Raw genomic sequence first — 70,553 nt, 5'->3', positions numbered from 1 at the left:
CTGTGTCCAAACAGGCTGGAGCAACGAGCAAAAGCCCAGCCCCTGCTCACAGCCCTTCTCTCACCAGCACTTCCAAGATGCTCTGCAGGGGGACACAACAGACTCTTGTCCTGGCTGACTGCTGACTTTTTAATGCTCTTGATAATGGACACAAAGGTACATCATCTTCCAGACACCCTGTATTTAGGAGACTTCAGAACGACTTTGCATGACACAGTAAAATCTCATGGTCATGGCAGCACTTGTAAAAATTCAGAACACCCTTTTGTCTGAAAAACAAGCACCTGAATGCAGAGACTGCAGTTTAAACTCTTGCAAGGTCATGGAGCAGACTTGCCACCTTTATTTTAGTGTTGCTGGCCAAGCAGGCAGTAGCCCAAGGCACTTGTCCTTCTTTACACAGTGAGAGGGACCATCCAAAGGTTCCTTGGCAGGTTTGGCAGCTGGGTGCCCATCAACAATCAGCCAGGCTGTTGAGAATTCCAAAGAGCTTTCCCTGCTGCTCTCTAACCAGCTCTAGGGCCTGTCCCACACTTCTCAAGAGTGTGCTTGGAAGCAGAAAGCCCGCAAGGTTTTCAGCAGGAGCCTCTGGCTTCCCCCTGAATGGCAGCGTGCTACTCCCAACATGCCAAGGAAAGAGCCTGGAATGCTGAAGATGAAGCTTCAGCCCTGAGGAGCAGGATCATGTCAAGCTACTTGGTAAGGAACGAGGGCTGTTCAATGCCCAGAACAAGGAACAAAATCCCAGAGAAACTTGAGGTTTCACTCAGCATCTGCATGGTTTAACTACTACTCAGTTCAAGGCTGGGTGGATTGCTCTGGGCTTCCCACAGGAGTGTGCTCGGCAGCACAAACAGGGGCTCACAAGAGCTTTGCTGGCTTTAGGTGTCAGAAGAATAACCTTCACATTGTGGCGTATTCTTGTTCTTGAGACGCTTCCATATTCTGTGCATGGACTGTAAAAGCATCTGAAAAGGCTCTGCTGCTGCCTGCCCTTACCTGGTCTCTGCCAGCTGCCTGCAAAGGTCTTGTCGGTGCCACTCAGTGGCTGCCAGTTGGCCCTCAAGGTCAGCCTTCTGGCCCAGCAGCTCCTTCTCACGGCACACCTGGGCCAGTGCGTGCCCTTGGCCAGAGGATTCCTCAGAAGAGTCCTGGCTCAGCTGCTCCAGAGACCAGCTCGACGAATCTTGCTTCTGGGAAGCCTGCAATTGGGACAAGGTACAGCTCGAGCCCTTCCTCGGGAGCCCTGTGCAGAGCCAGCCAGTGGCAGCTCGCAGGCAGCCAGAGGACAAGGAGCACCTGTGCTCTGGGCTCAAAGTTTCACAGCACCTGTCCTAGGCAGCTCTGATAGCCTGGGCTGCCAAAAGCCTCTGGCACTGTTACCTTGGAAGTGCTGTGTCAGGCCCTGCTGTCCTGCCTGGGACCAGACAGCTCCTTCCCAACAAACATCCCTCCTCCAAACTCCCTGTTGTCACCCAAAAGCACTGCATCTTCCACAACTGCCACTTGGCAAAAAGAATTTCTCAGTGGGCCTATTTCTTTGATGGACATTTTAACAAAGTTTTGGGAAAGCAAATTTGCTTGCTGACTCAAGGGAAAATATACAGGATTTCCCCCTTCAAGTACAGAACTCACATCAAAGCCTCACCTCCTCACCTATTCAAAGCAACTCTCTGCAAGAGAAGATGCCTCGCAGGGAAATGGCTCTTGTGCTGAGCAGACATTTAGTGACTGATGGACATTACAGTCTGGTTGATGTTGCCAAAGCAAAACCTCTGCTGTGCATTTGCCAGACCTACCACATTCCCCAGAACTGAGACTGACTGACAGAGACACTCAGAAACAAAGCCTTCTCTTGCAGCTATCCTATAACACCCAGTCCAAACCTCCCCTGGCACACCTTGGGGCAGTTTCCTCTGGTCCTGGCCCTTGTTCCCTGGGAGCAGAGCCTGACCCTCACGTGGCTGCAGCTTCCTGTCACAGAGAACTCTAGAGAGCAAGAAGGTGCCCCCTGAGCCCCCTTTTCTCCAGGCTGAGCCCCTCCAGCTCCCTCAGCCACTCCTGGTCACACCTGTGCTCCAGACCCTTCCCCTTCTCCGTTCCCCAGTTTAGAGGCTCTGTGGCTGCCCAAAGCAACACATTTTGCAGAAGCTTTGCTGATGAACATGCATATCCCTGGCTAATCATTGCATTTGCCATCTTGAGCCAGGTGTGCACAGCAGCATTCCTGTCTTCTACTGCCAGAAACAGCATCTGGGCTGATCTGGCTGCCACAACTCCCACTCCCACAGGTGCTGCCTAGCAATAAGGTGTTCAGAGCCATGCTAACATCATCGCTCTCTTGCTCCAGAAGATCCCTCTGAAGCTGCCATTCCTCCAATGTCTCCCTCTTGACGTCCAGCTTGCTCTGCAACAGTGGGTCTTCTCCCTCGAGTGCAGCCTAGCCCCTCACTGTACAAGAAGGGGCAAGATGAGTTTTCAAGGGAAAACCAGTTTCATTTCCAAAACCAACCTCCATTCTGTCCTGCTGCTCTGCCTGTTCTTCCTGGGCTGATGCTTCCTTCCTCGGCTTGGTGTTCTCCAGATGCAGACACAAGGCTCCTGGCTCCGGTGTTCCAGTGCACTGCAGCACCATTTCCCTGGATATCTCCAAGTTTGCACAGTCACTGCAGAGACAAGGCTTAGTCAGAAGAATCGAGAGGCCTGAAGAGTCAGCAATGCCATTTTCAGCACTCCAGGATGGAGCTGGGGGCAGTGGGCTAAGGAAGACCTTGCTCTTTCCCTCCCAAGAAAATCCTCCAGAGGCAATGGGAAAGGCAGGATTTTGCCTTCCCTCAGTGAGCAGTGCCTGGGCAGGGGTGCACAAAGAATAGAACTTGAGGAAGCAGCATGGCGAGAAAAAGGAGTCTTCTGTTCCAACATGGCTCTGCAGCTCCCAGACAGCCTTAGGAGTCACAGTAAAGCATGAAAATCCACACAGGACGATGCTCGAGAGCCACACTGAGGCCTACACATGGTAGGCAGGTGACTTCTTCACCCAGGGCACCTCTGAACTCCCAGGCCTGCAAGCAGATTGTTTCTGGAATGCAGGAGGAGGAGGAGGAAACACTCACCTTCTGATTTCTTCTACCAGAGAGTCTATGTGCTGGTAGCGCCTTCTGATCCTCTGGGTTCTCTCCTCCATTTGATCAAAATATCGCTGCATGCGCACCCAGTTCTCTCCAGCTTCCTGAACCAATTCCAAGGGATGCTGTTCATCACTGGCTGTCAGAGTTGAGAGGATATTCCCAGGATTGTCGGTGCAGATGATGGAGTTGGCCATGCTGTCACTGTCGTCTACCAGTGCCTGAAAGCCCACATCCAGCTGTTAGTCAGGTATTCTGTTCCTATTCCAAAGCAGCACTGAGATGCTTCTTCTGATCCCACAAGAACCAGCGTCCATTCATGGAGAACCAGTTTCAAAATGCCAGCCAGCTCAGCAGAGTTTACTCACCTCAGGGGCTCTGGAGGAAGGTCCCTGCTGAGAAAGCCCTCGAGCTCCCTGCAAGAGCACAGGGAAGAGCACACTCAGACTGCATGGCTGCCCCTGAGGCAGTCGTCTCTGAGTGCAATTCCAGCTGAGCTCTTCCTCCCCTCCTTGGGAATATTTTCAGCCCAGTAGTTTGACAGCAGTGCAAAGGAACATGCTGGAAGGTGTCTCATCACTTCTAAGAACACGAGGAGTTGCCCAGAGCCCCACCCAGTCTGCCCTTGAACACTCCCAGGGATCCAGGGGCAGCCACAGCTTCTCTGGGCAACCTCAAGACTGGGTGCCAGGGCCTCAGCGCCTCAGAGGGCAGAATTCCCTCCCAGTGTCCCATCCATCCCTGCCCTGTCTTGGTGGGAAGCCTTCTCCTGTCCCTGCAGGGCCCTGGCTTAAATCCCTCTCCAGCTCTCTTGCAGCCCTTCCATGCATTGGAAGGGACTCCAAAGTCACCCTGGGACTTTCTCCAGCCTGGACAACACCAACTCTTGCATCCTTTTCCCTTGGCACAGGTGCTCCTGCCCTTGGAGCATCTTCCTCTCATCCTTGTGGCCTCCCCTGGGCCCCTGGGGATCATTTCAGAGATGTCTGGGAGAACCCATTCTGGACTCTGGGAAGTGCTGAGGCTGTGCTGTAATTTGGGTGAGGGGAAGGCAATGAAAAGCTGCTCCCTTGTTTGTGCCCACAGCCTCCAGTGGGACAAGGACGGAGGAGGAGATGTGGCCGTGCTCTGGGATGGCCAGGAGCCACCCATTCCCTCCCACACCTGTCCCCACAGCGAGCACCAAAGCTGCTGCCAGCTCTGGAACAGCCAGCTGTTAATCCCTTGCTATTCCCAAAGGGAACTGTTCCCCGAGGCACAGCCCAGGCCTTCCCCGGACCCTGCTGGGCTTGGCACAAGGAGAGCAGCAGCTTTTTTCACTCACCCGCCGGGACTCCATCTGCCCCTTTCACTAGGAGCGAGAAAAAGCAGTGAGCAAAGGCCCTTGGCTTAGCAGGGTCTAAACCCCAGTGACCAAAGCCCTTGGCCTTAACAGGGTCTAAACCCCAGTGACCAAAGCCCTTGGCCTTAACAGGGTCTAAACCCCAGTGACCAAAGCCCTTGGCCTTAACAAGGTCTAAACCCTAGCGACCAAAGGCCTTGGCCTTTGCAGGGTGTAAACACCAATATCCCAAGGTTCTTGGCCTTTGCAGGGTCAATAGCACGAAATCCAAGTGCCCTTGGCCTTTGCAAAGTCCAAGCCCCAAAGATCATGAGCTGTGGACAGCTCCAGGGTCCAAACCCCAATAGCCAGGAGCTGTTGATTTTTGCCAGGGTCCAACCCCCAGCATTCCATGGCCTTTGTGACAGTTGTCAGGGTCACAACCCAGCATTCCATGGCCTTTGTGACAGTTGTCAGGGTCACAACCCAGCATTCCATGGCCTTTGTGACAGTTGTCAGGGTCACAACCCAGCATTCCATGGCCTTTGAGATCTTGATGCTTCATATTCATGAAAAGTAAAGCTTTGCCTTTAGAACAGCCACATGAGGAGGAAGAATGGTGTTTCAGGGGCTTTTCAAATTTCTACAGAGAAATGCCAAGAGCTGCAGTGTTTAAGGCTCACAGAATAGGTTAAGAATCCCAAGACATCCACGAGTGCATTTTTTTCCCTTCTCTCTTTTGGCAATATATCACTAGGTCTTCTAGACAGAAGTAAAGTCTTGCTGCTTACATCAAAGATTCCTCTCTAGGAACAGACCTCCAAGAACTAAATGAGCCTGCTTGCAAAAGCGTTGGCAGGTACTTTTTGCCCTCATCTTCGACAGCATTCATCTGTGACCTAGGGAAGATTTTCGTGCCTGCATTGACAGGAATTGGCTTTTGAGCAGGGCACAAATCCTGCGTGGAAGAGAAGAGCTGCAGCTGCCTTCTGCAGGGCTTGTCTCTCCAGAGATGGACGGCCCCAGGATGTCATTGCCAAGTTAAGGTTCAGAGACCGGTGCAGCTTCAATCTCTGCTTCCACAAGAGCAGCTCTGGGCTCCTTGAGCAGAGCTGCAAAGGAGCAGGACAGCTCCTGCTGAAGGTCTGACAGCTCCTGGCTGGTCCTTGCACAGCTCTCAGTGTAGTTCTGCCAGTGCTGTCGGTCTTGGGCCAGCTGTGCCTGCAGCAGGGACACCTGAAAGAGGCACAAGGCCCGGCTCAGACAAGCCCACGCTGGCAGGAGCAGCTGCAGCCCCACGGTACCGGCTCCCGGGGCCGACACAGCCTCCAGCTCCAGCCCTCACCAACACTCTGTCCTGGGGCAAGGGGAAAGGAACAGGCTCCCAGACAGAACAGAGCTCAGATGAGCAACAAGTCCAGTTCAAGGCTGGCAAAGCCTTCCCACGTACATCCCTCAGCCACCACGGGTCTGTTAGAGAGAGTTCTGAGGGGATTTAGGAACCCAACTCTGATTTCCAAAGCACACATTTGGGCCACAGAGCCCTTTCTCCACAGGCTGTGCCTCAGCACGAGGGCTGCTGCTCCCCTGAGCTACTGGAGGACTCTTGTACTTGAGTTGCTGGACAGCCAGCCCAGGCATGAGGGGAATGTGGTGCTTCTGGTTTTTTGGTGCTTTCTTGAGGCATTTGAGCACCCCAAGCCCCATAGTACACCTCCGAATTTTTTACTTATATGTTAATTATGGCTTTAACTGATTTATATTTATACATCTTTCTTAAGCTTCTACTAAATATTACTTAATTTTGAGGGATTCCTAAAGGGGCTGTGGGGTTTTTCTTGGTTTTGCCACGTTTCAGTGCACAGTTTGCCTTTCCCACAGTCCATTGTTTAAATGTAACGAAAACACAGCCTTAAATATTTCATACTTATTCACGTTTATTCACGTTGGTCAGTTTTGTGCACATTTCGAGGAGGTTTTGAGGGTTTTTGGGGTCATTTTGTGCACCCTGGCAGCCAATCCCTGAGGCACTTTTCCCCGCTGTCGCTCCTGAGGGCGGCCGGGCTGAGGCCGGAACTTCTCCCGCCCTTCCCCGGCCCGGCACTGCCGCCGCTCGCCTGCCTCGCTGCCGGGGCCCCTTGTGACTCTGAGCTTTGCCCAGCTGCCCCAGGCTGGACTGGTTTATCCTGGTTTGTTCTCCCCCTGCCCAGGGAGCGGAGCTCCAGCACCGCCCAGCCCCAGAGTGTCAAATTCCCCTGGCTAGAGGGTCGTGTCCACAAAGGAGACAGAGGAGTCCTGTAGCAGTCCCTTGACTGGAGCCAAGGGAGAGAGTCCATCGGGGTCTCTCTCAATTCGCTGGAGCAAGTAGCCTTCTTTTCTCCTTTCCCGGCTGCATTTTCTCCTCATTCCCTTTCCCCCTTGGCTGAGCTGCTTGGGAGCTACTCGCCACTTCCCTATCTGTCCGTGCTCCCCTTAGTATGTGCCCTCTGTAAGACACACAAGCCATGATCATTGCAATCAGCTGAATCCGTTCATCTGTTTTAGAAAGCTTTACTAATTGACATGGACTTCTTCTCAGGGAAGAAGAATAAAACTTAAGAGGCTCTTGAATATTAATTTTGTGAGAAATTATGCTCACTTTTAAAATTGAAAAGGTTTATTGAACCTGAACCAAATTGCAGCAAAAGTCTGTGCAAAACGACTACATAATATTGTTTTTCACATTTATGTATTAGCTTTTGTATCTGGTCAGTGATTATAAGTGTTATAAATAAGAATTTATTCAGCCAGATTAAAAATAAAAATAATTTTATTTGCAATCAAATTCTATCTAGCCAGCCACACGGAAAGGACAGAGCCGAGCCCGGGGTCAGCCCTGGGTGTGCAGCAAGGAGTCAGCTTCAGCAGAGGTTTTCCCCTATGCCCACACACCTCCATCCTGGCCCAAGCGGTTTTTATAGGGAAAATTCCGCCTGAGGCCAAGATTTTAGCAATCAGTCCTTTCTTCTATTCAGAGTCCATACGTTAATAAGAATTTCTTTTTTTTTGGTGATGAGGAGAAATAATTCAATGTCCAGAGTAGGTGAATTCTTGTTGGGAGTTTTCGGGTAGGATGCATTCACATGGACCTGTCTGAGGATTTCCATGAGATCCATCTCGGACGATCATCACCGATGATGGCCCATCTCTTGGCCGAGACACATCCTTTTACTTGTAAATCAGTTTCCAATATACACCCAGTCTCGCCTGCAAGGGGGGGGAGGGGGGGGAACTAATTCAACGGGCATGATTTAACAAGTATCCAATATTACATATTTCATACAAGGAATGGCACGAATTATATTTATTACACATAACAATCCCCCACCTTCTGTACTAACCCATTAATTCGCGCCTTAATTTCTACCTCTATTCACTCTCAAGGTAGTGTATTGACTACCTTGAGACTGGCTTTTAGTCTACATCTGGAATATCTTGGTAAATTTTGTAGTTTTGTTCTTTTCCCTTTATTTGCCTTTCAAATTTTGCTAGAGCCTTATCTGCCCTGCTGTGAGGAATTTCTTCTCCCAGTGTCATTATTTTTGGTACCTGATCTGTTTTTCTAAGGGCAGCTTCTGGGTCTGTGGGTAAAGCTGCTATTTGCATCCCCTGTACCACCGAATGGATGAGTCTTATAAAACAGGGGATGAGACAGGGTAGGAATATGACTCCTGCTATTGAACGTAAAATGAAGAAAATTACTTTCTTCCACCAAGCCCCATCTAACAAATGATCCCACCACGATGCTTGGAGAAGTGAGTTCCACTTTTGTACTGGAACATGGGCTACTTGCTTAATTTCTGTGGCCAGATTTCTAATGGTTTCTCCATAATAATCTATTTCTATACAGCACTGAGATTCATTAAATCTTCCACACACACCTCCTTCTCCAGCTAGTAAGTAATCAAGGGCTATCCTATTTTGATATACAAAAGCCCTCATTTGAGAGTGTTGCTGGGATAATAATTCAAGAGCACCTGAGGTGTGATTGGATACAATCTCCACCACAGCCTGCAACCTTATTAAGCGATTAAGTAAATAGATGGGGGTTCCATATCCCCATGACCCATCCTGAGCCCATGTGGCAGGACCATAATATTCAATGATCCTTTCAGCAGGCCATTCATCCTCTCCCCCCTGTTTGTTTCCCTCCAATGAGAGGGAGTTTTTCCTTTAAGCCCCTTTTTCCTCGGTTCAGGGATTCATACAAGGGAGCTCCTAGTGAACTACTCTCTGACCTGGGTAGGGTGAAGAAAACAGGTCTGATTAGTCCTACCGTGCAGGATCCCTTCTAGCGGGGAGGTAATTCACTGTAGGCTTTTTTCCCACAGATTCAGTGTAATCCATTAGGTGCCTTCCATCTGATTGTTATGCTCTCAGGCTCCTCCCAATACTTTCTTAGTTTGCTGATTGACTGATAAGGGTTAGCTCAGGGGTTTTTGTACCAGCAGAGCCCAATGTTGTCACTCCATTCACAGTTATCCTTTTTCTCATGGCTCCAGTACCCAGTAGGGCTTTCAGGCTGCCAGACTTTGATGTGGCTGGTGGAATTTATAGATAGGGTGGAAATACATGGAGTGTATCTTACAATTTCTGAATATAACCCTCCCTCTCTGCTAAGGCAGAATGTTCCAATTACTCGTTGGTTTAGTATGCACCCCTCTGGTCTCTGAATTATTTTGGGGGTCCCACCAGTTTCCCATTTTAGTAGTTGCTCAGGAGTCAAACCCTCACCCCTCCAAGGCCATTTCTCTGCGGATTTTAGCGCCCCACAGATCCAGCAATTAGACAACCTCAGCTCTGTGGAAATTTCCTGCATTAGATCCACAAAGAGATTCTGATCTGAGGCAGGCAATCCCCATTTAGCATATTGTTTTTCTAATTGGTCATACTGTTTGCTTAGGGATTTTAGCCTTTCTTGTTCTATTCTCTTTTTCCTCATCTCAGCTTCTTGTCTTTTTACCTCTTGCATTACCTGTTGTATTTTATTTTCTGGGTCTACCCCTTCTTTATCCTTGGTGAAACAAAACGTTTTGTCATCCTGCAGACAGATTCTGTCATCTTGGTCCCCTAAGAGGTCTAGAATGATTGGCTCAGCTTCTAGAGGTATCTTATTTTCATATTTCAGATTATTCCCCACCCAGTATGTCTTTCTCCCCATTATACACATACTAATTTTATTTGGATTGTAACACACTGGGTTAGCTTGGAAATAAGCAACAAAGATAGACTCCTGTCTTCCCCCAACCCATACAGTACGGTTACATTCATTACAAACCGGAATTGAGATTTCCCCTGTGCTCCTTCGATGCAGTTGATGAGCTGACTGTCCGTTTTCACGGTATGTTTTTGATTTTCCCTTTAATTTGTATACCCCTTGTTGAGTGTTTGTCTCAAGACACGGTTAATTAGGCTTACCCCTGCTGCAGTTCCATGAGGTGAAGGATAACTTCTCTGGGTATCTATCCCCAAGTTCCCCCTTGAGGCACGTGGCTAGGCTTAGGCTCACCAGGACTATTCCCACTGCTAGGATCCCTCTGCCATTCCCAGCGCCCATGGGGTGCCTCCAGCGGCAGGGCAAACCATCTTTTTGGCAGCAGGAATCTTCGTCTGTGGTTTCATGCTCAGGCTGAGCTGCATACCTGTTTAAAAATGCCTCCTTGGTGTAGTTCAGCAGAGCCTGCGCGTTGTATAACCTATGACACTCAACAATAATAATTTTAGTTTTGCAAGTAATTTCTCCCTTAATCTGTTCTAATATGGGAAAACACCAGATTATTGAATTTATATTGAAACAATCCCAGTGTTGTGGCTATTACCAGAAAATGGTTAGTCAGGTCTAACTCCTGCTCAAAGCACTCCCACACAACCCAATTAGTTTGAGCAGTCTAACAGTATTCATAGGGGAAGTATACAAAAGGATAATAGTTACACTCTGGCACAGAAAGTTTGATTGAGATGTTTTCAGGCATTTACTTTGTCGGTGCAGGGTTATCTTCATATCTCCAGGGCGGGAGGTGATTTTCCACTCTGGTGCCTGATCCTGGAGTTCGACTTTCTTTATCCTTGATGTGTGTGTCCACCCCTTTTCTGCAGTTCCTGTAGCAGTATCTGTGGTCAAAAGAACAATGAAGGGTCCTTCCCAATGAGGCGTTAATGGGGATTCCCTCCATGCTTTTACAAGTACTTTGTCCCCAGGTTGTATTTTATGTATCGAGAAGCCAAGAGGACTGTGGTGCATGATCCCCCCCCTGCTTTCGCAATTCTTCAAGATTCTTATTTAATACTATTAGGTATGGTTGTATTTGTCTATCCTCTAATCTCAGATGCTCTACAGGCATACCGTGGGTATAAGGCATCCCATATAACATTTCAAAAGGTGAAAGTCCTGTTTCAGAGTGAGGCATAGTCCTTATATTTAATAAGGCCAACGGGAGGCATTTTGTCCATGACATTCTTGTTTCTAACATCAATTTGGCTAATTGGGCTTTTAGTGTTTGATTCATCCTCTCAACTTGTCCTGAGCTCTGGGGGTGCCACGGGGTGTGGTATTCCCACCGAATGCCTAAAGCATCTGCCAATTGCTTAATAATTTTTGATGTGAAATGTGTTCCCTGGTCTGAATCAATGTAGCTTACTAACCCATATCGTGGTATAATTTCTTCCAATAAAATTCTTGACACTGTTTGGGCTGTAGCCCGATGTGAGGAACTGCATTGACTTGTTTGTTCATCAAAAGTATGAAATTAGGATAAAAAGGGGGGGAAGTCGGGACATGGAATTTGCAGGCTTGACTGGTAACCACAAACAAAGATTGTGAAAGATTTTGCAGGACTGGCTGGAACTGATAACCGCAGTGGAAAGCCATTGTTGCTGAAACTGATAACCGCAGTGGAAGGAGACTCATCACCCCCACTTATGCAGGATAAAAAGGGACTGAAGAGAAGGAAAGGTTGTCAGCTTTTGGCGGAGCCAGGCTCCCAGCTGAACCCAGCGCTGTTTTGCTTGCTATCGCTTGCTGTAATTAATAAAATTATTAATTGATCTTAAAAGGCTGAATCAAATTATTCGCCTCAATTTATAACACGGAGAGCTTGGGAAAGCCTCTGTTAGGAAAATAAGGCCTTTTTTTTCATAATATAGAGTTTTATATAGAGTTTTCTCACATTCACAGAATAGAGTTTTTACTTAGAGTTTTCACTTGTCTGAACATGTTCTCATTTTGCCAGACATTCCAGTAAATATCTCTCAAGGACAATTCCGTTACAAACTTTTTAGGGAGTTGAAACTGTTTTGAGAAAGTTGCTGCTGGGCACCTAAACACCTAAGCGAGTGAATATCTTTCAAGGACAGTTCCGTTACAGACTTAGCAAAACATGTAAACGTGCCTAGAGATAACATTTCTTGTTTTGAGAAAATTTCCAGGTCACAGAGACAACCTCGAGGAAGACTGCTGGCGCCACCAAGAGGCAGAAAACGACCACCTAACAACAGGGTGCGCCTGCGCAGAAAGGACACCAGAACGTCACACATCCGGAAGAGACGACCCAATAAGTGGGGGGGAAACGGGGAACGAAGCGCGGTAGTTGGAACAACTGCCGCCCAGCGCGCACTGATTTGCTTTCGCTTTCTACTATTAATAAATCCTTTTAATTGGATTTGACAGCCTATTGTGCTCGTTTATAACAATTTGGTGCCGTGACTCGGATCGGGATCTGGGGAACCTCTCTCTGAGAGGGGCGCCACGATTCCGCTCCTTTGAGCGGACTCAGACCGGGGTTTTTACCCTCATCCCGACCGACGAACCCAAAAGCCTAGAAAGCGAAAGCAAGAAAGGGAAGCGGGCCCAGGGTACCCCTTAATTTTTGTGCACAAAAGTCCGGACGAAGACGCAGGACGCGTAAGTATAAAGGGGATCCGTCCGGGCGGGGTTCGGGATCCCGGAGTACGGCGAGTGTGTGTGTGTATGAGAGGAGGACTGGCAGCCGGATTCTCCAAGCGAGTGTGGACCCTTAGTAGTGCGTTTTCCAGAGCCCGCGAGGGCCTGGGCCACGAACCAGGGGAAGCGACTGTGCTGTCGTGAGTGATTGAAGGTACTCCGGAGGACATGGGGCAGGGGAAGAGCAAGAGTAAATCCCCCTCCCCGGTGGGGGTAAAACTTCCCCCAATTCCTAAGGATAGTCCCTTAGGGTTTATGCTGACAAATTGGGAGCACTTTCCAGGGGCACCTGGGAAGGATAAGGCAAAGATGATACACTATTGCATAGAAGTATGGGGAGGACAAGAGATTTCTAAAGGTGTGTTTTGGCCCATCTTTGGGTCCTCAGAGGACTGGGTAAAGCAACTGTTGAATGGTTGGATACACGCTAAACAACCTTCTAACCCTGAGGAGAGTGCCTATGCCCGAGTCTGGACAGAAAAGCCGGAGGTGCTCGTGTTTAAACTCTCGGGGGTTTCAGGAGGAAAGAAAAAGAAGGGGCGAGCGGAAGAAGTAATTATTGCACCCCCGCCCTACATTCCCCCTGCGCCAGATGCACCCCCTCCTCCTCCACAATCGGATGGGGAAGAATCAGACTCAGACTCTGATCAACCCTCAGGCTCGCGTGGTCCTCTTACCCGAAGTAAGACGCAAGGCAAACTATTTCCTTTAAGGGAAATGCCGATGGGGGGACCACAGCCGGGGATTGGGTTTATTTCGGTGCCCTTGAGTTCGGGGGATGTTAGAGACTTTAAGAAGGAGATGGGAAATTTGCTAGAAGACCCCCTGGGCGTGGCAGAGCGGGTGGATCAATTTTTAGGTCCTAATATATACACTTGGGAGGAATTACAATCTATACTTAACATTTTATTCACGGCTGAGGAAAAGAACATGATAAGAACTGCTGGAATGCGGGCCTGGGATGCCCAACCCGCACATGCCCAGCACCCGGCCGATACCAAATGGTCTCTCCAGAATACTAATTGGAATAACCAGGATGCGGCCCATAGAGCTAACATGCGGGACTTTCGGACCATATTAATTGATGGCATAAGAGAGTCCGTTCCTAGGGGCCAGAATATAAATAAAGCATTTAATGACAGACAAAAGAAGGATGAAACCCCCACTGAATGGTTAGAGAGGTTAAGGAAAAGTTTTCAGCTGTACTCGGGGTTAGACCCGAATAACCCAATGGGACAGGCAACTCTTAAAGTCCAGTTTGTCTCTAAATCCTGGGATGATATTAGGAGAAAGATACAGAAAATGGATGATTGGCAGGACAGGGATTTAGCAGAATTATTGCGAGAGGCGCAGAAGGTTTATGTCCGAAGAGAGGATGAAAGTCAGAAGAGACAGGTGAAAATGATGGTTGCTGCAGTGAGGGAAAGCCGGCGGGCGGAGGAAGGACAGAAGAGAGTCACTCGGAATAGGGAGGGTGACAAGGGAAAGGTAGGAGAAAGGGTGTGTTATTATTGTGGTAAGAAGGGACATTTCAAGAAGGAGTGCAGAAGGAGGCTAAGGGACGAGGAGGAGTTCAAAATCGAATAGGGGAGTCAGGGGCTCTACTTTATGGGGACCAGGAAACATTAAAAAGAGCCCTTGATAAAATTGAAGGTGGGTCCCCAGGGCCAGGAAATAGATTTCTTGGTCGATACGGGGGCAGAAAGATCTACTATTCAATTTCTGCCTCAGGGCTGTAATTTATCGAAACAGACAGCCACGGTAATAGGGGCTAAGGGGGAGCCATTTGAAGTACAAATTATTAAAGGGGTGGTGGTAGAATCGGGAACTAAAATGGGGATGGGTGACTTCTTATTAGTTCCTGAAGCAGACTACAATTTGTTAGGGAGAGACTTGATTGTTGAATTAGGAGTTCAAATTGAGGTGGTAGAGAAGGAGTTAAAGATCAGACTCTGTTCCCTCCGTTTAGAAGATGAAGAGAAAATAAACCCCGAAGTGTGGTATAATCCAGGGACCATGGGCAAATTAAATATAACCCCATTTACAGTAAAAATCAGAAATCCCGAGATCCCGGTAAGAATAAAACAGTATCCAATTTCACTAGAAGGGAGGAGAGGGTTAAAACCTGAGGTTGAAAGGCTGTTAAACCAAGGACTGCTAGAACCATGTATGTCACCTTTTAACACCCCTATACTCCCGGTAAAAAAGGCAGATGGATCCTATCGGTTGGTGCACGACCTTAGGGAAATTAATAAGCGAACCGTGGCCCAATTCCCAGTAGTGGCAAATCCCTATACTCTTTTAAGCAAACTGGGACCTGAGAACGAGTGGTATAGTGTCATAGACCTGAAAGATGCCTTTTGGGCCTGCCCTCTGGACGAATCCAGTCGAGATTATTTTGCCTTTGAATGGGAGGACCCTGACACGGGGAGGCGACAGCAACTCAGGTGGGCGGTACTTCCTCAGGGCTTTACGGAATCGCCCAATTTATTCGGGCAAGCCCTGGAACAAATTTTGCAAGATTATAAAACAGACCCAGAGGTAAAGCTAGTTCAGTATGTGGATGATTTGTTAATAGCAGGTAAAGAAGAAGACAAAGTCCGGAAAGAAAGTATCAAACTATTGAATTTCCTGGGACTGAAAGGATTAAAAGTTTCTAAAGCAAAACTACAATTTGTAGAAGAGGAAGTTAGGTACCTGGGACATTATTTGAAAAAGGGAGAAAAGAGAATTGATCCAGATAGAGTACAAGCAATCCTATCCCTGCCTCTACCGCAAAATAAACGACAAATTCGTCAGATATTAGGACTTACAGGGTATTGTAGGCAGTGGATTGAGAACTATAGCGGGAAGGCAAGATTTCTGTATCAAAAACTTACCCAAGATGGGCACCTTAAGTGGACAGAAGAGGAAAAATCTAAATTCCAAGAATTAAAAGAAACTCTGGTCCATGCTCCAGTCCTAAGCCTCCCAGATTTAAAGAGGCCCTTCTTTTTATTTGTCAATATCACAGATGGGGTAACTTATGGAGTACTTACCCAGGACTGGGCGGGGAAAAAGAAACCTATTGCATATGTGTCTAAAATTTTAGACCCTGTAAGTAGGGGATGGCCGGGCTGTTTACAAATAATTGCAGGCTGTGCGGAGTTAGTAGAAGAAGCAAGGAAGATCACCTTTAATGCCACTCTGAAGGTGTTAACTCCACATAACATACGGAGTGTGATGCAGCAAAAAGCAGACAAATGGATCTCTGATGCCAGGCTCCTAAAGTATGAGGGGATCCTATTAGAAACCCCTAATTTCACTTTAGAAACCACCTCATTGCAAAATCCAGCCTCCTTCCTCTTCGGAGAGCCCGAAACTGAATCACTGATGCACGACTGTGTAATCACTATAGAAGAGCAAACCAAAATTAGACCTGACCTAGAGGAAGAGGAATTAGAGACTGGAGAAAAATTGTTTGTTGATGGATCATCCAGAGTAGTCGAGGGTCAAAGAAGGTCAGGATATGCCATAGTGGGGGGGCCTGACTTAGAAGTAATCGAATCTGGAGCCCTAGACAAAACATGGTCAGCCCAAGCCTGCGAGATATACGCTATCCTAAGAGCCTTGGAACTATTAGAAGGGAAAGAGGGGACCATCTATACAGATTCTAAATATGGATACGGGGTGGTGCACACTTTTGGGAAGTTATGGGAAGAGAGGGGCCTCGTGAACTCACAGGGAAGGGACTTAATACATCAGAAACTAATAATAGCCCTCCTGAGGGCTTTGAGAGGCCCTACCAGGATAGCAGTGGTCCATTTAAAAGGGCATCAACGGGGAATGGATTACCGGAGTAGGGGTAACAAGGCGGCAGATTATGAGGCAAAGAAGGCTGCAATTATTAAAACACTAACTTTAAGTGAGGGAATTAGGAAGGACCTTGTGGATACCCCAAAGGACCCTGAGTCGACTACTCAGGATAAGCTTATATTTACAATAGAAGAACAGGAGAAGCTTACAAAATCAGGAATAAAAGAGGAATCAGGGAAATGGCTGTTAAAGGATGGGAGGGAAGTTCTACCTAGAGCCATAGCCCAGCGGGTGCTCAGTAAATTACACCAGAGAACACACTGGGGCGCTCAAGGACTAGTGGATCACTTTGCCACCCATTATATGACGGTGGGCCTACATGACTTAGCGAAAGGGATTACTAGGAGTTGTCCAACCTGTCTATGGGTAAACAGGAAAAATCTAAGGAAACTACCCCTGGGTGGGAGGCCAGTGGCAAAGAGGCCTTTTTCAAATCTGCAAGTAGACTTTACTGAGCTCCCCAAGATAGGGAGACTAAAATATCTTTTAGTTATAGTGGATCATTTAACACATTATGTGGAAGTAATCCCCACTGCCAGAGAGACAGCTCGGACAGTAACAAAAGCCTTGCTGGAAGAAATAATACCTAGATATGGGGTCCCAGAGACGATAGACTCTGATAAAGGCCCCCATTTCACTTCAAAAATAACACAGATGCTAGCAGAAGCTTTGGGCATAAGATGGGAACAACATACTCCCTGGCATCCACAGAGTTCGGGGAGGGTAGAAAGAATGAATGGGGAAATTAAGAAACAACTCACCAAATTAGTACTAGAAACTAAATTATCCTGGATAAAATGTCTGCCGTTGGCATTATTAAATGTTCGAACTCAGCCATGAGCTGATATAGGACTGTCCCCATTTGAAATGTTGTATGGGATGCCCTATTCCCTAGAAAAAGTTCAAACCAATCCTAACATTACTGATCAAAGTATTAATAAATACTTAACCATTTTAATGAAGTACAAAAACCAGTTATGGGAAAAGGGGATGTGGGCCCAAAGACCACCCCTAGATCTTGTGTTACACCAGGTACAACCCGGCGACTGGGTCCTCATCCGGAGCTGGAAAGAAGATTCAATCACCCCAAAGTGGGACGGACCATACCTGGTTTTAATCACCACTGACTCCGCTGTCCGCACAGCAGAGAGGGGATGGACTCATGCTAGCAGAATAAAGGGGCCGGTGGATCCAACTCAATTTCATACAGCTTCCAGAGAAACGAGCTGGAAAATTGACGGGAAGCCGGGGGATTTAAAGCTAACAGTAAAAAGGACTCACAAATAATTTTCATGAACACTATCAGCTCTAGGGACATTTGGGTTGGAGATAATTGGGGACTGCAAGTACAACTAGTTGGAGAAACAAAGCCCCCAGGATACTGTAAACGTCTAGAGGATTCAGCCCAGCAGCCCTTTTATCGGTTCATCCGACTTGAAAAAGAACAGAGACCTTGGGAAGGGGAGGGCCATGCTGAACATCAAAGTATTAGAGTAAGGTGTAGCTGGTTAGATTGTCATTGTTACCCTTTTGCCTGTTTCTCCTGCAAAATCTGTAAAGGATTGTGGTGGGCTCACTGCAGAAAGGGGAGAGCTCCAAGAAGTGTATGCCAACGCTGCTGGCTGGAGCAGTGCAAATTGACATCTGAAGTACTAAATTACAAGGCTGCCACTCGGGAATTGACTAAAGGATCCCCTGAGTGGTGGGAGGTTTTCATAAAAGGAATAAACCCTGAATTCCACTGTTACCATTCCAATGAACCCCTGGGTCCGTTCCTCACGGATATAGTCCAGGTCAAGTGTCGCAAATTAGTCAAAAGGCTTAGGTGTGACACTCCACAGTTGAATACGAAAAATTGGAACTCCCGGAGATCAAAGTGGGAGAGAGGGAACGATCCCACCCCTGAAGAATATCTCTGCTGTCGAGAAGATGGCTTGCCCTGTAACTTGTAGCAACCAAGTTGACAGGCGAGACAGAGAGGTAGGTAGTGGGGATGAGGGGCCCTCCCAAACCTTGAAAAAGAACGTAAATCATCATGAGTATGAGAATGGTGACAACGGAAGGAGGGAGAATGGGAATGTAAAACCGAGCATGATAAGTAACACCCTCCCCTGCAGTGCGTATCACTCAATCCTATGGGTTTTTATGTTTGTATGGCTTCCCCTTCAGAGTGCCACAGTTAATATACATGAACCCTTTAAATGGACCTTAAGCAGATGGGAGGATCACGATACCCGTCATATTTTACAGACAATAACGGGACCTGGAGCACCAAGCTTCAAGATTGGGATCTGTGATCTAACTCGAAATTTAAAATGCGGGCGATTGTTAAATTTAACAAGCTTCTATATGTGCCCTGCTTCAAACCCAGGGAAGCAATACTGTAATTACCCTGAACATTATTACTGCGCCTATTGGGGCTGTGAAACAATAGCATCAGCGTGGGCTCCGGGTGGAGGATTAGACAAATATTTAAAAGTAGGACATGGACCAGCAGGGTGTAAACAACCACGAGAGTGGCCTTGGACTGGGAAAAACTTACTTGGGAACTGCACCTTTCTTTACCTAAATGTCACTCAACCAAGCGATTCTGGATGGTTAATAGGCAAAACATGGGGGGTTAGGCATTGGATAGAAGGACATGATCCAGGGAATCTGATACAAATAAAAAAGGAGGTAGTGCCACATGACCCTAGCCCTATAGGCCCAAATCCAGTAATAAGCAATGACTTAAAGGAGAGTAATAAAACCAGAGATAATGTTATAAAATCAAACAAAGGTAATCAAGAACCTCAGCTATTAGTGCAGAAGTATACAACCTTATGGAAAATTATGCAAGCTACTTTTGGAGTTTTGAATCATACCTATCCTAACCTAACTAAAGGATGTTGGCTTTGCTATATGATAAATCCACCCTTTTATGAAGCTATTGGGATTACATCTGAGGCAAGGGAAATAAATGGTACAAATCCAAAAGAGTGTCTCTGGAAAAAGGAAGGAGATAATGTTTCAGGCATTACCCTGTCCCAGGTTAGTGGACAAGGAAGGTGTGTAGGGAAAGTTCCAGCGGATATGCGACACCTCTGCAACACGACAATGAACATTAGCAGAACAGACAAGCCTTCTGATTGGCTCATGCCAGCAGTCAATACTAAGTGGGTATGTCAACAACTTGGAGTCACACCCTGCCTATCGGTAAGAGCCTTTGATAATTCAGACTTCTGCATTCAAGTTCTAATAATCCCCAGAATCGTATACCACCCAAAAGAATACGTATTAGAACATCAGATGACCCCTGAACACTACCTGGTTAAAAGGGAACCACTTACAGCACTAACAGTAGCAATCTTGCTCAGCATAGGAGGAGCAGGAGTAGGAACAGGGGTCGCTTCCTTAGTAAGTCAAACCCAGGGTATGAAAGCTCTGCGCACATCTGTAGATGAAGATCTGAGTAGAATAGATAAAGCCATAAGTGAACTAGTTAAATCAATAAAATCCCTTTCTGAGGTAGTCCTCCAAAACCGAAGGGGATTAGATTTGTTATTCTTACAGCAAGGGGGACTGTGTGTTGCTTTGCAAGAAGAATGTTGTGCTTATGTAGATCACACAGGTATTGTAAAAGACACGATGGCTGAGTTACGCAAACAAATAGAACAACGAAAAAGAGAAAGAGAATCCCAGCAGAGTTGGTATGAATCCTGGTTCACTTATTCTGGCTAACCACTCTATTATCCACCCTTGCAGGACCAGTAATTTTACTAATTCTAATACTTACTTTTGGGCCATGTATTCTTAACAAACTTATTACACTAGTGAAAAATAGGTTAGAAGCTGCACATTTAATGATGGAAAGGCCAAAATATGAGCCACTTAGCGGAGTAGAGACTGAAGAGTATTTAGAATTGAGCAAAAGGGAATTAGAGCGCTTTAATGAACAAAAAGGGGGTTAAAAATAAAAAGGGGGGATATTGTTAGGAAAATAAGGCCTTTTTGTTCATAATATAGAGTTTTATATAGAGTTTTCTCACATTCACAGAATAGAGTTTTTACTTAGAGTTTTCACTTGTCTGAACATGTTCTCATTTTGCCAGACATTCCAGTAAATATCTCTCAAGGACAATTCCGTTACAAACTTTTTAGGGAGTTGAAACTGTTTTGAGAAAGTTGCTGCTGGGCACCTAAACACCTAAGCGAGTGAATATCTTTCAAGGACAGTTCCGTTACAGACTTAGCAAAACATGTAAACGTGCCTAGAGATAACATTTCTTGTTTTGAGAAAATTTCCAGGTCACAGAGACAACCTCGAGGAAGACTGCTGGCGCCACCAAGAGGCAGAGAACGACCACCTAACAACAGGGTGCGCCTGCGCAGAAAGGACACCAGAACGTCACACATCCGGAAGAGACGACCCAATAAGTGGGGGGGAAACGGGGAACGAAGCGCGGTAGTTGGAACAACTGCCGCCCAGCGCGCGCTGATTTGCTTTCGCTTTCTACTATTAATAAATCCTTTTAATTGGATTTGACAGCCTATTGTGCTCGTTTATAACACCTCTACCCAGTGGATTAGTTTGTCCACTATGACTAATAGGAATTTGTATCTCCCGACCTTAGGTAGATCAGTGAAATCTACCTGGACCCTTTCAAAAGGCCGGTAAGCTGCTGGGCAACTCCCCATTCTTAACCTTTGGGAGTTTGCTAGATTTATTTTTCTGCAAGTTATACACCCCTGTACCTCTTGTTTAGCCAATTCGTATATACCTCTGCAGCCAAAGAATCTCAGGAATTGTTCTGCCAGAGCTCGGGCCCCCTAGTGTGTTTGTTGATGTAATCTTTTTAAAATTTTCCTGGTGTATTCCTTTGATAACAATTCCCTCCCGTTTGGTAACTTCCACTTACCTTCTTCCAATCGTCCCCCGATCTCTTGATAAGCCTTGATCTCTTTTTCAGAGGGGTGGTGGGGGAATTCTTGAGCTTTTCCTTTCTCAAGTTCTGGGCTACTTATTTTAATAAAGCAGCACTCTTTGCCTCTTTGTCGGCTAAATTGTTTCCCTGAGTCCTGAATTGCATCCCAGTTTGGTGTCCCTTTACATGGACCACAGCAATAGCTTCTGGTTCTCTAATGGCTTTTAGGATTTGTTTAATTATTTCTTCATGAATTAGCCTTTTTCCCCGTGTGTTTAGCAGACCCCTTTCCTCCCATATTTTTCCAAAGGTGTGCACTACCCTAAATGCATATTTGGAGTCAGTGAAAATTGTTCCCTTTTTCCCTTCAAGTCCCAGCAGAGCCCTGTATACTGCATACAGCCCACAGGCCTGAGCTGACCACCCTGCACTCAGGGGCCCGGATTCTACCACCCTTCCCGTCTTCCCGTCTTCCCGTCTATGACTGCATATCCTGACTTTCTTTTACCTTCCGCAATTTTTGCAGAACCATCCACAAACCATTTTTCCCCTTCTTAGAGTTCTTCTTCTTCCAAATCTGGTCATATTTTGGTCTGTAATTCTACGATCTCAGCACAGTTATGGAGGGGGTCCCCTGGGACTGCCCCAAACAGGAATTGGGCAGGATTTTGTGCCGGGGTAGTCTTTAGCTCCAGGTCCTGGGAGTGGATTAGAATGGCTTCATATTTCAGAAGCCTGGTGTCTGTCAGCCACTTGTCAGCTTTTTGCTGCAAGATGCTTCTTACATTATAGGGGGAGTAGATGGTTAATGAATTTTAATGAAGCCCCAAACGTTACCTTTTTGGCTTCTTCTACTAATATTGCCACTGCCACAATTGCATGTAAACAGGTGGGCCAGCCCCTGCTACAGGGTCCAGGAGCTTGGATAGAAAACCGACTGGTTTCTTGGCCCCTGCCCAGTCCTGGGTCAGAACCCCGTGGGCAGTGTGGTTACTAACATCCACAAAGAGCTGAAAGGGCCTTTTTATGTCAGGGAGACTTAGTACTGGAGCTGCTATGAGGGTTTCTTTTAATCCTTGGTAACTCTCTTCATCTTTTTCAGTCCACTTAAGTCTGTCTGTGGTAAATTTGTCATATAAAAACCTTACCTTTTCACTGTATCCTTCGATTCATTGTCTGCAAAAGCCCAAAAGTCCCAGCAATTGCCTGATTTCTCTTTTTGTCTTAGGAGAGGGTAATGCAATTATTCCAGCCACCCGGTCTGGATCTAGTTTCTTTTTCCCTTTTGTCAACCAATGCCCCAAATATTTTACTTCAGGTTCAGTGAATTGTAATTTAGACTTTGAAATTTTCAACCCTTGTCCTCCCAGGAAGTTTAATAAAGCTATGGCTCCAGCCCTGACTTCTTCCTCCTTAGAGCCAGCTACCAATAAGTCATCTACATATTGTAATAGTTTGGTCCCAGGGACTGGCACAAATTCGCTGAGCACCTTTTCAAGGGCCTGACCAAAAAGATTTGGTGAGTCTACAAACCCTTGAGGGAGGGAAGTCCATTTTAGTTGTTGTTTTCTGTGGGTGTCTGGATCCTCCCATTGGAAGGCAAAATAATCACAGCTTCCCTCAGCTAGAGGACAAGTCCAGAAGGCATCTTTTAGGTCGATCACACTATACCATTTATCATCCGGGGACACATTGTTCAGCAAAGTATATGGATTAGAGACCGTGGGAAATAGGGTTTTTGTTCTTTGATTTACTGCTCTTAAGTCTTGTACTAGCCAATAATTACCATCTGATTTTTGAACTGCCAAGATAGGTGTATTATGTCTTGACACACAAGGATCTAAGGTGCCCCTTTTTATTAAATCTTTGATTGTTGGTTTTAATCCTTTTCTTCCCTCTAGAGGGATGGGATATTGCTTCACCCTTATGGGGTCTTCTGGTCTTTCAATTTCAATGTGGATTGGTTCCATGTCTAATTTTCCAGCTTCCCTGGGAGTGTGCCAGACCCTGGGATCAATTTTATTTTCATCCTCGGTAGTTAGTGTTATAAATTGTGACACGACAATTTGAAGTGTCTTAATTCAATAAAGCAATTTTACTTAAAATAGCAAGCGAGTAAGGCAGGCAAAGCACAGCGCTGGGCGGCCGGGGAGTCTCCTGCTCCACCAACGGCGCGCAAAAATGTTCTGTCCCAACCTTCCTTTTATCCCCCCCTTTCTCCTTGCAGACGTGACTCTCCAGATGTAGTCTGAGTCTGGTCGTTGTGATAGCTTCTAAGTCTCTTCTTTTGAGATACAGCAAGCTGACTAGATACACACACCCAGGACTCTAATCTCAACCTCCTTATCACCTTGTAAGCAAATAAGCATTTCAAAGACACACCAGTACATTCTTATGCAAACCAAGGTAAGCGAGTATATCACAGTGAACAAATGATTTTCCACTTATCTCAATTCCCCCCTTTTTCTTGTTCATCTTTATTTTGTTCACTGAATCTTTGTAACTCTTGGTGACTTAGTATTAGGGTCTCATCTACATTGTGTATGGGTTCATATTTTGCCCTAATGAGCATTAAATGTGCTGCCTCTAATCATCCCTTTACTATTTTTATTGCCTTATTGAAGATGCATGGCCCAAAGGTCAGTCCCAATATTATCAGTATCAGAGGTCCTGCAGGGGTGGATAACAAGGTAGTTAACCAAGGAGATTGATTGAACCATGATTCATACCAACTTTGCTGTGCCTCTCTTTCCCTCTTTCTCTGCTCTAATCTTCTCCTTAATTCTGCCATGGTGTCTGTAACAACTCCAGTATGATCAGCGTATGCACAGCATTCCTCCTTCAGGGCTACACACAATCCCCCTTGTTGTAATAATAGCAAGTCTAAACCCCTTCTGTTCTGCAACACCACCTCAGATAGGGACCTTAATGATTTTACCAATCCATCGATGGCCTGCTCAATTTTACTCAGATCTTCATCTACTGAAATTCTTAATGCTTTAAATTCCTTTTGTTGATTTACTAGGGATGCCACCCCAGTTCCAGCTCCTATTCCCCCGATGGTAAGGAGAGTTGCAATAGTTAAGGCAGTGAGGGGTTCCCTTTTCATTAGATGGTGTTCTGGCACAGTTTGTTGTTCATATATGTAGTCACTTGTATGGTAGGTAATTCTGGGCATAATGGTTACCTGGATGCAGTAGTCTTGGCTTGGATTAAACAGTTTCAGTGAGATGCACGGTGTGACACCCAGAGTGTTACATACCCACTTAGTGTTAGCTGCTGGCAATAGCCAGTCAGCCGGTTTCTTTCCACCTGTTTCTATTACTCCACAAAGGTATTCTCTTTGTGTTGGTATTTTTCCTATGCATCTCCCTTTCCCTGTTACCTGAGCCAAGGTAAGCCCCGGTGTTGTCTCTTTACCCTTTTTCCACAAACACTGATTCGGATTAGTTCCATTCACTCTTCTGGGCTTTGCAGTGACCCCTATGGCTTCATAAAATGGGGGTCTTAAATTATAGCACAGCCAACAGTCTTCCGTCAGTTTTGGGTTGGTTCTATTTAGGACACCATAACTTGCTTTCATAACCTTCCAGAGTATATTACCCTCCTGGGTTTTTTTTTTTCTGTTTGTCTCCTGAAGTGTTTTCATTCTGAATTTTATTCTGGGTCTGATCCCTTTCTTTTGTTTGGTTGGCTAAAACAACCTCCTTTTCTAATAACACTGGGTTTGGCCCTACAGGTTCAGGATCAGGGGGTACAATTTCCTTCTTTATAAATATTAAGCTACCAAAATCACCAAAATCAGCCGAATATAAACGAACGCCCTAAGTTTTTCCAATTAACCATATACTATCCTCTGGCCTTAATGCAGTAATTTGTATATTCCTGCAAATATTTTCTGGGGGTTTATGACCTGTCCAGTAGCCAGGAGGAATACAACCATCTGGCTTCCAGACCACCTTAATGTATGGATCAGGAGTGGGGGGGTCCCATGTACCAGCTATTGTTTCACAACCCCAATATGCACAGTAATATTGTCCAGGACTATTGCAATACCCTTTACCAGGATTCGAAGCAGGACACATATAAAACAATGAAACCTAATGGGAACCCCAATGAGTACCTAAGGATGCCACAGGTAACTGGAAAGTGGGAGCTCCAGCTGTAGTATTGCTCCTTATAACTCATGAATCCTCCCATCTTCCTAAAGTCCACTTGAAAGGTTCATGAGTTGTTATTTCCGCAGTATTACAAGATATACAAAGGAAAATCACAAGCAGTAAGCAAATGGCATGTGGGGTCTGGTTTCTCACACTGCAACAATTATACCCTTGTGACTTCTTTCCCTCTATTAGCTGGTTATCACCAAAATACCCTTCAGCCCAAAAACTATTTCTGCCTTTGTTACTCCCAGTCCCGGGGTAGTTCCGCAAATATTGCTTGCCTATTCCATCCTGAGGGCTCCTTCCTCCACAGCTGTTTACTCCTCTGCCTCGCCCGTCGACTCGGGTGCTTCGAGCCACAGGGTGTACCATCTTCTCGGCAGCAAGAGTATTCTTCAGGAGGGGATTTATGCCCTCTAGTGCCTTGCCGCATGCAATAAGAACGCCAATTTTGATCTTTTACCTCTGGTGCGGTACAACTGACCCCTTTTAGGTCTTTCCTACAAAGGCCTTCTATGATCTCTGCCACAAATGGGCTCGGCTCGTTTGTATGGTAGCAGTAATAGTCTGGGTGAATGCCCTTTGAGAAAATTTCCCACCACTCTTTAGATTCCAATCGGATTTCCCCTCTAGTCACTTTACAGGTCAGTACCCAAGCTGTAATCTCTCTTTGTACGTTCCAACAGGAATTGCAAGTTCCTCGTGGAGGATACCCTCTGTTGCAATGTGACCACCACTGTTCCCCACACACCTTACAGATATAGCATACAAAAGGATAGCAATTACAATTTTGATTTTTACACTTTACTCTAACACTTGAATTACTAATTAGTCCATTATCTAAGTAATATAAGTCTGATGTGTATTCAATCTGATAAGAGTCCATTAGTTTCTCTGTAACTTCAATTTCAGGTTCCCGGGAGGACTGGTTACTTGCCACACAGTGTTGTTAACTGGTCCTTTTACTCGACTGGCATGTGTCCATCCTCTTTCTGCAGTCTGAATTGCAGTTTCTGTAGTGAGTAACACAAGATAAGGACTTTCCCACTGTGGGGTTAGTGTAGATTCTTTCCAGGATTTTATTAACACATAGTCTCCTGGGTGCATTTTATGTATTTTTAAATCTAAAGGGAGTCTTTGCGTAATGATTCCTTTTTCCCAAAGTTCATTGCGGCGTTTCATTAAGGCAATAATATATGAGGTTATTTTATAGTCCTTCAACCGGGGGTGGTCTCGGGGTTCCTCCAAATCATATGGCATCCCGTATAGCATTTCAAAAGAGGAAATCCCAACATCTGCTCTGGGTCTTGTTCTTATGTACAATAGGGCTGAAGGGAGACACTTGACCCATGTCAATTTTGTTTCTATTATTAATTTGGTTAATTGCTTTTTTAGTTCCCCATTCATTCTTTCCACTCTTCCCGAACTTTGGGGATGCCATGGGGTATGGTATTCCCACTTAATTCCCAGAGCATGTGAGATATCCTCAGTTATTTTGGACACAAAGTGGGGTCCCCTATCAGAATCTATTGTTTCTACTATCCCATATCTAGGGATTATTTCTTCTAATAATATTCTGACCACTGTCTGAGCAGTAGTCTGAGTAGTGGGGTAAGCTTCTACAAAATGGGTGAGATGATCTACTATTACTAACAAATATTTATATCTACCCACTTTAGGCAATTCAGTGAAGTCTATTTGTATTTTGGCAAAAGGCCTGTGAGCTAATTCCCTTCCTCCCATGGGACTTTCCCTAAGATGTTTTCTGTTTACTTTTTGACAGATCAGACAATCTCCCACTACTCTTTTAGCCAAATCATAGATTCCAATACTCATATATTTAGTGGCAAATTGATCTACTAATGCCTGAGTTCCCCAATGAGTCTGGTCATGCAATCTTTGCAAAATTTCTGAGGCCTTGCTTTTAGGTAAAACAGTTCTCCCATCTGGGAGCTTCCATTGCCCTTCAGACCCCTCCTCAATTCCCATCTTTTGTAATTTTTCCTTTTCTTGAGTGGTAAAACTATATATTTGCCATTTTTCTTTGGGGGAGTCCACAGATACAGTGTCGCTCTGCCCCATGTCCCCCCGAGTTCGTAGGGCTGCTTTCTTGGCTTCTTGGTCAGCTAAATTATTTCCCCTGTTTCTAAAGTCCAATCCTCTCTGGTGTCCCCTTAAGTGGACCACAGCAATTTGAGCCGGGCCCCTTAAGGCATTTAAAACTTGGACAATTAGCTCTTGATGAATTAGATCTTTTCCCTGTGAGTTTATAAGTCCCCTCTCTTCCCAAATTTTCCAAATGTGTGCACTATCCCATATGCATATTTAGAGTCTGTGTATATTGTTCCAATTTTTCCTTTTAATAACCTTAAAGCCCTGAGTACTGCATATAATTCACAAGCTTGTGCAGACCAGGAGTTACTTAGTGGTCCGGATTCAATTACCTTTAAATCTTTTTATGGATTTGCAACTACCGGAAACCGGGCCAAAGTCCTCTTATTTATTTCTCTTAAATCGTGCACCAATCTGTAGGACCCATCTGACTTCTTTACAGGCAGGATGGGAGTATTGAAGGGAGACACACAGGGCTCTAAAAGCCCTTTTTCCAAAAACCTATCTATTTCAGGTTTTAGTCCTAATTTTCCCTCCCTAGGGATAGGGTATTGTTTTATTCTTACGGGTTTGCCAGGATCACTCATTTCCACTGAGAAAGGCTTAATCTGCAATTTCCCCACCGTTTCTGGGGTATACCACACCTCAGGATTAATTTTCTTTTCATCCTCCACCCTTAAAGGGCAGAGCTTTATCTGTAATTCTTTATTTACAACTTCTAAATTAATACCCAATTCTATTATCAGATCTCTCCCTAATAAATTGTAATCTGCTTCAGGTACCAGTAGTAAAGAACCTATACCACATTTGGAATCAGTTTCTACCATCACATCCTTGATAACAGATACCTCAAAGGGCTCTCCTTTTGCCCCAATTACATGTACAGTGTCAGATGACTTTTTACATCCAAGCAGCAAGGCTTGCACCGTGGATCTTTCAGCCCCGGTATCCACTAAAAATTCCATCTCTTGTTGTTGGGGTCCCACTTTAAGCTTTACCAAGGGCTCTTTATGATGTTTCTTCCCCAACAAATAGAGCCCTTGACACCCCTAATCTTCCTTAAAGGCCTTCTCATCCGCTATCCGTTGTCTGCATCCCCTCTTCATATGTCCCTTCTTTCCACAGTAGAAGCAGACAATTTCACGACCTCTTCCTTTTCCTTCCCTAGAAATATAACTCTGCTCCCGATTCTCCCTTTGTTCTACATTCCTTGCACGGGAATTAGGGTTAGGCCCTTCCCGCACACTTCCATACAATAATGTATCATTTTAACTTTGTCTTTCCCTTTTCTAGATGGGAAAGCATCCCAATTAATTATCATCAAACCCAAGGGGCTTGGGAATCTGGGGAAGCTTAGCATGGGTCCCCTCTCCCATGGGACCAGAGGGCTTGCTTTTCCTCTGTCCCATCTTCCGGAGTGCACTCAATTTCTCACACACGTGCTCCCCTGGTTCGTGGCCCAGCCCCTCGCGGGGAATGGAAAACGCACTAATACAGAGTCCGCACTCACTTGGTCTCTACGAGACCTCTCACACACAGCACTCCGGGAAAACCACCCCAAACCGAGCGGGAAACCGGCCTATACTCACGCGTCCTGCGTCTTCGCTGGTTCTTCGTGCACAAAGATTACAGGGGTAACCGGTTCTCCTTTGCCCGTTACTCAATTTAGGTTCGTCGGTGGAAAGTGATCAGAAAGCCTGGGGCAGCCGGGCCGCCATAAGGGCGGGGCGCCTCCCGATCGTCCCGTAGCGACTGATCTACTTCTCCATCCGAGTCACAGCACCAAATTGTTATAAATTGTGACACGACAATTTGAAGTGTCTTAATTCAATAAAGCAATTTTATTTAAAATAGCAAGCGAGTAAGGCAGGCAAAGCACAGCGCTGGGCGGCCGGGGAGTCTCCTGCTCCACCAACGGCGCGCAAAAATGTTCTGTCCCAACCTTCCTTTTATCCCCCCCTTCTCTTTGCAGGCGTGACTCTCCAGATGTAGTCTGAGTCTGGTCGTTGTGATAGCTTCTAAGTCTCTTCTTTTGAGATACAGCAAGCAGACCAGATACACACACCCAGGACTCTAATCTCAACCTCCTTATCACCTTGTAAGCAAATAAGCATTTCAAAGACACACCAGTACATTCTTATGCAAACCAAGGTAAGCGAGTATATCACAGTGAACAAATGATTTTCCACTTATCTCAGTTAGGTTGTATAAACTTACCATGAGTTGTGAGTCTTTGGCAATTATACTTATTCCTAATGTTACCATTAAATCCCTCCCCAGTAAATTGTAATCTGTTTCTTCCACTAATAAAATATGCCCAACACAGATTTTATTATCCGATTTGATTTCTACATTTTTTAGGACAGGGACCTGAAAAGGTTCTCCTTTTGCCCCGATCACCATCACAAAATCTTTACCTTTGATGCACCCAGGAGGTAGTTGTTTGACTGTGGTTTTTTCTGCTCCAGAGTCAACTAAAAAGACTAGTTCCTGTTTTTGGGGTCCAACTTTAATTTTATCAAGGGCTCTCTAGATGTCCTTGACCCTAGATTGTAAAGCCCCTGACACCTCTATTCCTCTTGAAAGACCATTTCATTCTTTATTCGTTTCTTACAATCCCTCTTGAGGTGTCCTTTCTTTTTACAGTAAAAACATTCAGGAGCACTTACCCGTTTCTTTGTCTTTTGTGTGTGCGCCGGCTTTCCCTGGGGCCCCCGGGCTGGAGCTGATGTCCCAGCCGTTTGTGCTTGTGCTTCCCTTACTGCTGCCACCAACACCCTGGCCTGTGTCTTTTGTTTTTCCACATCCCTCCTCATATATACCTTTTGTGCTTCACTCAATAGTTCTTGTAAACTTTTTTCTTGCCAATTATCTACTTTCTCTAACTTCTTTTGAATGTCCTCCCATGATTTAGCCACGAATTGCGTTTTTAAAAGGACCGCCCCCACGGGGGATTCAGGATCCGTACCGGAATACATTTGAAGGCTTTTCCTGAGCCTCTCCAGCCACTCAGTGGGAGTTTCATCCTTCTCCTGGCATCCCCCCAATGCCTTGCTAATGTTTTGTCCCTTGGGGACCGCTCCCCAAATACCTTGTATTACCATGTTCCTTAATCCAATCATTTTTCCTCAGTCTGCCTCCACCTGAGCATTCCATGATGATCTTTGTTCTGGCCACTTTTCCACCCCGCTCTCGCCCTGGGGGTTTCTGAATTCCCAATCCTTTATGGCAGCCTGCCTTATCATATCTCGTTCTTCAGCATTAAACAAAGATCTTAATATAGCCAAGATATCATCATATGAATATATACTATTTCCCAAAAATTCATCCAACCTCTCCGCCACACCCAAAGGGTCATCCATTAATTTCCCCATTTCCTTTTTGAAAGCCCTTACATCCCCAGTGTTGATGATGATTCCGGGAGCTGTAGGGACTTCCCTTAAAGGGTATAGATTATGTCTGTCCCTTTCATCATCACTATCTCCCGTGTTTTCTCTCCTCGTTTTCTGCTGGGTTCTACTGGCAGGAGGAGATGTGTTTTCCCTGGTGTGGTGTGCGTGTGTGTGTCTCCCCGTGCTGTGTGGAAGGGGGGTTTGGGGGCTGAGAAGGTCCCAGAGCACCTGCATCAGGGAATTGTACATTATGTGGCGGTGCAGGCTGAGCCGGGGGCGCTGATGGGGGAGCTGCCGGGACCCGTGCTTGAGCTGGGGGAACCTGGCATGGTGGGGGGCAGGTTTTCTAGGGGTTCCCAGGTTTTTTCTGAGCTTACCCTCTTGCTAGAGGTCTTAATAGGGAACAGCCGTGCACTGGCATATTCCCATAGCCTGGCATAGTCCAATTCCTCATTGTCCCACTCCTCCTCCTCGTACAAGTGATCCGAGAGTGCTTGGCAGAGCTTATTTTCGAAGGTACCAAAAATGGGCCAGTATTGGTATTTTCTAATTTCCATATTTCCCCATACTTGTACACAATAGTGTATAATTTTTTCTTTGGACCTTTTTTGTCTCACAGAACAGTCCTCCCAATGTTCTAGCATCCAACCCAGGGGACTTTCCCTCGGAATCTCAGGGAATTCCTCTGTTTCCCCCTTTCTTGTTTTTGAGTGCTTACCTTTTCTTGCTGTCAGTTATTCACCCTTTCCTGGTTTAGGATTTTTTCCTTTTGGTCCCCCCCGCACCTTACTGGTTTTTTGTCCCATATTAAAGTTTTCCTAACCATATTCCAAGTCTGTGTCTGTAAGCCGCTCCAAGAAGTCAGCAACCCGCGTGCTAAAATGTGTATTTCAGTCCTGTCCCGGACCGAGTCTTTCCAAGTGTTTAAACCGGTCTGTTCCTGACCGAACCTTGCCAACCTAGTTACCTCACGGCGAACCGGTCCATGGGTTTTCAGTTGGAAGAACAGTGAGCTCTCTTTTACCTTTTGTCGGGCTCCCCGAGCCTGGAGCCAGTGAGGTTTACCATTTTCTCGAATCCACGAGAACGTACCTTCCCTTCCCCGACCTGTCCGTGGGTGGATCCCTGTAACTCCCTGAGTTTCAGGTCGTATGCATGTTGTGAGTATACCGGAATCCTTTCGCTTCCCCTGTGACCGACCACCTCCCTCTCGGGCTAGTGGAACTGCGGCTCGTTGGGGTCCGAACTCGCGCCGTGACTATGTCACGTCTTACACACACACCCACTCACGCCCCACTCAACCACGCGATACTCACGGCTCCTTTTCCCGCGTGGGTTCTTTGTGCACGTTGATTTTACGAGTGAAAGTTTGCTGCTGCAGCCTCGGAGATTTAGCTCCAAGTTCTGAGAGCTCTGGACCCATTTATACCCTTTCCTTAACATGGCTTTTCGGCTGTTTTCGGAATCTGGTTGGTCCCGTGGAGTTCCTCAGTCCTGTCCGGCTGCTGAAATCAGCAGGGCACCATCCAGATTGAGGATAGGGAACTTCACGGATACCCCCAAACCAGATGACGTAAGGGGTCACCAAGATTGTTATAAATGAGAATTTATTCAGCCAGATTAAAAATAAAAATAATTTTTTTAGCAATCAAATTCTATCTAGCTAGCCACACAGAAAGGACAGAGCCGAGCCTGGGGTCAGCCCTGGGTGTGCAACAAGGAATCAGCTTCAGCAGAGGTTTTCCCCTATGCCCACACACCTCCATCCTGGCCCAAGCGCTTTTTATAGGGAAAATTCTGCCTGAGGCCAAGATTTTAGCAATCAGTCCTTTCTTCTATTCAGAGTCCATAGGTTAATAAGAATTTCTTTTTTTTGGTGATGAGGAGAAATAATTCAATGTCCGGAGTAGGTGAATTCTTGTTGGGAGTTTTCGGGAAGGCTTCATTCACATGGATCTGTCTGAGGATTTCCATGATATCCATCTTGGATGATCAGCACTAATGATCGTGATGGTCAACACCTGGAGCCCAGACATGACCCATCTCTTGGCCGAGACACATCCTTTTACTTGTAAATCAGTTTCCAATATACACCCAGTCTCGCCTGCAAGGGTGGGGGGGGGGGGAACTAATACAACAGGCATGATTTAACAAGTATCCAATATTACATATTTCATACAAGGAATGGCGCAAATTATATTTATTACACATAACATAAGTATTTAGAAAAAGTCACAATTGTAACTCTTTTTAGCTGCTTGTGAAGATAATATAATCTGTCCACTTAAGTATGCACTGCACTGCTCATAGAAATAGTGTAATGAATATAATATCTGTGTATCAATTATGGAAAGAAGAGTGTGATTCATGTATTGTACTATGGAAAAGGCTTTGGTGTAACTAAGAAGAACAGTGTAAGGCCATCAACTGACCGACCCGTCCAAGTGATAAGATAACCGTGACACAAACCAGAGCAGCGGAGGACAATTAGGGAATATCATGTTAAATTTAAGGAGCACATACTAAATCCTTATCAAAGGATGTAAAACAGCAGGATGGAGACACAAGAAGAAATGAAATATATTGACCTGATACCCAGGATGTCATGCAGATAAGCTGGAGTGTGAAGAAATCCAACAAAGGAGTTCCCAAAACATCAGAAAGTTTGAAAGAATGTTTGACTAAGGTAGGAAAGACACGAATATGCATGTATCCCAGTGATGTAAGTGTATAAAGATAACACTGTCTGTATATACCTGTGTGTTCTTTGGCTGCTGGCCAGGAGCACCCCAGCACTGGATTTTTGTCTCTTATTTTATCCCCTCTTAAACTTTACAAAAAGTTCTTTATCTTCAACTCTGTTTCTCAGAAGCCTGCATAAGGAAAAATTGCAGAGCTGGGAGCTTGGAACTAAACTGCCATGTGCTCATCTAGAAATATTTCTATTCCTGGGGGCTGTGTCAGCCAATGCTGGCCCTTCCCAGAGTCTGTCTGCCAACTCTCCTTCTCCACCCATCGGTGGAGACTTTCTTGCAACCTGACTGGAGGTGAGGTGTTGTCACGCTGCGCCTGCTAGCAACAAGCTTTTCCCATGCCATGCAAGGGACACATGTACATGGCCTCCTTTCACAAGGCTTTCACAGCCAAGGCTGTCTGGCAGCAACAATACTGTGGGGGGAAGCGGACTATGGGAGAACTGAGGATGTCTAAACAACAAGACTACGATAACATAACTCCATATCTTTTAACATAAATACACTTTTCATCCCTTCATTGCGCAAGCCAATCCCTCACATTACCTGTCTATAAAAATTTCTCCACCCAGAGTGGACTTCAAGCTAATGAGAGCCCCCCAAAGTCCTGTGTCACCTTTCCCAGACCCCCAAAACCTCCCCCGAGACCCCCCAAGCCTTGCTGAACTGGTGGATGAATGGCTCTATGTGTTTGGAGGTGGGGAGGGGGCTCGGGGGGTCCTGGGTGAATCCTAGGGGTATCTGGGGCAGCTACAAGACAAGGGGGCCTGGGGAGTCAGAGAAAATTCAGAATGGGGGCAAGATGGTGGCGGCTGGGGCTGGGGTGGGCAGCTCTACATGATTGGAGGTCAGGACGAGCCCTGAGGGAAGTTCTGCGGGGATTTAGGAAAAGTTTTGGGGTTCTACAGGATGTAGAGGGGCTGGACGGGTTGGAGGTGCTGGAGGAATTTGGGGACAGGGGGTTGGGAGGTTTCGAAGGTCTGGGAGACAACTGGGTCTACTTGTTTGGAGATGAGGAGGAACTCCAGGAAGTCTGAGGGGAGCTCTGGGGAACTTTGGGCAGGGCTAAATGGGCTGGGAGAACTTCAGGGGATCTGGGGGACCTGGAGCAAATTTGGAATAGGAGAGATATGCGAGGGCTGGGGTGGCTGGGGGGTGACTTGCTCTATAGCATCTATATCTAGGTGTGGAGGGGGCTGGGGAGGCTGATTTTGGGGGCCCTCCTGATTTTTGGGTGGGGACCACCCAGCTCAGGCTATTTCCTCCTCTCATCTGGGTGGGGGCTTTAGGGGTCTCAACTTCTTATTGTCCAGGGTCCCTTCCTGATTTTGGGGACCCCCTGATTTTGGGGTCCCCTCCCCATGCTGCACATCTGAGGATGTTTTCTCCTCAGAGCTGTTCCCGCTCCCGCTGTGAGGGGGGCCCTTGGGAGTGGTTGGGGCCTGGGGGAGGGGGAAGCCCCCTGCCCACCACCAGCTACTCCATGGTCTTCCATCCCCCTCCCACACCCTCATCCTCTGTGGGTGGCACTCCACTGCTGCGGGGGATCTGGGGAGGATCCTGGGGGCTCTGTGGGGGAAGATATGGAGGACACTGGCTCTCCACCATCAGGTACAAGCCATCGTGGGGCAGTCCTAGGGCAGGGCTAGGGGAATCTGGGACTATCGGGAGGGGTCTGACGGGGTCCTTCTGGGGTCTGGTAGGGGAAATATGGGGGAATATGAGGGGATACAGGAAGCTAGGGGGTCCTGAGTGCAGATATTGGTGGAGAAATGGGGGGGATACAGGGGGTACCGGGTCCTGGGGATGTCATGGAGGGAAGACATGGGAGAGATATGACAGGCACAAGGAGCTGAGGACATCTTGAGGGGTTTCAGGCAGTCCTGGATGGGCTGGGAAGAGACACATGGGAGGCATATGGGTAGTACAGAATCCTTGGTGGGAGATACAGGAGGGTAGATGGTCCTGGGAGCATCCTGGGTGGCTCTGGGGAGGTGCTGGGAGATCCTGGGGGCTTCTGGGCAGGTTGTGGGAGGAGACTGGGGGGCAGATATGGGACAACAGGGAAAATGCATGGATGCAGTTTGGCCTGGTTTGGAGGAAGCACAAGCAAGGTCGTATGGGTAAACTCTTTATTGCCAGAAGAAGGGTGTGAAGTTTGCTGTCTAGAGGCCCTTCAGCTCTCCTTCCACACACCTCAGATGAGCTTTGAGTGCCCTGATCTGAGCCGTGCTCTGGCCTGGGCAGGGAGCTTTGGACCCTCTGGAGGGACGAGCTGTCGGGAAAACTCTGGGTCCAAGGAGGGGAGAGTGTCCTCAGCAGCACAGCTCTCCTCTCTGCCTTGGCATGAGGCTGGGTTTGGGACAGGTCATTGGAAATTCTGTCTGCAGGTTGGTGCAGGCCTATGCCGAACAACCCGCCCTAATACAGACCGAACAATCCGATTTGCCATGGTCCTTGTGTCCAAAGTGTTGCCTGAGGCTGCTGGATTCCTTTCTCTCACCAAGCTCCCCTTCACCATTGCAGGATTCTCAGGCTCCTTGGTTTTGTCAAAGCCAGCCCCTTTTGCATGGAGCTGTGGTCCTAAGGCAGGCAGCTTTACTCCTGCGCTTTCTTCCTGGCTCTGTTCTTCAGATGCTCTAGGGAATCCCGGCTGCATCTGTCTGTTGGTGACCTTACCCTTGGGAAGCTTCAGGAGTTCGGTGTACTCACATCTGGAGTCTCCTCCAAACTGAGAAGCTACCATGGATTTCAAGAGGCAGCAAATATTCTTAACAACTTGGATGGTGAGATAGTCAAGGCAAGCGTTTAAACGTGCTCTGTCTGTTTCAGCTTCCTTGGATGTGTCTGCTTGGGTGGCTCCCCCATCAACAAGCTGCTCCTTGTGCCTGGCTGCCCTCCCTGACTCAGAAGCTTTGGACTCCAGATGGTCCCCCAAGATCTCCAACACCATCGCCAGAAGCTCCTTGGCCACCAGTTCTATTTCCTGTCGGCGGTCTAGTGGTGTCTCTGCAGGCTCTGTTCTCACGGAGCTGCCAAAAGCACTTCCTCTGATCCCCTGAGCAGTGTTCCTTAAAAAATTGACACGCTGGTCCCAAGGAACCTTCAGCCTCGCAAACTCTTTGTACACAATGGTCTCAACCAGCTCTTGGAGCTTCTGGGCTTCTGCTGTGGTCAGCTGCTCAAAGACAGCTTTCAAGATGCCGTCAGCAGTGTTGTCCGGCTTCCTCTGGGAGCCTGCAGCTCTGCTGGCATCTTCCTGACCCAGCTCAGCTGTGGAGTGGCTTTGGCCCTTGTCTAAAGGTACTTTCACTCTTCTGAATCTCCCTGATTTCAGGGGGCTCTCTTTGCCCTTCTGTGGAGGTGGGCAAGAAGGTTTCTGAGGCTGCAGCTGCTGCTGTGCCCTGCAGGAAGTATCAGTGGTTCCTGACACTTTGGGACCATCCTTGAATTTGGCCAAAAGGGGCAGAAGCCCTTCCTGAAAGGTGACACCAGGTTGTGGGTCATGGTGCCTGGACCAGCACTCAGCCCCTGCGTGCTGAGGCTCCCCGCAGGCTCAGGCTGGCCCTCTGCTTCGGCCAGGCCACGAGGGCAGGAGAGAAGGGCTTCCCTCCACACGGGGTGTGCCTGCACATGGCCCTGCTGCCCGTGCCCAGCTCAGCGCCCTGCGCTGGCTCAGCTCTCAGCCGTGGAGTCCTTTTGTCACCACAGCGCCCAGCCCAGCAGCACAGCCCTGCACAGTCCCATGGCCCTGAACAAAACGCTTTGCCTACCTCTCTCTGCCCCAAGATCTGCTCTGACTGCAGCTTGGTCCTGGTCAGGTACTGCCTGTACTCGTTGAACTCTTTCACAGTGCAAATCACCTGTGGAGGGACAAGGGCAGAATCCCCCAGAAACTGTCAAGCCATGCAGTCGACCTTCCCCAAAACAGCCTGACCCCAGCAGGAGAGGAGCCGCCCCCAAGCCCTCCGCCCATACCCTGGTGTTGGGGCCACTGATGTCCCCCCAGTCAGGGCTGAAGAGGCAGCGTGGGGCAGGCTGAGAAGGGCAGGGAAACAGCGAGGGGCGCAGCGCAGGGACGCTGTTCCTCTGCTCCCAAAGCAGTTTCTGGCACACGCTCCAGCTGCAGCTCTTCTCCAGCTTGGCCAGGGGAGGAGCAGCATTGGCTGTGCCCCAGCTTCCCTGGGCCACATGTCCTGCTCAGCCACGAGGGTCCTGGGCCCTGCAGTGCCTTCATGCACACCCGTACCTGGGGCAGTGCTCAGGCAGCTCCAGCAGCTCCAGCGTGCAGTCCCGGAGGCCGAGCAGGAGGTTCTGTGTGCAGTTCCTTGGCAGCTGCAAAGCACAGGTGCTGAGGAATACACCTGGGGCAAGTAGCTCGGACTGCAGCTGCAGTGCCAGCTCCAGGCTGAGCTCTGGCTGGCAGGAGCCCGAGGGAAGAGCCCACGTCCTGCTGACCCTTGGCAGGACAAGGAGCCCAGGACCTGTGGCACAACCAGGCCAGTGGCCACTCAGAGACAGAGCAGATGCCAAGCCTCAGGAGGAAGAGCTGAGACTTTGCTGTGCTCGGACTGTGAAGGCGTAACAGCCATGGGCTTCAAGGTCCCTCCCTGGAGGCACTGGCTCAAGCTGTTTCTGTGTTCCTGTGCCGCAAATAAATTGTTTTGTGGAATGAGACATGTGAGACTTTGCTGTGGGAAACCTGGTCTGACTGTGTGAGAGTGGGGGAAGTGCAGGGAGTCACTGGGGGTACCAGTGGCTCACCTGAGCCACCCACTGCAAAGGGGATTTGGTCCCAACAGGAACAGTCTGGTGATGGGAGTGTGACTGCCAGAGTGCCTGGGGGTGCTCAGACAGGGACGTTTCCTTAACAACAGGGCTGCCTGAGAGCTGGAGCAGAGCCCAGGTCGTGCACCTGCTGGGCTCTGCCCTTAAGAAACAGGGTGTCCTGGCTTGTAAGATAAGTATGTATTCTATTTGCCATCTGTTGGAGGTTGGGCAGTTTTCTTACCTCTTCCAAGAACAATGTCTCCCTCCGGGGAGATATCTTCTGTTAATGGACCATTGAATGACTCACTGCATGACTGGTAAAGTTCCATCATCCCATGGTGAGATGCTCCACCCAGAGGGAGGAGCCAAGCACCCCTACCTGCATAAAATCAGCATTTTTTGGGACATCAGAATAGCCACTTTGCTAAATTTCCAGAGGAGCAGTTTCTTCTCTGCTAGATTCCCAGAGGAGCAGCTTCTTTCCTGCTGGATCCCCAGAGGAAGACTAAGCCCATTTACTCCATCACCAGACCTTCAGAGAAAACTCCACCCTTCTACAGATCACCACTTCAGCAGCATTTCATCTGCCACTCCAGGAGGAGCAGCCACCATTTAACTGGACTATTACCAACACCCTGACTCCTCAGGGTGTCAGGTTTCCGACTATCAGTAGTTTTGTTTGTACTAACTACAATTTTTAATTTAATTTTTTTCTTAGTAAAGAACTGTTATTCCCATTCCCATATGGAACCTCCTGGTGTTTGTTGTGCCACTCACGGATTATTTCTTGAAAACTGATCTATCGGGTGCAGTGCAACCCTGGTTACAAAATCCATGCACAATGCACACAACTTGTGCCCCCTTGGCTGTATTAATCATGGATGTCTCATGCAGTCAGTTCCTCTGTCCCTGTACAACCAAGGCCAGGGGAGAGGGACTACCTATCACTTCCTCTTAAACTGTAAGCAAATTCTGAAATCCTTATATTTTGTTTCTCTTCAAAGTTATCTTTTTTTCAACTCAGTAATGAAGATAAAGCCAAAGCTATTGAAGGCACTATGAAGCATAGGGCCTTAGAAGGAGCTTCCTTTTAAAAAGTTGGAGGGAAAATGGAGAAAAAAAATGTCCCTAAAATCAGCTTCCAGTTAATTCATTCTGCTTGGCAGCCAGAGATTAGTCTTAGTTAAAAATCTAGGCAGAATTTGACTGTTGTAGTTTGACACGGAAAGAGAATTTCTTCTGGAAGGAAGAGGTTAATTTAAATATTGACTGAGTGAAAGTAGACATGCTTCTGAGAATACAGAGGAGTTAAAAGCAGAATTCTCAGGGGAATTTGCTCTTTTTAGTTTTGGTTAGTGTGCAGTGTAAGACTCTCCTTTGCTCAGCAACGAGCTGGGTGGGGGAGGAGAAGGTCCATGGCCTGACGCAGGTAGGCTTAAGGGTGATGGAAGAACTGGAACCGGGCTGGCTTTTGCACATAGAAGGGTGGAAGAAATCTGGGATGTCTCTATTTCCCTCCCCCCTAGAGTTTCTCTCTTGAGAAAGAGAGAGAAAGAGACAGCGGTAGTTTTGTTAGTAATTTCACCGCGAGGAAGGAGGAGCGGGGTGGGGGGGGAACTGTAAGGTATCTAGTGCGTGGGAGTTGCTGGATGTCTGGGCATTGAGCTATCTCTGGAAGTTTAGACTTTTAACTTTTCCTTAAAAAATGAAAGCTTTGTGAATTTTCCTTTCCCTTCCTCAGTTTGAAAGAGAGGAAGAGGGACACTTTAGACCTTGGGATGTTAGAAGGAGGAATTTTAGATGGGAGGGGGACAAGGAGTAGCTTTTAGCTAGACTTTTCTATGTTAGCTACAACCTGAACTAATCTTCTCTTCTAAAAGAGACTATATTTTAAGAAGATATTAGTGAGTTAAGAGACTTGCTTCAGCTGGGAAAAAGATAAAAGTTGAGTGAACGGAGAAAAGGTTAGGGGGTTTGTGGTGGCGCTCCCTGTCCTGGAAAAGAAAGAGAAAAAAAAAGATTTTTGTTTTTGAACCTTCGGCTCTAGGGGAAATAGAAAATGGGGGGGGACTGTAGTCTCAAACAATAAAAAATTGAACTGTTATTTTCTCTCCTCTTAACAAGGCATCTTTAAAAAGAAAAAAAATCTTAAAAGCAGTCTGTCTATCAATGCATTAGTAGTGAGAACACTGTGCATAGAAAGGAGAAGGGTCACCATAGCAAACTTTTCTCGGGGCGGTGCCATGTGTAACATGAGAACACAAAATGTAAAACTATGTTTCTTAGGGAGTCTGTGACACAAGAAAGACTCTCTTCCCTCAAAAGCCTAAGTATCAATTGTCTAGAAAGTAGAAACCTGATTGAGATCCAGATTGTGTCTCACTATAGTTTATTAGAGTTGGGTGGTGGGGGGAAGAATGCTTTGCAAGGTTTTCATTTAATCCTTATGTAATTTTTTTCCTTTTTCCTTTCTTTTTCCTTTTATAGTAGTAGCTTAATAAAAGTTGTTTTTTTTTTTTTTTTTTTTCCCTGTTATTAAGCTTAAGCCTGCTTTACTGTATTCTAAATTCCACTTCACAGCATTCAAGGGAGGGATCACATTTTCATGGGGGCACTGGCATTGTGCCAGTGTCAAACCATGACAAAACTCCATTTTTAAAAGACTAAATTCTCTATTTTGCTCCTCATCTTAAAGCAAGAAGAAAATAAAGGCGAGTGCAAAATAATACATAAAAGAAAGGTAATTTCATGCCAGAAAATATATAGTGAGCAGTTCAGCCTTCTATGTTTAGATTTTCATTAATTTTCAACTCTGAATGCCACATATGTCTCAATGTCCTAATAAATTTCAGCTGCAGAAGGAACAGACACAGAAAATATTTTGTCCCAACAAAATTCGAGAACTACTATAAGACAAATGTTTGTAAAGATGACTGAATCCCTAAAAATACTAATCTTTGAAGAAGTCCATTAGCTGAATCTCTTTGAGGGAAACATTTCTTATTCAATTCAGTATGTAGGTAGACACCAATAAATGTAAATTGAATATTTACATCAGCAACCTCCCAAATAACACAGTCCATCACTCTGCTCACCTGCTCCATTCCTTTGCACCCAGAAGCCAAACCCCCACGTGTTGCCTCCCCTTGGGTGGGCACAGGAGAAGCAGCTCCCCATGCCCAGCTTTTGGCCTGGATCTGATTTGAGCAGCAAGCTCCAGAGCTGGATCAGTCATTCTGGGCGAGCCAGGAAACAATCTGGCAGTCAGTGGCCTCTGGCTGGAGCCAGGCAGACAGACAAGGCTGCCTGCTGCAGCCCGGGCTGCTTTACCCAAGCAGGCCTGGAGTGACGGGGATAGAGACCCACCTCTGCATAGGGAGAAGCACTGGAATAGTTCAGGGACACTGGAGTGGACTGAAGACCAATGCCAGTGACTGTCTGGACACCAGGCTTTCCCTTCTGGAAGGCCAAGCCTTTCTGCAGAGACCTTTTGGCAATTTTACACTTGCTCAGTGCAGCATTCAGAGCACTCCCTCTTCCTTCCTTCAAAGCAGCAGTCCCATGCTCCAACTTTTCCTGCTTGGTTTCCTTTTCAGTGTCTAATTGTTGAGTTCTTTCCTGGTGATTTGGCATCTCAGGTGCATGCATTTCATTCTTCCTTTCCACATCATTCATGTGATGCTGGTTCAATTCCTGTTCATGCTGCCAAAACAGGGAGAAAAAAGGTCACTCACTCCCTCTCTAGGTTTGCTGTTCAGAGCAGATCTGGACTCCTGCTGCAGGGGCAGGCACAGGCTGCCCCTCTCTCTCTGCCCCTCGGCATGCTGCAGACCTTTGCTGGTTGCCCCCTTGATGCTGCTCTTGCCCAGCTCGCTCAGCCTGTCCCAGCTTCCTTTCTGCCCTTCCCTGACCTCTTGCAGCTCAGTTCCAGTGCTCCTTTGGGCAGGAGCTGCCAGAACTGCAGCCAGGATTTCAAGTCCATGCTAAGCAGGATTTAGGCAGTGCCACAAGGACGTGCTCTCCATCAGGGAGGAAGGCAAGAGCAAACACCCCCAGCATTTCCTTCCCTGGGGCTGGGCTGACAGGAGTGGTGTTCCACCTCTCCCATATAGAGTTTCCATGGCTCCATCCCCGAGAGCCCCACTGCCCTCTCTTGGAGCAGCAATGGCCAGATCAGTCTGTCATTCTCTGCTGCCACTCAGGACGAGTTCTCCCCTTGCAGGGACACGTCCTGGTGTGGATCAGCACTTGGCTTTCCTCTCTTCTCTCCCCACTGGCTGCTCTCAGATGGCCAAGGCCAAACACCTTTCTATTAACAGCAAACTTGGTCAACTCACCCCTCTATCCCTTCCAGATATTTAGGAATCTGGACATGGGTTTGGACACAAGGAATTCCCCAAACCATGCAATGTCCATAGAGAGAGTGTGCATATTGAGAACTAAAGCTTGTAGGGCATGGAAGCCCAGCATGGGGGAAAATCAGCAGCCTCAGCATTAACTGGCTTTGGCATGACTACATCTCCTCCTTATTCAGAAGAATGCAGTTATAAAAGTTCAACTGGAAAAAGCTGCTCCTTAGAAGTATTACCACAAGGTCCAAACAAAGCAAGGAAATGGCCCTCTGCGGTGTTGGGTTTTGTTTTTAGGTTTCCCCCCTTTTTCTGTAGTGGTTGGTTCTGTACCCCCCAGGATAACATGGTCCTGCCCTCCTCCCTCCACCTGTCAATCTTCCCTCCCTCCCCCCATATCTTATGTAAAACCCGCTGGTCCTTCCCCTGACCCCTCCCCGGGGCCTGTCCATTACTCTGAGGCCCCTCCCTTTCACCTAGAAAGTTCTACCCAGGGCCTCAGGTGATTGGCTGGTCTCCGGGTCCCCCTCCTCCCTCCCTTCCTTATTGGACCCCGTACCTGCTCATCACCCCAGTTGTCACACCCCCTGTTACCCCATTGGCTTGTTGTTGACCCCTCCCCTTGCCTCCACCCCCCTTTAAAACCCCTTGCTCACAGTGCTCGGGGCCTTTTGGAGGCATCGTCCCCCGAGGTGAGGTCGCTCCTCAGAGCTCTCCAGTGAACTCGGATAAGCGATCCCTCCGTCGGGAAGACTCCTCTCGTTTCTGTCGCCGTTGCACTGTGTCTCCCTGGGTCTGGTGGCTTCAGATCCACAAGCCGCCGTCCCTGCCACCCGTGGCCCGGGAAGGTGGCCCCTGCTGCCTGCTGGGCCTGCAAGCCCTGGGCAATCTGGACACTGGGACAGGCACCACGACAGCTTGGCAGCCAATGTGGGGCCTGAGAAGACCGCCAGACACCCCGGCGGAGATGTTTTGGATCTGATTCCGGGATTCCCGATCCCTGGATTGTCCTTCCTTTGTCTCGTGGACGTTAAGCTACCCCCAGTGGGAGCAGACCCGGTTTTATGGGTGGTGCTCCTGGGGGACGGGAGAGGCAGCTCCTCCTGATTTTCAGCCGGAATCTCTCCCCGACAGAAGCTCCCGTTCCAGGTTTTTCCGCTGTCTCCCAGACAGGGTAAGTAGGCTGAACCCTATCTTGCATTTTCCTTTCCTCTCTTGTCTTTTTCTTTTTACAGCCAGGGGGAGATAAGTCTCTCCTGGTTGCTGGGTGGGAGGAAGGACTAGGAGTCCAGCTGGGCTGTTTATTTTTCTTTCCTACTTTCTTCCCTGGGGTGGGAATTTTATTGCTCGGCATTTCATAGCACCATTGGAGCTAAGCTCTCCACCGAGCAAAAGGGAGTCTACCTCCAAGTTGTGGGTGTCCTGACTGGGAGGGTGTTTGTGTTAGAAAATCCCAGGTTAAAGATTTAGTTTGGTGGCTCTTCCTCCACTTCCCTGAAGTTGCTGCTCCTGAGACAGTCACAAGTATCGAATTCTGGGACAGAGTTGGACAAAAATTAACACAATTAGGCAAGACCGGGAGCAGCTCCATCTTGAAAATGACATTTTGGAGTCTCCAAATTTGCAGTGTGTTAAAATCAAAACAGAAGCCAGGGAAATCTCAGGAAAACGGGAAGCTGGACAAGACAAACGCAGATCTAACCAATGTGGTTAATCAAATGTTCTCCCTTTATTCAAGATAAACTGGTAGTTTATATAAGCTTCTACATAGTTTACAGTTACAAAGACACTCTGATTGGCACATTAACATTGTTTACCTTTTCCTTAAGGTGGCTAAACTTTTCACACTGCAGCTCTACTCTAATTCATGCTTGGATAGCTCATTACTTTGTAGTTACCTTGACACAATTTCTATCTGCGCCACAACTGAATTCTCACTGCATCAAAGGCTTTGAGGCCCCATCAAGGCCACTTATCAGGGGCCTAGTCTGACTGGGTAGCTCAAACCTCATTCCAAACATAAATCATGGCCTCTGTCTCTCAGAAATTCTGCAACACAAAACAGAGAATGGAGGAAGAGCCCTGTTTGCAAAGTTCATCCCCAGTTTTTCCCCGTCCTAGCCCTCTTCCCTTCCTGCCTCTCCTAGAGCTGGGATTCTGAGGGGAGCAACCTGCAAATTCACACGGGGTTGCCACAATCTCCCCGGCTCTCCTCAGAATTCCAGATCCCCCCAACTGGAGATTCCGGGCCCAGCTCCTCAAGATTTCTCCAGTCCCCACTTTACCCCAAAACATACAGTCCCGTCCTGAAAATCTTCAGTTCATTTTAACATTCCTGATTCCCCAGACCCCCAAACCCCTAATTCCCCTAACCCACAAAATGGCGTCTGGAGGGGACAAGATGGCAAGCACTGGGCAAGCCGGACATTGGGACAGGCACCGTGACACTCTGGCGTCTGCCAATCTCACCAGCACATCCTTTTCCTAAGAGAAAGAAAAGAAAAAGAAAACAACAGGAAACTCCTGACCTCCAATGCTGAGACAAATGGCAGTATTGGAGACACTTTTTGCAAGGGATAGACACCATAATGACCCTGACAAGGTGTTCTAAGGTGACATTATGGTGCTTGTATCCCCGGTCATGTGTTCTGTTTATGCTTGATGTTATGTTCTGTGCCTTCTGGACTGGATCTAAAAAGTGAAGGTTTGTTTTGTCTTGTTATCAGCTGGCTCACCTCCCCCTACCACGCTCTGTGTCTAGGAGAGGCTAGGGCTTGCTTGCTGGCTTGCTTCCTTTAGCCTTGCTATCGCTCCTGCTTTTGGCTTTTGCCTTTGCTTTTGCTTATTAGTTAATTTAGCTAGGCAGTCCAATTTTTTCCCTGGACTGTTTTTCTTTCCCTTTCCTGAACACCATTCAAACCTGCTCCGGAATGGGACCTGGGAAACACTGAGAAACACTGAGAGCCTGCATTTTGTGACCTGCAGCAGCTATCCCTAGCACTGGAGACCAAGAACAGGGCGACCACTCCCAGGAGGAACTTTCTGAATTTGTCATCACTTCAGAGTGGTGAAAGTTTTTGTCATCTGGTGTTGTTCATTTTTTTGTGCTGGGGAGTGCTTTGCCTGTTAAATCAACAGGTTTTTTCCACTACTCTTGAGTACATTCTTCCTGAACCAGGCTGGGGAGGGGCCGTGGGGGGTTTTGCTTTCTGGGGGCTCCTTCTGGAGGTTTTCTCCCAAATTTGCCTGAAACCAGAGCAAATATTTTGGTGCCCAATGTGGGACTCGAGAGAGTGGAAAACCCCCTGTTCTAATAATATTTTGGTTCCAATTGCTCTGTGTTGGTATAGAGCAGTTGCTGGCTATGTTGTTTGAATTCATAATGTCTCTTGGGGTGGAGACCTGCATGTGTTTCTGTTCCCTTGGGTTTTTGGAGGTATTAATACCTATATGGTCCCTAGGTTTATTTTCTTATCCAGAATTAGTTCTGGTATTGTCCCTACTACGTAGTTTTTGCAGCAGAGGGGCACTGGCCAGAATATCCGTTGGGTTGGGCTTGGTGTTAATGGCTTGCAGGGGGTTTATAAAGGGGCTGGAGTCTGGTCCAGGAATGTACGATTCATGGGTATGATTATGCTCCCAATTTCTTAGAGGAGAAGCAGGGTATGAGGCTTTTCAGACTTTACTTTCCTTCTTCTCCTTTGAATCTGTAACATTCCTATTGGAGAAAGTTCAGTTTCCCCTGAATGTTAAGGAGACCATCTTTCTGGTATTTAATCTGGTAAGCTTTCTCTATACAGTCTGCAGTTTCTCTAGAATGAGGGCTGAGATTTCTAGAGGGGCTAATGAGAGCCCTGACCCAGGTGTGGAAAATCCTGAGTGGTGTGGGAAATGGGAGCATATGGGCCAAGTCTGAAAGGAATTTTCTCACCCTGTAGCCTGGGACTTTCCATGTGAACAAATTCAGAACCCATCTGAGGGGGCGAAGTACCTGAAAGAGAAGTGCCATGATAACTCTAAGGAGAAAAAGATCATGGCATTGAGCTGGGCCCTGGCATATGCTTATCACACCCTGCTAGATACTGCAGGGCAGCAGACAGAGGAACAGGGACAGGGAAATAAATCAGCAGCTATCCCAGTCACTCAGGCTGCAGCCAACAGCCCAGGCTCGAAGGCAGCAGCTAAACCAGACAGTAAGCCTCAACCAATGGCTGCTGCTGCTAGCAGGAGAAGTGGAAAGTGCACAGACAAGACCAGGAGATCAGTGGATGACAATGATGATGATGCAGGAGAAGGACCCTCAACGCCGCATGACATAAAATCAGGAGTCAAAGCCAATATTGAATCCTTTTCCCTGAAGGACTTTGAGACCTAAGAAAGGATTACACTCGACAACCTGATGAGTCTATAATTAGTTGGTTGGTGTGTCTTTGGGATGCTGCGGGCGAGGCTACAATTCTGGACAGCGCTGAAGCGAGACATCTGGGATCCCTGTCCCATGATCCTGTCATCGACCAAGGAATGATGAGGGGGGCTACCCTCACAGCCTCTGGGCACGAGTCCTGGAAAGTGTAGCACAAAGATACCTGTGTGCAGATGATCTTTGTATGCAGCAGAGCCAGTGGAAGACTATAGAACACGGGATCCAACGCCTGAGAGAAATGGCAGTGGCAGAGTTTATCTTCTCAGATGACATAACAACTAGGAATCCAGACTTGGTACCATGTACATCTGTGATGTGGCGAAAACTTGTATGGCTTGGGCCACATGCTTTAGCAGTAATGAAGCAGGATGAGAGAGATGAGACCGTGCTCGATATGGTGAAGAAGCTCTGAGCATATGCAGATGCTATACATGGCCCAACACATGCCAGAATTGCAGCGGTGGAAACCCGTCTGCAGAAATTAGAAGACAAGATAGAGGAGAATCATAAGAAACTCAGGGAGGAGATTAAAGAGGACCTTCTCCAACTCTCAGCAGTACAAATTAGAGGCCCTGGTATCCAAGGCAGATATTGCCCAGATGGGGAGAGAAGGTACACCCCACGAGCTGAGCTATGCTTCTTCCAGCGTGATTGTGGAGAAAACATGAGGAGAAGGGACGGAAAATCTACTGCTGATCTGGCACAACAGGTACGTGAATTGAAGGAAGACAAGACTCGGAGAGGAAGTTCCACCAAAAGGAAAGCAGCTCCAGTTGCCTGTCAGCAAGCTGCCAGGTATGATGATGATGACATGTCCAATCCCCTTGAAGGAACCTCTAAGACATATGCCCAAGGAAAGAAAGATAAACAGGATTAGAAGGGCCCTGCCTCTAGCCAGGTAGAGGCGAAGGAAAATCATGTTTTCTGGGCTGTGTGGATTTCTTGGCCTGGCATATCAGAACCACAAAAATATAAGGCTTTGGTCGATACTGGTGTGCAATGCACGTTAATTCCATTGAGGCACGTAGGGGCAGAATCTGTCTCTATCGCTGGTGTGACAGGAGGCTCACAGGACTTTTCCTTGGTGGACGCTGATGTGAGCCTGACTTGAAATGAGTGGAAGAAACACCCTATTGTGACTGGCCTAGAGGCCCCATGCATTTTGGGCATAGATTACCTCTGATGGGGGTATTTTCAAGATGCAAAAGGACTCAGGTGGTCATTTGGGATAGCAGCTGCAGTGACAGAAGGCATCCAGCAATTGAACACCTTGCCGGGACTGTCTGAGAATCCAACTACAGTAGGACTTCTGAAGGGAGAAGAGCAAAATTGCCACTTCAACAGTGCATTGCCAACAATACAGAACAACTCGAGATGCTGTGATTTCCATCCATAAGATGATCCAAGAGCTGGAGAGCCAAGGAGTGGTCAGCAAAGCCCACTCACCCTTCAAAAGTCTGAAGGAGAATGGAGATTGATGGTGGACTATCATACCTTGAACAAAGTGACTCCACCTTTGAGCACTGCTGTGCCAGACATGTTAGAGCTCCAGTACGAGCTGGAGTCCAAGGTGCAGCAAAGTGGTACGCCACTCTTGACATTGCCAGTGCATTTTTCTCCATTCCTCTGGCAGCAGAATGCAGGCCTCAGTTTGCCTTCATCTCGAGGCTGTGCTGTATGCCTGGAACCAACTGCCCCAAGGGTGGAAACACAGCCCCACCATCTGCCATGGACTGATCCAGGCTGCACGGGAAAAGGGCAAAGCACAGGAGCATCCGCAGTACACCGATGACATTGCTGTGTGGGGGAACTCGGCAATGGAAGTACTTGAGAAAGGGGAAAAAATCATCCAGATTCTGCTGGAAGCCAGCTTCACCATTAAAAAGAGCAAAGTCAAAGGACCTGCCTGAGAGATGCAATTCCTGGGAATAAAGTGGCAAGACAGACACCACCAGATACCACTAAGGTAATCAACAAGATCACAGCAAGGTCTCCACCGACCAACAAGAAGAAAACACAAGCTTTCCTAGGCGCCAAAGTTTTTGGAGAATGCACCTTCCTAAGTACAGCCAAACTGCGAGCCCTCTCTACCTGGTAACCCACAAGAAGGATTTCCACTGGGGCCCTCAACAGCAACAAGCCTTCACCCAGATCAAGCAGGAGATTGCTCATGCAGTAGCCCTTGGCCCAGTCAGGATGGGACAAGAGGTGAAGAATGTGCTTTACTCTGGAGCCGGGAACAATGGCTTGTCCTGGAGCCTTTGGCAGAAGGTGCCTGGGGAGACTCGAGGCCAACCACTTGGATTCTGGAGCTGAAGTTAGAGGGTCTGAAGCCAACTATGCTCCCACCAAGAAGGAGATCCTGGCAGCCTCTGAAGGAGTTCAGGCTGCCTCAGAGGTGACCAGCATAGAGGTACAACTTCTCCTGGCACCCTGACTGCCGGTGCTGGGTGGATGTTGAAAGGAAAGGTTCCCTCTAGCCATCATGCCACTGATGCCACATGGAGCAAATGGAAATGGGTTACTCTCACCACACAGCACGTCAGTATTGGAAACACAAATTGCTCTGGGATCTTGGAGATAATTATGAATTGGCCTGAAGGTGAGAACTTTGGTCTACTGGAAAAAGAAGAGCAGGAACAGGTGCCGTGTGCTGAGGAAGCTCCACCTCACAACCAAGTGCCACAAGAAGAAACACGCTAGGCTCTTTTCACTGACACTTCCTGGCACATTGGAAGGATGAACTGAAAGTGGAAACAGCTGTATGCAGCCCCAAGGGAGCGGCTGCAGAAGCTACTGAAGCAGGAGGTGGATTGAGCCAACTTGCTGAACTCAGAGCTGTTCTGTTGGCCCTGGACATTGCTGAGGGAGAGAAGTGGCCAGAACTCTCTTTCTACACTGACTTCTGGATGGTAGACAATACTCTGTGGAGGCCTTTTCTGGCTGGAAAGGTGGAAAAAGGCCAATTGCCAGCATAGAGGAAAACCAATCTGGGCTGCTGATGAATGGCAAGACATTGTCACTCGAGTAGAGAAGCTACCTGGGAAAGTCTGTCATGTCAGTGCCCGCATGCCCATGAGTTGGGTTAATGAGGAACACTGAAATAATGAACAGGTGGATCAGGCTGCAAAAATCAAGGTGTTACAGATAGGTTTGGATTGGCAACACAAGGCACAGCTCAAACACTGCTCAGAACACCATCCTGGGCCTTGAAAAGCAGGTCCTTTGGAGGCAGGAGGTACCTGTGAGAGAATTGAGTCCAACAAAGGGACTCATCTCAAAGGCAGCCATATAAACACTTGGGCTAGAGCACATGGCATTGAGTGGGTATATCACATTCCCAACCATGCAGCAGCTGCCAGAAAAATTGAGCGGTGCAATGAACTCTTCAAAAACACATCGAAGGCAATGGGGGGATGGGATCGTCAAGCAGAGGGAGCTGCATTTAGCAAAGGCTGCTTGGTTAGTTAATAGCAGAGATTCCACCAACCAAGCTGGCCATGCCCAATCCAAACCCTTGTGTACAGCAGATGGAGACAAGGTCCTGGTGGTGCATAGGAGAGGTACTCTAGGAAAGACTGTTTGGGTTAATTCTGCCTCGAGCAAAGACAAACCCATCCGTGGGGTTGTCTTTGCTCAGGGACCAGGTTGCACTTGGTGGGGGATGTAGAAAGATGGATAAACACAATGAATATCTTCAGTGGACCTTGTTTTGGGGTTAATTGCCCAGAACACTGTGCCTGTATAGATAGCTGCATGTATGTATGCATATAATTAGGATACTATATGTATGTATATAGGTAAAAAGTAAAAGTTTGATGTAAGATGTTGGTATGGGAAAAAATTCACGGTGGAAAATGTTGTGTGTCTGGAGGGTTTTCCTGGTGGATTTTCTCCCATTTCTTACCTGAAAAGGGGGATGTGGCGAGGAGAGGGCAGGAACGAATTGCCCGTGGGGAATGAATTGCCCGTGGGGCAATGGAGATGCAAAGAACTGGCCAATGACTCTCCCATTCCACTGGAAGCTTCCAGGGAGGGAGGGCAGGGTTGGCCATCCAGAGGGAAAGTTCAACAAGGGTGACAGTTCAATGGCAAGTGCTGAGCTGTGTCCTTGGGAAGGAACAGGCACAGGCACCGGTATCTGCTGGGGGCCACCCAGTTGAAAAACTGAAGTTTGGCAGGGTCCTGCTGGCCACCAGGATGCCCACGGGCCAGCAATGCCCTCCTTAAACAATGCAGAACAGCGTCCTGGGCTGCACTGGCAGCTGTGACACAGCTGGTGGAGGGAGTGGATCCTTTCCCTCTGCTCCACACCAGTGAGGCCAGCCCTGGAGTGCTGGGCCCAGAGCTGGGCTGCCCAGTACAGGAGACAGGGACAGACTGGACAGAGTCCCGCTCAGGGCCATGAAGATGATGGAGGGACTGGAGCACCTCTGCCATGAGGAGAGGCTGAGGGAGCTGGCACTGCCCAGCCTGGAGCAGAGCAGGCTCAGGGCATCTCATCCCTGGGGATAAACACCCGGGGGGAGGCTGCAGAGGGGACAGAGCCAGGGACAGCCCCAGGGGCCTCGGGCACCAGGTGACACACAGGAGGGGCCCTCCGAGCTCAGGAGACACTTCTGCACTGGGAGGGTGGCCGAGCACTGGTGCAGGTGCCCAGGGAGGTGGTGGAGTCTCCATCCCTGGAGACACTCAAAAGCCCCCTGGACACATCCTGGGCAGCTGGCTCTGGGTGGCCCTGATGGAGCAGGGTCTGGGCAAGGTGACCTGCAGAGGTGCCTCCAGCCTCCCCCAGCCCAAGATTCTGGGACTCTGAGAATAAGCAGTTTCCTAAGAACAAATGGAAAAGCTCCACGCACGGCAGGTTTCTCCTGCTCTCACCAAAGTGGTTCATGTCACATGTCTCCCTTCAGCAGATTCCTCCCTGCAGTGAGGATGCCTCTCAAGGTAATGCCTTGAGGCTGAGAGAAATGTTTGCCCATGGTCATTGGTTTGGGTGAATAGCATCAATCTGTAAGAATTGGTTTTGCTGGCTTGACTAGAATTGGGGCAATGTTGCTTCAAAATATAATGCACTATACTGGAAGTTATAGTTCTCTGTACTGGGTAGTGAATAACCTGAGAAAGATCTATTAGTTTAATCATGATCATAATAAACTCTTTATTTTTCTATAAATATATCTTTCATCCTATGGAACACAGTTGTATAAAGGTTCAATTGCACCTATACTATCCTTTAAAGATAAACTACTGACTAAGTCTAAGCCTGCATCCAGCTGCAGCCTGCCTCCTCTCTGAGACGTTCAGGAAGCAAGGAGGTCCTTTCTGCGCCTCGTGTCTCCTGCCTGCTGCCTGCACAGCTCTCCAGGTGGTCCTGTCGGTCTTGGGCCAGCTGTGCCTGCAGCAGGGACACCTGAAAGAGGCACAAGGCCCGGCTCAGACAAGCCCACGCTGGCAGGAGCAGCTGCAGCCCCACGGTACCGGCTCCCGGGGCAGACACAGCCTCCAGCTCCAGCCCTCACCAACACTCTACCCTGGGGCAAGGGGAAAGGAACAGGCTCCCAGACAGAACAGAGCTCAGATGAGCAACAAGTCCAGTTCAAGGCTGGCAAAGCCTTCCCACGTACATCCCTCAGCCACCACAGGTCAGTTAGAGAGAATTCCGATGGGATTTAGGAACCCAACTCTGATTTCCAAAGCACACATTTGGGCCACAGAGACCTTTCTCCACAGGCTGTGCATCAGCAGGCAGGCTGCTGCTCCCCTGAGCTACTGGAGGACTGTTCTATTGTAGAAGATTTCGATTTCGATGGGCAGACTTGTGGACAGGAAACATAATGTAGTCTGGGGGGAACACTCTCCTAAAAGTTCTGATTCTTCTCCTTTCAGGTTCCACCTGCACATTGCATGGGAGAGAGGATCACAGAAACCGATCAGCAAACATGGGGCAAAAGGACCTCTGGGCATCATGGCAAGGAGATCTCTGCTCTGAGACCTCAAATTGCACTAGACAAAACTGGGGGCAAAAAGCTCTCACTGGGGGCTGTGCAAGAGAGGCCAGTGTGTGTGCAGGGACACAGGGCCAGGGAGGGAGGCAGCGAAGTGAAGGTGCCCTTGTGAAAGCCATGGGCTGCCCAAGAGAGGGAACAAACAAAAGGGTGAGCCCACAGCAGGGATTGGGAGAGGCAAGGAAACAAGCAGAGGTCTCCAAAGCACTGCCTGGGCTGAGGTGCCAAGTTCCAGAGGAGCCTGAGGCTCTGCAGAGATAGAAAAACTCAATTTACCTGCTCGACATTTCTTCTGGGCTCGGTGGATAATTCAGGACTCTCTCTCTTCTCCTCTGCTGATGCAGCCAGCTGCTTAGGTTCCAGGCTGGTCCCTGAGCCATGGAACAGCTGTTCCACTTGTGCTCCAGCAGCCTGCTGGGTATGCAGAGAGGAGATGATGCCCATATTTCAAACACCACAGAAGCTGTCCCTCAGAAATCTCCATCTTGGGAAGCATCCTCCAAGCACAAACAGGGCAGCTGCTCTTCAGCCCTCTCAGCATAAAACTCAGCTGGGTTTAGTCCATCACTCTGCTCACCTGCTCCATTATTTGCACCCAGAATCCAAACCCCCATGTGTTGCCTCCCCTTGGGTGGGCACAGGAGAAGCAGCTCCCCATGCCAGTTTTTGGCCTGGAGCTGATTTGAACAGCAAGCTCCTGCACAGGCAGCCCAGGGTCAGGGAGCAAACTCTCCCTCTTCCAAACTTCAGAGTGTTCCAGTCAGGAGCAGAGCACAGTGTGGGTAACAAAGCCCAAGGTTGAAGGGGCCGTCCAGCAATGCTGAGGCCTTGAAACTCCTCCAACTCTTCTTTCCTGATACCAGGAGCTTGTGTTCCAGAGGAAGCTGAGGCTCTGCAGAGCCAGGAAAAGCCCAATTTTACCTGCTCACCACTTCTTCTGGGCTCAGTGGGTAATTCAGGCCTCTCTCTCTTCTCCTTTTCCAGTGATGCAGTTGGTTGCTTGGGTTCCAGGCTGGTCCCTGAGCCACCTAACAGCTGTTCCACTTGTGCTTCCACATCCTGCTGGGTATGCAGACAGGAGATGATGCCCATATTTCAAACACCACAGAAGCTGTCCCTCAGAAATCTCCATCTTGGGAAGCATCCTCCAAGCACAAACAGGGCAGCTGCTTTTCAGCCCTCTCAGCACAAAACTCAGCTGGGTTTAGTCCATCACTCTGCTCACCTGCTTCATTTCTTCCCACACCAAATCCAAACCCCCATGTGTTGCATGGGCACGGGAGAAGCAGCTCCCCATGCCCAGTTTTTGGCCTGGAGCTGATTTGAACTGCTCCAGAGCTGGATCAGTCATTCTGGGCGAGCCAGGAAACAATCTGGCAGTCAGTGGCCTCTGGCTGGAGCCAGGCAGACAGACAAGGCTGCCTGCTGCAGCCCAGGCTGCTTTACCCAAGCAGGCCTGGAGTGACGGGGATAGAGACCCACCTCTTCATGGGAAGAAGCACTGGAATAGTTCAGGGACACTGGAGTTGACTGAAGACCAATGCCAGTGCCTGCCTGGATACCAGACTCTCCCTTCAGGAAGGCCAAGCCTTTCTGCAGACACCCTTTGGCAATTTTACACTTGCTCAGTGCAGCACTCAGAGCATTCCCTCTTCCTTCCTTCAAAGCAGCTGTCCCATGCTCCAACTTTTCCTGCTTGATTTCCCTTTCAGTGTCCAATTGTTGAGTTCTTTCCTGGTGATTTGGCATCTCAGGTGCATGCATTTCACTCTTCCTTTCCACATCAATCATGTGCTGCTGGCTCAGTTCCCGTTCATGCTGCCAAAACAAGGAGAAAAAGGGTCACTCACTCCCTCTCTAGGTTTGCTTTTCAGACCAGATCTGGACTCCTGCTGCAGGGGCAGGCACAGGCTGCCCTTCTCTCTCTGCCCCTCGGCATGCTGCAGACCTTTGCTGGTTGCCCCCTTGATGCTGCTCTTGCCCAGCTCGCTCAGCCTGTCCCAGCTTCCTTTCTGCTCTTCCCTGACCTCTTGCAGCTCCACTCCAGGGATCCTTTGGGCAGGAGCTGCCAGAACTGCAGCCAGGATTTCAAGTCCATACTAAGCAGGATTTAGGCAGTGCCACGAGGATGTGCTCTCCATCAGGGAGGAAGGCAAGAGCAAACACCCCCAGCATTTCCTTCCCTGGGGCTGGTCTGACAGGAGTGGTGTTCCACCTCTCCCATATAGAGTTTCCATGGCTCCATCCCCGAGAGCCCCACTGCCCTCTCTTGAAGCAGCAATGGCCAGATCAGTCTGTCATTCTCTGCTGCCACTCAGGACGAGTTCTCCCCTTGCAGGGACACGTCCTGGTGTGGATCAGCACTTGGCTTTCCTCTCTTCTCTCCCCACTGGCTGCTCTCAGATGGCCAAGGCCAAACACCTTTCTATTAACAGCAAACTTGGTCAGCTCACCCCTCCTTCCCCTGCAGATATTTAGGAATCTGGATGTGGGTTTGGACACAAGGAATTCCCCAAACCATGCAATATCCATAGAGAGATTGTGCATATTGAGAACTAAAGCTTCTAGGAAACAGAAGCCCAGCATGGAGGAAAATCAGCAGCCTCAGCATTAATTGGCTTTGGCATGACTACAACATCTCCTCCTTATTCAAAAGAATTCAATTGGAAAAATTCAACTGGAAAAATCTGCTCCTCTAGAACGATTAACACAAGGTCCAAAAAAAGCTAGGAATCGGCCCTCTGTGGCATCTGCCAATCTCACCAGCACATCCTTCCTTTCCTTCTCCGGGTTCTCCAATTTCCTCTTCAGAGATGCCACCTCCTGACGAAGAGTCACGGACTCTTCCTGTCTTTCAGTGGCCTCTTTCTCCAGGGCAGCTTCTCGAGAAATCTGCTTGACTGCTGCGTTCCACCAATCTGCAGCAGGGAAGGGGAAGGAGAAGGAGAAGGGGACAAGCAAAGCAAAGTCACACTGATGTGCATCCTGCAGAGACAACAGCACTGTCTTCTCTGCCTGCCGGTGTTTGCCAGGCCCTAAGCACACAAGGGCTCCAAAGCTGACAGAAATGAAGGAAACTTCCAGGCAGAGAGAAAAGCAGGAATGAAAGGGGCAAGGTTCAGAGGGCTAGGAATGTGTGTTTGCTCTTGGCCTTGTGCAGAGTGAGCAATCCAGGAGGGACAAAGGAGAGGGGATGCCTGTGCAGCCCTGCTCAGAGAGCCCAATGGCCCTGGAGGCTCTGGCAGGGCCTGGAGTTTGGGGGAATCGAGCTGAGGCACCCAGCTACAGCTCCTTAACAGAGACACGGCCCATGAAAGGCTCCAGCCCAGGAGCAGCCCTAGCACAGCCAGATGGCTCTGCAAGCCACAGCATCTTTCTCAAGAAAAAGCTTTCACTGGCACTTGGATTGATAAATTTCCTGCTGTTTGTTTTTCCCCTCTGCTATCTCTGAGCACTTTTCTTCTGCGAGGCATCAGCGAGATCCCTGCAGGTGGGACAGGATGGGGCAGTGGCTGGGGGAGGAGAAGCTGTACCTTGCTCAAGTTCCTCCAGCTGTTTCAGCAGCTCCTGATTGTGGGCTCTGAGATTGTCCCTCTGAGCCTGTGTCTTCCTCAGCCCCAGCTCCATGGCCTTACACTGTGTGGCCATGGCCTCTGCTCTTTCCTCAGAGCTCTGGAGCCTCACACGTAGCTCGGACACCTCAGATTCCAGCAGCTGCTTCTCTTCAGTTGCCTGCTGAGTTGTCTTCTCTATCTCTGCCAGCAGCATGGCCTGCATCTGGAAGATGGATGCACAGAGCCTCAGGGACAGGGCTGCTCCTGAGGCCGCAGAGGGGGCCGCAGGGAGAGCAACGAAGGAGAAATTATTTCAGGCAAAAGCCATGCCAAAACCAGAAGGCACAAAAGCAAGGATTCCAATGGAGACAAATGTAGAGAAAAGAGGGAACAGGAGGCAGTGGGCATACTTGAGGCTGCAGCTCTGAACAGCAGCTGGCTGAGATGGCTGCGCTGGAAGTGCCCTGCCCAGCCTGCCACAGCCACCTCTGTGTCCCCACATTGCTCAGTGCCAGCACAGGCACCAACTCTGTCTGGGACAACACTGCTCACGGAGGGACAGAGGAGCTCCAGAGGAGGCTGCTGCTGCTTCCCCTCCCAGATTTCCTGCTGGGAGCCAGGAGAGAACGGTGCAAAACTTCGGCAGCAGACAGCAGATCCAGCCTGGGCCTCAGGGTGCAGCAGCAGCCCCGGGCAGAACACGGCAGCTGTGGATGCTGCCGGGAGGGGAAAGAGGTTGGGGCAGAACACGGCAGCTGTGGATGCTGCCAGGAGGGGAAAGAGGTTGGGGCTGCCAAGCCAAAGGTGCTGTTGTGTGTCCCTGGAGAAGAGGATGCCACTGCACAGCTTACCTGGGTGCTGAGCTCCTGCATTTGCCTCCTATGCTCAGAACAGAGCTGCCCGGCCTGCTTAAGAGCAGAAAATAACTGAGACACACGATTTTTCAGTGCCAGGTTCTGTTCTTCCAGGGTTCTGAAGCACTGGTTCTTCTCCTCCAGGGATACAAGCAGCCTAGAAGGGAAGCAAGCAACTCTTTACTATATGATATCACATTATATAAGCTCTTAGGACTTTCAGCACCTCAGAGAAAAACTCCTCTGCCTGGTGAGGTTTGTCTAAACAACTTGGCTGCTTGTTCCCCCTGCAGTCACAGCCCAGCATGTGCCTACTCTGCTTTTGCTCCTGAAAGAACAGGGAGTTCCTGCCTACACACCCTACCTTCTCTTTGAGATGGGAATGTGAATACAAACCTCATGAAGTCTCGCAATGAAGACTTTAGAGGAGAGGAACAATTTTCTTCTGACTATCGAGGCTCCAAGGCAGGGAGGTTTGGTCAACATGGAAAAGACATTTCCTTCCCCCATCTTCTATGTCCAGGCAGGAGGAACAGCACCCTACAGCCAGGGGATCTCTGGCGAGTTCCCTAAGGTTTACCAGCACTCATCCTACTTTCAGCCTGAGAAACAGAGGCCCAAGTGGCAGCCAAGGCTTGGAGCAAAAGCTGATGGCAGATGCAGAAGGCTCCAGGCAAGCAGGAGTGCCCTGCCTTTCCTTTGTCTTTGTGTTGGAAGAAGAATCCTGTGGCAATGAAGACTGGCAGGACTCGATCAGCTGGAGGAGCCCCCATCCCTTGGTCCTGTTTCTGCATTCTTTGCACAGTCAGTAATGCCTGTGACTGTGCAGGGTGGCAGGGAGCCTGCTTGACCCCCTCCAGGCCCCGGGGCACATTTTATGAGGAACGATGCCACAGAGCCATTCTTGTTTCTGGGCTGCCTCCGAGGGCAATCTGGCCTAGATCAGCAAGCAGGGCCTTAAGATGGTTCTGGCCAGAAAAAGCATCAGAAGCCAGGCTGACCCACATCCCAAAGGCTTCAAGGTACAGGAGCCAAAGTGGGGCTGATGGATGGATCCAGTTCCTTATAATGCAGCTTGGGCAGTGCCAACACACCCACCTAACAACACAATACCCCCTAGAGGGAAAGGGCTACCCCAAAAGACTTTGACTGCAGAAAAACTCTAGCTGAAGGCTTAAAAGAAAAGAAAATGAAAGACAACATCCAGACCATGAGAAGTGACTGCACCCAGAGTTCAGAATCTGCCACTTAGGAAATGCTGCCAGAGCCCCTGGCAGGTGCAAAGATGGCAAAGAGGGAATCCATTCACCACAATGCGGAGTCCCACAGGCTTTCATTTACCTGGCTTTTTCACTCTCTAGGATATTCACAGAAGCCTGCAGTTCTGAATTTTCCTGAGCCATTTCTTCCCATCGATTCCATTCCCTCTCCATGTTCTGCAGATGCACTTGCAGCTCCTTGTTCTGATGTTTTGCCTCCTCCAGCATCTTCTGGGTGTGCTCAAGCTCCAACTGCTTCTGCCTGGACTCTTCCTGGGCCTCCCTCACATCTTGCTGGGCTCTCTGGACAGTCATTTCCTGGGACTCTTGGGTGGCTGCCAGCTGAGATGTCAACTCTCCCACCTCCAGTCAAACAGAACAAAGCAGTCAGAGGCTACAGCCACAGCTTGTCACTGTCAGCCACAGCACAGGCTGTGAGGAAAGGCAGAGGACAACTCTCCATTTCTCCCTGTCCTGAGAGCACCAGATTCACACTGGATATGGACAACTTTTTGCAGTTTCCAAGTGGCCCACCACCAAGGGCACCTGAAAAAGCACCTCCCACACCAAGGCTAGCAAGGAGAGGCCAGCAGGAATCCATGCTGATGCTTGCTGGCCAACAGCGCGGAGGACTAGCCCAGCTGTCCAGAGCAGCAGCTGAGATTCAGCAGAGCTCTGGGTGTCCTTCAGAGCAGCTGCCATGGAGCCCCCAGAGCCTGAGACAGCCCCAGGGATCACCCCATCAGCTGCTGCTCTGCCATGGAAAAGCAAGAATGCCACAGACCCCTCTCTGCATGGCTGCAATGTAACTGCTGTTTCACTCACCTGCTTTTGCAGAGCTTCTGTCTGCTCAAGGAAGAGATAAATTTCCTCTTTGAGGCCTTGTAGCTGTTCTTCCGGCCTCCTCTGAACTGTCTGGACTTCAGTGCGAGCTGTCTGCAGCTCAGCTTGCAGCTCTGCCTCAGAATGGTTCCTGGTCACCTCCAGCTGAGATATCTGCTGCTGAGCAGCAAGCAGCCGGGATTCCAGGCTCTCCTTTGCTGACCTACAAGTTGCACACACAGAGACATGAGTTGCTTGCTCCACACTCCCACAGCCGGTTATTCCAGGACAATGTGGCTCAAGATCCCCACACCTGAGTATGGGAAATGGGTCACGGGGAAACTCGCCCAGACAAGGCACATTTGTGCCATTTCTACAGCAGAGCAGGGCCCTCGGAGGGACTGCCCAGGCCTTCCCTATGGCCTGGCATAGCACAGACAGCCCAGCCCAACTTGGCCTCAACAGCCAAACCTTCACTTGCTGATCCTGACCTAGGACATGGGGGAGCTGTGTCCAAACAGGCTGGAGCGACGAGCAAAAGCCCAGCCCCTGCTCACAGCCCTTCACTCACCAGCACTTCCAAAATGCTCTGCAGGGGGACACAACAGACTCTTGTCCTGGCTGACTGCTGACTTTTTAATGCTTTTGATAATGGACACAAAGGTACATCATCTTCCAGACACCCTGTATTTAGGAGACTTCAGAACGACTTTGCATGACACAGTAAAATCTCATGGTCATGGCAGCACTTGTAAAAATTCAGAACACCCTTTTGTCTGAAAACCAAGCACCTGAATGCAGAGACTGCAGTTTAAACTCTTGCAAGGTCATGGAGCAGACTTGCCACCTTTATTTTAGTGTTGCTGGCCAAGCAGGCAGTGGCCCATGGGACATGTCCTTCTTTACACAGTGAGAGGGACCATCCAAAGGGACCTTGGCAGGTTTGGCACCGGGGTGCCCATCAACAATCAGCCAGGCTGTTGAGAATTCCAAAGAGCTTTCCCTGCTGCTCTCTAACCAGCTCTAGGGCCTGTCCCACACTTCTGAAGAGTGTGCTTGGAAGCAGAAAGCCCCCAAGGTTTTCAGCAGGAGCCTCTGGCTTCCCCCTGAATGGCGGCGTGCTACTCCCAACGTGCCAAGGAAAGAGCCTGGAATGCTGAAGACGAAGCTTCAGCCCTGAGGAGCAGGATCATGTCAAGCTACTTGGTAAGGAAGGAGGGCTGTTCAATGCCCAGAACAAGGAACCAAACCCCAGAGAAACTTGAGGTTTCACTCAGCATCTGCATGGTTTAACTACTACTCAGTTCAAGGCTGGGTGGATTGCTCTGGGCTTCCCACAGGAGTGTGCTCAGTGGCACAAACGGGAGCTCACGAGAGCTTTGGTGGCTTTAGGTGTCAGAAGAATAACCTTCACATTGTGACATATTCTTATTCTTGAGACGCTTCCATATTCTGTGCATGGACTGTAAAAGCATCTGAAGAGGCTCTGCTGCTGCCTGCCCTTACCTGGTCTCTGCCAGCTGCCTGCAAAGGTCTTGTCGGAGCCACTCCGTGGCTGACAGTTGGCCCTCAAGGTCAGCCTTCTGGCCCAGCAGCTCCTTCTCACGGCACACCTGGGCCAGTGCGTGCCCTTGGCCAGAGGATTCCTCAGAGGAGTCCTGGCTCAGCTGCTCCAGAGACCAGCTCGACGAATCTTGCTCCTGGGAAGCCTGCAAGTGGGACAAGGTACAGCTCGAGCCCTTCCTCGGGAGCCCTGTGCAGAGCCAGCCAGTGGCAGCTCGCAGGCAGCCAGAGGACAAGGAGCACCTGTGCTCTGGGCTCAAAGTTTCACAGCACCTGTCCTAGGCAGCTCTGATAGCCTGGGCTGACAAAAGCCTCTGGCACTGTTCCCTTGGAAGTGCTGTGTCAGGCCCTGCTGCCCTGCCTGGGACCAGACAGCTCCTTCCCAACAAACATCCCTCCTCCAAACTCCCCGTTGTCACCCAAAAACACTGCATCTTCCACAACTGCCACTTGGCAAAAAGAATTTCTCAATGGGCCTATTTCTTTGATGGACATTTTAACAAAGTTTTGGGAAAGCAAATTTGCTTGCTGACTCAAGGGAAAATATACAGGATTTCCCCCTTCAAGTACAAAACTCACATCAAAGCCTCACCTCCTCACCTATTCAAAGCAACTCTCTGCAAGAGAAGATGCCTCGCAGGGACTTGGCTCTTGTGCTGAGCAGACATTTAGTGACTGATGGACATTACAGTCTGGCTGATGTTGCCAAAGCAAAACCTCTTCTGTGCATTTGCCAGACCTACCACATTCCCCAGAACTGAGACTGACTGAGACACTCAGAAACAAAGCCTTCTCTTGCAGCTATCCTGTAACACCCAGTCCAAACCTCCCCTGGCACACCTTGGGGCAGTTTCCTCTGGTCCTGGCCCTTGTTCCCTGGGAGCAGAGCCTGACCCTCACCTGGCTGCAGCTTCCTGTCACAGAGAGCTCTAGAGAGCAAGAAGGTGCCCCCTGAGCCTCATTTTCTCCAGGCTCAGCCCCCCCTGCTCCCTCAGCCACTCCTGGTCACACCTGTGCTCCAGACCCTTCCCCTTCTCCGTTCCCCATTTTAGAGGCTCTGTGGCTGCCCAAAGCAACACATTTTGCAGAAGCTTTGCTGATGAACATGCATATCCCTGGCTAATCAATGCATTTGCCATCTTGAGCCAGGTGTGCACAGCAGCATTCCTGTCTTCTACTGCCAGAAACAGCATCTGGGCTGATCTGGCTGCCACAACTCCCACTCCCACAGGTGCTGCCTAGCAATAAGGTGTTCAGAGCCATGCTAACATCATCGCTCTCTTGCTCCAGAAGATCCCTCTGAAGCTGCCATTCCTCCAATGTCTCCCTCTTGACGTCCAGCTTGCTCTGCAACAGTGGGTCTTCTCCCTCGAGTGCAGCCTAGCCCCTCACTGTACAAGAAGGGGCAAGATGAGTTTTCAAGGGAAAACCAGTTTCATTTCCAAAACCAACCTCCATTCTGTCCTGCTGCTCTGCCTGTTCTTCCTGGGCTGATGCTTCCTTCCTCGGCTTGGTGTTCTCCAGATGCAGACACAAGGCTCCTGGCTCCGGTGTTCCAGTGCACTGCAGCACCATTTCCCTGGACAACTCCAAGTTTGCACAGTCACTGCAGAGACAAGGCTCAGTCAGAAGAATCGAGAGGCCTGAAGAGTCAGCAATGCCATTTTCAGCACTCCAGGATGGAGCCGGGGGCAGTGGGCTAAGGAAGACCTTGCTCTTTCCCTCCCAAGAAACTCCTCCAGAGGCAATGGGAAAGGCAGGATTTTGCCTTCCCTCAGCGAGAAGCAGTGCCTGGGCAGGGGTGCACAAAGAACAGTACTCGAGGAAGCAGCACGGCAAGAAGAAGGAGTCTTCTATTCCAACATGGCTCTGCAGCTCCCAGACAGCCTTGGGAGTCACAGTAGAGCATGAAAATCCACACAGGACGATGCTCGAGAGCCACACTGAGGCCTAGACATGGTAGGCAGGTGACTTCTTCACCCATGTTATAGATGAAATTTAATGTCTAATCTTTTGCCTGTTTTATCTCCTCACAGTTTGGAAGCCCCTGGTTAATCTCCCCCCTATGTATTTACCCCTATACCCAGAGTGTATCCCCCAGTTAACTCCCTGAGTCTCTGTACCCCTCTCCTGTTATGAATGCTTTGCTAAAATCCCCCTTATGAAAGACATTCTACTTATTGGGTTTACTGTTTGTAGTAGTTTGGAGCATTTTCTGTCCCCTTGTCCCACTGCGTCGGGTAGTTCCAAAGCTGCTCCCAGGAAACCACTCCCAGGGGAGGCTTCCTGCTTCCCAGAGGGCCAAGCGAGCACTGACTATTAATTACTAGATTCCTACGTAAGAAGAAATGGACTCTGACAACGAGCCAAGAACAGGGATGACCGAATGATCTACACGTACCTGCAAGGAAACCTTCAGAGGACTGGAGAGGACTCTTAGAAACTCCGAAGGCGATCGCTGTAAGCTTGAAGGAGCAAGAGTACGAAGAGCCCCCTAGACCAGCGAGCTACGAACGAGTCTCGGGACGTATCCCGTGAGGGCGCAGACTCCGATCCTGCCGTAACCGACAGGCTCGTCTAGCCCTCCTCTGGGACGTGGACTCAACTGGGAGCAGTGGCGGCGTCGCGAACCCCGAGCCCCCACCCCCATAGGCTTTCCTGATAATAAAGGCCTGTCAAGAAAGGAGCACAAGGTCTCCTGGCCCTTTTATTTACATCAATTGGGGGCTCGTCCGGGATCGGCCACGCCTACAAGGACCGAAGAGGACTGGCCACCCTCCTCGAGACTTCGTGGGACAGCTGGCCACATCCGGACGACGAGGACAGCCTACGGGGAGAGTCGACGACCGAAGAGCGCTGGACTGGTAAGACCTCCGGCGGCGGGATACGGGACACAAGCGAGTGTGTGAGTGCATGAGACGGGGGCCGGCAGCTCGGACCCCCAAAGCGATTGGGACCCCTAGTACCGCGGTTCCGGACTCCCGTGAGGGGGCCAGCCGGGAACGGGGGGAAGCGAAAGAGGCCCGATTCAGGGTCCAGAGAGGCAAGTGAGACGTCTCCCTCCAGGGTTAGCTGGGTGGCTTCCCTGAGTAAGCTGTGAGGTGGAGGGAGGGAGGGCCCCGGGCCCCCGCTAAGACCGAGCCTCACGGGAGGTACGGGGAGGGAGTAGGGGCCAGGGTGGGCCCCCGAGACCTCCGCTAGGACCCGGCCTCTAGGTCAGGACCCAGGAGCGGCCAAAAGGGGGTAGCGCTGACCCCGCTGGGATCGGGCTCTGGGTTTCTGGGAAGGGGGGTTGCGGACTGGGGGAGGGATTAGCCCGTTGGACCCCACTCCAAAAACTTCCCGACCCTAGGGGTAGCCGCTGGGACCCAGCCTGAGGAAAAAAGGTGTGGGAAGGGACCCCTAGGTTTTATTAAGTTCAGGCAGTTTCTTTGGGAGGGGGCCTTAAGAGAGGTGTGGGGAGGGAGTAGGAGCCAGGGTAGGCCCCGGGATCTCCGCTAGGACCCGGCCTCTAGGCCAGGACCCAGAAGGAAGGGAAACTGCGGGTTTTTAGTTTCTGTGGCCAGTCGGTAGGCCTCAGGAGGTAGAAGTCTTTTGTTGGAAATCAGTTGTAAGAGGAATAAGTTTGGTTTCATTTGTGTTGCCCGTCAGTTGCTTTACGTTCGGGTAGGGGCACATTAGATTTTTTTCTGTTAGAGATGGGTCAGTGTAGTAGCAAGAGGTATTCCCGCGGAAAGAGGGCAAAGAAAGTCAAGAGCATTCCCCTGAATAGCCCCCTCGGGAGAATGTTAGATGAGTGGGAAAGGAATGAGCTAACCCGGGACTTAGATAAGATCAGGATGATCTATTTTTGTATGGAAGTGTGGCCGAAACTAGATATCGAATGGCCGTGGTTTGGGTCGGCAGATGCCTGGATGTGTACTCAGTTAAGGGAGAGTTTAAGTAGCCAGCCCGAACCGGATAGGGACCAACTTGTGTATGCAGACTGCTGGGGACGGGAAAGATCTAGTATGAAGCCAGCTAAGATGTGTAAGTTGAAAGAGCATAAGGAGGGAGTAGAAGGGAAAAGGGAGGAAAGAGGTAAAACCTGGGATCCTCTGGACCATCTGCCTCCTCCTCTTGCTCCAGAGCCCCCATTGCCACCCCGAAATCCCCCGGACCCTACCCCCATACCCCTGTCTCATTCTCAGAACCTTCCACAGTCCCAACCCACCCAGTCGTTGCCTGCCACGCCATCTCAGGCAACCCCCTCCGCTCCCCAAACGCCCCTTGCTTTAACCTTGGTCCCGATATTCTCTCCTCCTTCCCAGGTTCCCCATTCCTTACCTCCACCACCTACCGTCCCCTTAACTTCCGTCCCTCTAGCTCCTAAGGATCAGTCCCAAGTTTCCCCCTGCCCAGTCCCAGCTTCTCCTCCAGTCACTGACTCTTTTTCTACCCCTGTCCTTCCCCCATATACCCCGAGTCCTTCAGCTCATCCTGAGCACTCCTTAGCGGAATTGACTACACCGATATCTCAGTCCCCCTCATCGAGGGTGGTTCCTAAACCCCCTCTCCACTGGGGAGAATCCCAGCCTCTAGTGAATGACAGGACTGGACCCGAGGCACCATCATTTTCTCAGACCCCCAATGAAATTTCAAGAGGGAGTTTAGATGAAGGCCCGTATTGTAATACTCGATCTCGGGCCTTGCGGACCGACAGACTGTTCCCTCTAAGGGAGGTACCGATGCGGGGAGTCCTCGGGGGAATAGGATATGTGAATGCTCTGCTGACTTCTTCGGAAGTGAGAAGTTTTAAGAAGGAACTAAGTAACTTGGTAGAAGACCCAGTTGGAGTATCACAGCAGATTGATCAGTTTCTGGGCCCCAATATTTACACCTGGGGAGAGCTCACCTCCATTTTAAGAATATTGTTTAGCCCGGAGGAGGTGAAATTAGTTCGGGCAGCAGCAATAAAGATATGGGATCGAGAAAATCAGACCGGAGTCACTGCAGATTGCAAGTTACCAGCCAATGATCCGGGCTGGGACCCCAACAGAGAGCAGGACAGACGAAACATGGAGGAATACCGGACATTGATGATCAGGGGAATTAGAGAAGCTGTACCTAAAGGAACTAACTCGAAGTTGGCATTCGATTGCTGCCAAGAAAAGGATGAGACTCCCGCGGCTTGGTTAGGTAGATTAAAAAGGAGCTTCCAACAATATTCCAACATAGATCCTGAAAGTCGGGAGGGCCAGGTGCTGCTAAAGGTTCAGTTTGTGTCCAAGGCATGGCCGGATATTAGAAGGAAACTAGAAAAGTTGGAGGATTGGCAGGAGAAAGGGATTAATGAGTTGTTGAAGGAAGCTCTAAAGGTGTATTTGTGTAGGGAGGAAGAAAAAGCGAGAAACAAGGCACGTATGATGGTGGCTGTAGCGAGGGAGAGTGTAGGGATAGAAAAGGGGATAGCAGAAGGAATGGGAAGCTCGAATCCACCCGGGGGACAAAAAGTTTCTGCAGCACATGGGCGCATAAAACCTAGGCGGCCCGAGGATTTGAAATGCTATTACTGCGGAGAGAGTGGGCATTTCAAGAGAGAGTGTGAAAAGGCCGCCCGTGATGAGGCCATTATGAAGGAGCAGGAAGCCCTTGAAAAAGTACTAAGAGGAGAAGATTAGGGGTGTCAGGGGCTCTATGTTTTAGGGGACCCTATGTACCATCTTATTGAGCCCTTGATAACATTAGAAGTGGGTCCCCATTTTCAGGAGTTTGAATTTTTAGTTGACACTGGTGCAGATCGATCTAGTATAAATGAAGTTCCAGGCGGAGTGAAGATCGGTAATAAGACCTGTGAGCTTGTGGGAGCAGGAAATAGACCCTTCTTGGCACAGATTTTAGAAGAAGTACCGATAAAAGGAAACTCTCGGATAAGCAAAGTGGACCTAGTTTATCTCCCGGATTTAGATACTAACCTGTTGGGAAGGGACCTTCAAGTCCAGCTGGGAATAGGGATTATTCCCCAGGGAGGAAAAATGATAGTAAGAATGTTTAAGCTAACTGAGGTAGATTTGGAAGAAATAAAGCAAGAAGTATGGGCTGAGACGGGAAAATATGGAAAGTTAGATATTCCCCCCTTGAGGGTGCAAATGACCGAGGGACCTCCCGTACAGGTTAGACAGTATCCACTATCACTGGAAAGTAGAAGGGGTCTGGAGCCCATTGTTCAGTCCTTGTTGAGTGAAGGGATCCTAGAGCCGTGTATGTCACCACACAATACCCCAATTTTGGCAGTCCGAAAGGCCGAAGGAAAATATCGTCTAGTACAGGATCTCAGAGAAATTAACAAAAGGACCATCGCGAAACACCCCACAGTACCGGATCCGTATACTCTTCTGAGCAAGATCCCCTACTGTCATGCCTGGTTCACGGTTATGGATCTGAAGGATGCTTTCTGGGCCTGCCCATTAGCTCCAGAATGTCGAGATTGGTTTGCCTTCCAATGGGAAAACATTGAAGGGAATAGGAGAATGAGGTTGAGATGGACTCGGTTGCCGCAGGGCTTCTGCGAGTCCCCTAACCTTTTTGGGCAGACTTTAGAGAAGATATTGGAGGCATTTGCCCCAGAGGGAGGAGTACAGATACTACAATATGTAGATGATCTTCTGGTCTCTGGAGAAGATCAAGAGCAGGTCCGAAGAACTAGCATAAAGCTATTAAATTATTTGGGAGAAATTGGACTAAAAGTATCAAGGAGTAAATTACAGTTTATGGAACCCCAGGTAATATATTTGGGACACATGATTGGACCGGGTTACAAGAGGCTGAATCCTGAAAGGATATCAGGAATTATATCCCTTCCAGCCCCGAAAACAAAAAGAGACATTAGGAAATTATTAGGTCTATTTGGCTACTGTAAATTATGGATAGACGGCTACACCCAGAAGGTTAAATTCTTGTATGAGAAGCTAGTTCTCCCGGACCCAGTGAAGTGGACTGAAGGAGATAATTGGAGGTTAGAGGGGCTCAAGCAGGCACTTATTTCGGCACCGGTTCTGGGACTGCCAGATCTAAAGAAAGAATTCCATCTATTTACCAATATAGAGGAAGGGGTAGCACATGGAGTATTGGCTCAGGAGTGGGCCGGTTTCAAAAAGCCCATTGCCTATTTGTCCAAGCTCTTAGATCCCGTAGCTCGGGGATGGCCCACTTGCCTTCAGGCCGTTGCGGCCACAGCCCTTATGGTAGAGGAAGCTAACAAACTAACATTCCAAGGGAGAATTAGGGTATATACTCCCCATGACATCAAGGGGACCCTTAGCCAAGGGGCACATAAGTGGCTCTCAGATGCCCAGATCCTAAAATATGAAATCATGCTAATGAGCTCAGATCACCTGGAACTAACGACCACCAAGTTAACAAACCCGGCCCAGTTTTTGTCAGGAGAACCGGCCTCGGGCTTCGAACATCAGTGCGTAGAAACGATTAGTCTGCAGACAAAGGTCAGGGCAGATTTGAGCGATACTCCTCTGGAACAGGGAGAGGTATATTTTAGTGATGGGTCATCAAGGGTTGTGAATGGGGAACGGATGTCAGGATATGCGATCATACGGGCATCTGATGGGAAAGATCTAGAGGTCTTGGAGGAAGGGAAATTGCCAGCACATTGGTCGGCGCAGTTATGTGAAGTGTATGCCCTAAAAAGAGGATTGGAGCTCCTAGACAAAAAGTGCGGAACCATCTTTACCGATTCTCGGTACGCTTTTGGTATAGTCCACACCTTTGGAAAAATTTGGGAGGAGAGGGGTTATCTGAACTCTAAAGGAAAAGACCTAGCCCATAGAGAAATTATCAAATCTCTCCTAGAAGCGTTGTTAGGGCCTAAAGAAATTGCAGTGGTACACTTGAAGGGGCATCAAAAGGGTGATTCCCTAGAAGTAAGGGGGAACCGCGCAGCAGATTTGGCTGCAAAAAGAGCAGCTCAGGGCCCAGAGAAATCAGTCAAAGTCCTGAAGTTAACCGATGCGGCAAGAATAAACAGGGAGGAGAACACCCTGCAGGAGAAACTAATATTTACTGAGCAGGAACAAAAAGCTATGAAGGATCTAAATCTACAACAAGGGCCTCGAGGGGAGTGGATTCTCCCAGATGGGAGAAAGTTTATATGTAAGGCCCTAGCTCGGAGACTTCTGGCTGAAATGCACCAACTTACCCACTGGGGAACCCAAGGGCTCTGTGATCATTTCTTGAGAAATTACGTGTGTATAGGGGTGTATGATATTGCAAGAGCTATCACTCGAGGTTGTGTAACGTGCCAAAAAGTTAATCAGAAGGCGATGAGAAAACCCATATCGGGTGGGAGAGAATTGGCCGAGAGGCCATTCCAAAATGTCCAAATTGATTTTACAGAAATGCCTCCAGCAAGGGGGCATAAACATCTCTTAGTAATCGTAGACCATCTGACCCACTGGCCTGAGGTTTTCCCCACTCGTAATGAAACCTCAGGGACAGTAGTGAAAATTTTGCTTGAAAACATCATCCCCCGATATGGGCTAATAAATAACATTGATTCTGATCAGGGCCCACACTTCACGGCACGCATTCTACATGACATCACTGAAGCTCTGGGCATTCGATGGAGGCTACATACCCCGTGGCATCCCCAGAGCTCCGGCAGAGTCGAGAGAATGAATAAGACCATCAAAACCACCCTCACAAAACTGGTTCTAGAAACGGGCCTAGATTGGGTACAGTGCCTTCCTCTTGCGTTACTACAGATAAGAACCCGCCCTAGAGCAGATCTTGGAGTGTCTCCCTATGAAATGTTATTTGGTCTCCCATTTCTAATCTCCCCTTATAGCACTGCTCAATATGTGGAGGGAGAAGAAGCCTCCCGAAAGTACTTAGAGACCATTGTGAAAACACTGGAACAACTTAGGAGAAAGGGATACCTCCCTCAGACCCCTCCCATAGGAGTAAGCACCCATAACAAAAATCCTGGGGACTGGGTTTTAATCAAGTCATGGAATAATGCTCCTCTTACTCCTCGATTTGAAGGACCATATCAAGTCCTGCTTACCACACATACAGCAATCAGGACCCTGGAGAAAGGGTGGACACATATCTCGAGAGTCAAAGGGCCTGTGAAACCCCCGAGTGAGGACATCGACCCAACAGAAACCACCCCAGCTTGGACTGCTTTTCCCGCTGGAGCTCTGAAGGTGAAACTAAGAAAAACTCCTAAGAACTGATAATGGCAAACCCACGCCAGTGACTTCTGCTGCCAGTGTAGTTTCTACAGACGGAAATAGTTATAAGTGAAAAAGTTTGTAAGTTTCCTTAATATGTTTTAATTGTTATTAGTGTCTT

General features: G+C 48.7%; 2 protein-coding genes across 3 annotated transcripts; one reads left to right on the top strand and one right to left on the bottom strand.

Moving 5' to 3' along the window:
- Window positions 1-35,434: 35,434 nt before the first annotated feature.
- Window positions 35,435-43,403, bottom strand: LOC146765694 (uncharacterized). Its single transcript, XM_085558377.1, has 7 exons — window positions 43,282-43,403; window positions 42,108-42,309; window positions 41,740-42,075; window positions 37,853-38,022; window positions 37,582-37,618; window positions 37,377-37,466; window positions 35,435-37,159 (listed from the first exon to the last, which is right to left on the bottom strand). The coding sequence occupies exons 1-7, from the start codon at window positions 43,401-43,403 to the stop codon at window positions 35,972-35,974; spliced, it is 2,145 nt and encodes a 714-aa protein (XP_085414503.1). The 3' UTR covers window positions 35,435-35,971.
- On the top strand, window positions 43,346-67,708 carry LOC146765693 (uncharacterized). 2 transcript variants are annotated; one of them, XM_085557908.1, is made up of 3 exons: window positions 43,346-43,896; window positions 53,035-57,442; window positions 57,491-67,708. In XM_085557908.1, exon 3 carries the CDS (start codon window positions 64,904-64,906, stop codon window positions 66,863-66,865), a length of 1,962 nt encoding a protein of 653 aa, XP_085414034.1. In that variant the 5' UTR covers window positions 43,346-43,896; window positions 53,035-57,442; window positions 57,491-64,903; the 3' UTR covers window positions 66,866-67,708. The 2 variants fall into 2 exon arrangements, with proteins under 2 accessions (XP_085414034.1, XP_085414033.1); XM_085557907.1 differs by lacking the exon at window positions 43,346-43,896 and having other exon boundaries at window positions 52,550-57,442.
- Window positions 67,709-70,553: the final 2,845 nt, after the last annotated feature.

The sequence above is a fragment of the Lonchura striata genome, chromosome 20 (assembly GCF_050655825.1).
Source record: "Lonchura striata isolate lonStrDom1 chromosome 20, ASM5065582v1, whole genome shotgun sequence".
NCBI lineage: Eukaryota > Metazoa > Chordata > Aves > Passeriformes > Estrildidae > Lonchura > Lonchura striata.
This window is presented reverse-complemented; position numbering and strand designations above follow the sequence as displayed.

Bases quoted from the DNA above. Each gene is read 5' to 3' on its own strand.
- LOC146765694 (XM_085558377.1), bottom strand. From the start codon at position 43,403: ATGCCTCCAAAAGGCCCCGAGCACTGTGAGCAAGGGGTTTTAAAGGGG. The intron at 42,310-43,281 runs GTACGGGGTCCA...TCCTGCCCAAAG, and splicing joins ACAACTGGGGTGATGAGCAG to GAGCACTGGAACTGAGCTGC. The intron at 42,076-42,107 runs GTGAGTGACCTT...CTGTTTTGGCAG, and splicing joins ACAGCAAACCTAGAGAGGGA to CATGAACAGGAATTGAACCA.
- LOC146765693 (XM_085557908.1), top strand. From the start codon at position 64,904: ATGGGTCAGTGTAGTAGCAAGAGGTATTCCCGCGGAAAGAGGGCAAAG.